The 72,089-nt window shown below is 42.8% G+C and overlaps 1 protein-coding gene across 1 annotated transcript; it reads right to left on the bottom strand.

The window, feature by feature from the left end:
* Positions 1–15,281: 15,281 nt before the first annotated feature.
* Positions 15,282–16,355, bottom strand: LOC103632301 (uncharacterized). Its single transcript, XM_020541795.2, has 3 exons — positions 16,237–16,355; positions 16,043–16,135; positions 15,282–15,937 (listed from the first exon to the last, which is right to left on the bottom strand). The coding sequence occupies exons 1-3, from the start codon at positions 16,291–16,293 to the stop codon at positions 15,785–15,787; spliced, it is 303 nt and encodes a 100-aa protein (XP_020397384.1). The 5' UTR covers positions 16,294–16,355; the 3' UTR covers positions 15,282–15,784.
* Positions 16,356–72,089: the final 55,734 nt, after the last annotated feature.

A 72,089-nucleotide genomic window follows, 5' to 3' on the forward strand; every position in this document is an offset into this window, starting at 1 on the left:
ATGGGAGACGCCCGGGCATCAAGGATGGCATTGGCTTCCAAAGGGGAGACAATGTCAAAATTAATGCCCCTCCTAAAAGATTGTCCAACTTTGTTAAGGGCAAGGCTCCCATGCCTCAGGATAACGAGGGTTACATTTTATACCCTGCCGGTTATCCTGAGAGCAAAATTAGGAGAATTCATTCTAGGAAGTCTCACTCTGGCCCTAATCATGCTTTTATGTATAAGGGTGAGACATCTAGTTCTAGGCAACCAACCCGTGCCAAGTTGCCTAAGAAAACTCCTGCTGCATCAAATGAACATAACCTTTCATTTAAAACTTTTGATGCATCTTATGTATTAACTAACAAATCCGGCAAAGTAGTTGCCAAATATGTTGGGGGCAAGCACAAGGGCTCCAAGACTTGTGTTTGGGTACCCAAAGTTCTTGTGTCTAATGCCAAAGGACCCAAAACCATTTGGGTACCTAAAGTCAAGAACTAAAATTGTTTTGTAGGTTTATGCGTCCGGGGGCTCAAGTTGGATACTCGACAGCGGGTGCACAAACCATATGACAGGGGAGAAAGGGATGTTCTCCTCCTACGAGAAAAACCAAGATCCCCAACGAGCTATCACATTCGGGGATGGAAATCAAGGTTTGGTCAAAGGTCTTGGTAAAATTGCTATATCACCCGACCATTCTATTTCCAATGTTTTTCTTGTAGATTCATTAGATTACAATTTGCTTTCCGTATCTCAATTATGTCAAATGGGCTACAACTGTCTTTTTACTGATATTGGTGTCACTGTCTTTAGAAGGAGTGATGATTCAATAGCATTTAAGGGAGTATTAGAGGGTCAGCTATACTTAGTAGATTTTGATAGAGCTGAACTCGACACTTGCTTAATTGCTAAGACTAACATGGGCTGGCTCTGGCATCGCCGACTAGCACATGTTGGGATGAAGAATCTTCATAAGCTTCTAAAGGGAGAACACATTTTAGGACTAACCAATGTTCATTTTGAGAAAGACAGGATTTGTAGCGCATGCCAAGCAGGAAAGCAAGTTGGCACTCATCATCCGCATAAGAACATAATGACAACCGACAGGCCACTGGAGCTCCTACACATGGATCTATTCGGCCCGATTGCTTACATAAGCATCGGCGGGAGTAAGTACTGTCTAGTTATTGTGGATGATTATTCTCGCTTCACTTGGATATTCTTCTTACAGGAAAAATCTCAAACCCAAGAGACCCTAAAAGGATTCTTGAGACGGGCTCAAAATGAGTTCGGCTTAAGGATCAAGAAAATTAGAAGCGACAACGGAACAGAGTTCAAGAACTCTCAAATTGAAGGCTTTCTTGAGGAGGAGGGCATCAAGCATGAGTTCTCTTCTCCCTACACCCCTCAGCAAAATGGTGTAGTGGAGAGGAAGAATCGAACTCTATTGGACATGGCAAGGACCATGCTTGATGAGTACAAGACTTCGGATCGGTTTTGGGCGGAGGCGGTCAACACCGCCTGCTACGCCATCAACCGGTTATATCTGCACCGAATCCTCAAGAAGACATCCTATGAACTCCTAACCGGTAAAAAGCCCAACATTTCATATTTTAGAGTCTTTGGTAGCAAATGCTTTATTCTTGTTAAAAGAGGTAGAAAATCTAAATTTGCTCCTAAAACTGTAGAAGGCTTTTTACTTGGTTATGACTCAAACACAAGGGCATATAGGGTCTTTAACAAGTCCACTGGACTAGTTGAAGTCTCATGTGACGTTGTGTTTGATGAAACTAACGGCTCTCAAGTAGAGCAAGTTGATCTCGATGAGATAGGTGATGAAGAGGCTCCATGCATAGCGCTAAGGAACATGTCCATTGGGGATGTGTGTCCTAAGGAATCCGAAGAGCCTCCAAAAGCACAAGATCAACCATCCTCCTCCACGCAAGCATCTCCACCAACTCAAAATGAGGATGAGGCTCAAGTTGATGAAGTAGAAGATCAAGCAAATGAGCCACCTCAAGACGATGGCAATGATCAAGGGGGAGATGCAAATGAGGAAGATAAGAAGGATGAGGAACAAAGACCGCCACACCCAAGAGTCCACCAAGCAATCCAACGAGATCACCCCGTCGACACCATCCTCGGCGACATTCATAAGGGGGTAACTACTAGATCTCGTGTTGCACATTTTTGTGAACATTACTCGTTTGTTTCCTCTATTGAGCCACACAGGGTAGAGGAAGCACTCCAAGATTCGGATTGGGTGGTGGCAATGCAAGAGGAGCTCAACAACTTTACTAGAAATGAGGTATGGCATTTAGTTCCACGTCCTAATCAAAATGTTGTAGGAACCAAATGGGTCTTCCGCAACAAGCAAGATGAGCATGGTGTGGTGACAAGGAACAAAGCTCGACTTGTGGCGAAAGGATACTCCCAAGTCGAAGGTTTGGATTTCGGTGAAACCTATGCACCCGTAGCTAGGCTTGAGTCAATTCGAATATTATTGGCCTATGCTACTTACCATGGCTTTAAGCTTTATCAAATGGATGTGAAAAGTGCCTTCCTCAATGGACCAATCAAGGAAGAGGTCTATGTTGAGCAACCTCCCGGCTTTGAAGACAGTGAGTATCCTAACCATGTCTATAAGCTCTCTAAGGCGCTTTATGGGCTCAAGCAAGCCCCAAGAGCATGGTATGAATGCCTTAGGGATTTCCTTATTGCTAATGGCTTCAAAGTCGGAAAAGCTGATCCCACTCTCTTTACTAAAACACTTGAAAATGACTTGTTTGTATGCCAAATTTATGTTGATGATATTATATTTGGGTCTACTAACGAGTCTACATGTGAAGAGTTTAGTAGGATTATGACACAGAAATTCGAGATGTCTATGATGGGGGAGTTGAAGTATTTCCTAGGATTTCAAGTAAAGCAACTCCAAGAGGGCACCTTCATTAGCCAAACCAAGTATACTCAAGACATTCTAAGCAAGTTTGGAATGAAGGATGCCAAGCCCATCAAGACACCCATGGGAACTAATGGGCATCTCGACCTCGACACGGGAGGTAAGTCCGTAGATCAAAAGGTATACCGGTCGATGATAGGTTCTTTACTCTATTTATGTGCATCTCGACCGGATATTATGCTTTCCGTTTGCATGTGTGCAAGATTCCAAGCCGACCCTAAGGAAGCTCACCTTACGGCCGTAAAACGAATCTTGAGATATTTGGCTTATACTCCTAAGTTTGGGCTTTGGTATCCTAGGGGATCCACCTTTGATTTAATTGGTTATTCCGATGCCGATTGGGCAGGGTGTAAAATCAATAGGAAGAGCACATCGGGGACTTGCCAGTTCTTGGGAAGATCCTTGGTGTCTTGGGCTTCAAAGAAGCAAAATTCGGTCGCTCTTTCCACCGCCGAAGCCGAGTACATTGCCGCAGGCCATTGTTGCGCGCAATTGCTTTGGATGAGGCAAACCTTGCGGGACTACGGTTACAAATTAACCAAAGTCCCTTTGCTATGTGATAATGAGAGTGCAATCAAAATGGCCGACAATCCCGTCGAGCATAGCCGCACTAAACACATAGCCATTCGGTATCATTTTCTTAGGGATCACCAACAAAAGGGAGATATCGAGATTTCTTACATTAACACTAAAGATCAATTAGCCGATATCTTTACCAAGCCTCTTGATGAACAATCTTTTAACAAACTTAGGCATGAGCTCAATATTCTTGATTCTAGGAACTTCTTTTGCTAGATTGCACACATAGCTCATTTATATACCTTTGATCATATCTCTTTCATATGCTATGACTAATGTGTTTTCAAGTATATGTCAAACCAAGTCATAGGTATATTGAAAGGGAATTGGAGTCTTCAGCGAAGACAAAGGCTTCCACTACGTAACTCATCCTTCGCCGTCACTCCAAGCAACCCTCCATTCCAGGGGGAGAAAAGCATGAGCACCAAAGAAAAGGTTTTTGTCTTTGGGGAGAGAGTAATAGCCCAAAGCTAAAGGATCGAACTTCGTCTTTGGTATAATCTCAACTCGTTTATTTATGACCAAAGGGGAAGAAAGCACTTCGAGGGCTCTAATGATTCCGTTTTTGGCGATTCATGCCAAAGGGGGAGAAAGTATGAGCCCAAAGCAAAAGGACCGCACACCACCACCAAATTCAAAAACTTAGTGTTGAAAATTTTCAATTGGTTTTCCTATTGTGTTCAAAAAGGGGAGAAAATAGTATTTTAAAATGATACATCAAAAACCCTCTTGAACGCTAAGAGGAGGATTTCATTTAGGGGGAGTTTTGTTTAGTCAAAGGAAAAGCATTTGAAACAGGGGGAGAGAATTTCAAATCTTGAAAATGCTTCTCAAAATCTTATTCATTTACCTTTGATTATTTGCAAAAGAACTTTGAAAAGGATTTACAAAAGAGTTTGCAAAACCAAAACATGTGGTGCAAGCGTGGTCCAAAACGTTATATAAGAAAGAAACAATTCATGCATATTTTGTAAGTATTTACATTGGCTCAATTCCAAGCAACCTTTGCACTTACATTATGCAAACTAGTTCAATTATGCACTTCTATATTTGCTTTGGTTTGTGTTGGCATCAATCACCAAAAAGGGGGAGATTGAAAGGGAATTAGGCTCACACCTAGTCCCTAATTAATTTTGGTGGTTGAATCGCCCAACACAAATAATTGGACTAACTAGTTTGCTCTAGATTATATGCTCTACAGGTGCCAAAGGTTCATCTATAACTATACTAAATCGACTGTCCGGAATACCGTAGATTATTCCGGACAGGAGAAGCTTTTTGGAAAAACAGGCCAAGCGCGGACCGTCCGGGCCCTTGCGGCGGACCGTCCGCGACATCGGAATATCCCTCGGACAGAACCAATGCAAAAACACAAGTTTCCACTACAGACCGTCCGGAGGAAAAGCAAAGACCGTCTGAGCCCTCGCGCGGACCGTCCGGCCTCAGGCGCGGACCGTCCGATCGGTAAGAAACCGAAATACCCGAAGGTAACGGGTTCGGAGAAATGAATTATAGAGGGCCTCGCGGACCGTCCGGGGTGCACGACCGGACCGTCCGCGACTGGCTCTGTCTGACATCTGACGACGCATTAAATGCAATATAGCCGTTGATATAGCCGTTACTGCTGACCGTTGCATTTTCAGCCGTTGATCTACAGGGGCGGACCGTCCGCACCAGGAGGGCGGACCGTCCGCGCTCGGCAGAAAGGCCCAACGGCTAGGAAGTGGTTGGTGGCTATAAATACAACCCCAACCACCTTCGTTCACTTCATCCAAGCATTCCAACCTTCAACATTCAATACAAGAGCTAGCAATCCATTCCAAGACACATTCAAAGCCTCCATCTCTCCAAGTTTCACAATTGAGAAAAGAGATCATTAGTGATTAGTGGCTTGAGAGAGAAAGTGATCCGTGTGTTATTTGTCGCTCTTGTCGCTTGGCTTTTTCAATCGTGCTTTCTTGATTCTTTCATTGCGATCAAACTCACTTGTAATTGAGACAAGAGACACCAATCTTGTGGTGATCCTTGTAGGAACTTTGTGTTCCAAGTGATTGTGAAAAGAAAGCTCACTCGGTCCGAGGGACCGTTTGAGAGAGGGAAGGGTTGAAAGAGACCCGGCCTTTGTGGCCTCCTCAACGGGGAGTAGGTTTGCGAGAACCGAACCTCGGTAAAACAAATCCGCGTGTCTCACTTACTTATTCGCTTGCGATTTGTTTTGCGCCCTCTCTCGCGGACTCGTTTATATTTCTAACGCTAACCCGGCTTGTAGTTGTGTTTATATTTGTAAATTTCAGTTTCGCCCTATTCACCCCCCCTCTAGGCGACTTTCAGGGGTGAATAGGCAAATCTGAAATTTATAAAGTTTAAGCACAACTACAAGCCGGGGTTAGCGTTAGAAATATAAATGAGTATGAAAGAGAGGGCGAAAACAAATCACAAGCAAATAAGAGCGGATGGCATGGTGATTTGTTTTACCGAGGTTCGATTCTTGCAAACCTACTCCCCGTTGAGGTGGTCACAAAGACCAGGTCTCTTTCAACCCTTTCCCTCTCTCAAACGGTCACTTAGACCGAGTGAACTTCTCTTCTTAATCAAACGGGACACTAAGTCCCCACAAGGACCACCACACAATTGGTGTCTCTTGTTTTGATTACAAGTGAGTTGGAAACAAGAATGGAGGAAGAAGAAAAGCGATCCAAGCGCAAGAGCTCAAAAGAACACAAAAGTCTCTCTCTCTCTAGTCACTAATTTGTTTGGAGTGATTCCGGACTTGGGAGAGGATTTGGTCTCTTTGTTTGTGTCTTGGAATGAAGTCTAGAGCTTTTGTATAAGGTTTGATGACTGAAAACTTGGATGCATTGAAGTGTGGTGGTTGGGGGTATTTATAGCCCCAACCACCAAAATGACCGTTGGTGAAGGCTTCTGTCGTATGGCGCACCGGACAGTCTGGTGCGCCACCGGACACTGTCCGGTGCGCCAGCCACGTCACCAGGCCGTTGGGTTCCGACCGTTGGAGCTTCTAACACCGAGGCCACCGGAAAGTCCGGTGGTGCACCGGACACTCACTGTTCACTGTCCGGTGCACCTTCTGGCGCCTGCTCTGACTTCTGCACGCGTTGGCACGCATTGTAGCGTTTCACTGTTCCTTTGCAGACGACCGTTGGCGCGGACGACCGTTGCTCCGCTTGGCACACCGGACAGTCTGGTGAATTATAGCAGAGCGGCCTCCCCGAATTCTCGAAGGTGGCAAGTTTGGAGTGGAGTTCCCTGGTGCACCGGACACTATCCGGTGGCACACTGGACAGTCCGATGCGCCAGACCAGGGCTGCCTTTGGGTTGTATTTTGCTCTTTTTATTTGAACCCTTTCTTGGACTTTTTATTGGTTTGTGTTGAACCTTTGGCACCTGTAGAACTCATAATCTAGAGCAAACTAGTTAGTCTAATTATTTGTGTTGGGCAATTCAACCACCAAAATCATTTAGGAAAAGGTGTAAGCCTATTTCCCTTTCAAATTCCCATATAATGCCATCATTAGAAGAGGAACTCTCAATGTGTTCGAATCAATTATGCATTCAGCTTACCTTTGTATGAAGATACCAAGCAACCAAGGAGTAACATCAGTTTATTATAGCCTAGAAGCAGCAAGAAGGGCAGAAGGGACCTTGCAAGAACCAAAGATTGTCTATAACATAGACGAAGTTGAAGTGCAAATCCAGGAATCTGAAAACCCAGTAAAAGAAAAGGCATCTTCGACGGATCAGCTAAAGTCGGTACTTCTCTGTGATGATGTTATAGAGTAGAGGGTTTTCTTTGGCAATCAGCTAACTTCGGAGCAAGAATCTAATCTCCGAAGGTTTTTGTTTCACAACAAGGATGTCTTTGCATGGTCGGCAAATGACATGTGCGGAGTGGACAGAAGCATAATAGAGCATGCCCTAAACGTGGATCCAAGTGTTGGACCACGTAAGCAAAAGCTTCGTAAGATGTCCGAGGACAAGGCCGAAGGTGCAAAGGCCGAAGTTAAGAGATTGCTTACCGCCAAAGTCATAAGAGAAGTTGCATACCCAGAATGGTTGTCCAACACAGTTATGGTCAAGAAATCCAGTGGCAAGTGGAGGATGCATATTGACTTCACGGACCTCAATAAAGCATGTCCGAAGGACGAATTCCCATTACCATGAATTGATTCTCTGGTAGATGCAGCTGCCACTTCAGAGCTCATGAGTTTGTTGGATTGTTACTTAAGGTACTATCAAATCTGGATGAAGAAGGAAGATGAGCTGAATACTAGTTTCATAAACCCAGTGGAATTTAATGCTATCTTCAGATACATGAGGGGCTCAAGAATGTCGATGGAAGTTTTAGTACAATGACAGCCAAAGTGCTGAGTTTGCAACTGGGTAGGAATGTTTTGACTTATGTCAATGACGTCGTTGTAAGAAGTACGAAGCAACAAGATCACATTTCAGATCTTCAAGAAACCTTCACCAATTTCCAAAGGGCAGGCCTGAAGTTGAACCCTGACAAATACGTCTTCGGAGTAAAGAAAGGCAAGTTCCTAGGCTGCCTTGTGTCAACAATGGGAATAGAAGCAAACCCGAACAAAATTGAAGCAATATTTCGGATGGAGCCACCAAAGTCAAGAAAAGGGGCTCAGAGGCTAGCAGGGAGACTAGCTTCTCTAAACAAATTCATATCAAGATCTGCAGAACGAAGTTTGTCATTCTTTAAGGTCCTGAAATTAGCAGAGGTCTTTTAGTGGGGACCCTTTCAGCAGAAAGCCTTAGAAGAGTTGAAAGACTACCAGATAAAGCTAACAAACTTTCTCCACCTTCGCCAGGGGCTCGTCTATTACTTTATGTATCAGCTTCGCAATCAACTGTGAGTGCTGCCTTAGTTCAAGAAGTAGTGAATGAAGGTGTAATAAGGCAAATGCATGTATACTTCCTATCTGAAGTATTAAGCCCATCTAAAAGGAATTATATAGAGATGGAGAAGGTCCTATATGCAGTCCTAATGGCTTCAAAAAAGCTTCGGCACTACTTCCAATCCCACAACATTATTGTGCCATCATCTTAACCACTCAAGGATATCATAAGAAACATAGAGGCTTTGGGTCAAATTGGAAAGTGAGCAGCAAAACTTAATGAGTTTATCATAGAATTCATTCACAGATCTTCCATTCAATCTCAAGCATTAGCAGATTTTATTGCTGATTGGACAAAGCAGACCAATCAGACGAAGTTGTCTGGACAGTCTCATGTGATGGTTCATGGGGGTCCTTCGGGGCTGGTCCTACAGTTGTCATTGTTTCACCATCTAAAGTAAGAACTTCTTATGCATCCAAGTTGCAGTTCCAATGCACAAATAATATAGCAAAGTACGAAGCTTTACTTCTAGGATTAAGAAAGCTAAAGGCAATAGGTGTCAGAAGGGCAGTCTTGAAATCAGACTCCCAAGTCATCACATGACAAGTTGACAAATCAAACAAAGTGAAGAGCCTGGCTTCGAGAAGTATTTTGATATGGTCTGAAGTATGGAGTCTTCCTTCGAAGGATTTATAGTAAAAGTCATTCTGAGGCTAGACAACGAAAATCCTTACATGTTGGCCAAGTCTACCGCTCAGGGCCTCCCCCTGCTGTAACACCCTGAATTTAGGGGTATAAAATTTCTTTTCTAATATCCACCAAATTCAGGTGTTACTCCCTCATTTCTTTGATTTCCTTCTCTTTTTCCAAAAGTGGAGAATTATTTTATTTTGTATCTAGGTGTAAGCCTAGTAAAGTAAAAACTTAGAGGAGTTTGATTGTTGCATTCATGCCGATGTATAGTGTTTATGAGTGCAAAATGTTATCGAAACATGTTAAAAATATCTTGAGGATGTTCCCAAGAGTGGTTGGAATCTTCGGAACGTTTCTTCAGGTATTAAATATGAATTTTAGTTTTTCTTATATTATTTAAATACCTAAAATTTAGCATTTGCGAAAAACTATAAAAAATCTGGAATCTCGATAATATATAAATATATATTTCTTCCTCTCGTCGAGCCTGTTCCAGGTCTCATGTCCTTTTTCGCGAAACCACTGAACTGCTTCTCGCGAACAGCATGCTGCTCTCGTCAGCTATCCTCGTCTATCCCTGTCTACCCCTACGATGTCTATCTCGTCGACTTAAACCCGCGGGCTAGATCTAACCGTCTTCGTCTAAACCTTGTCTACTACTCAGCTCGTCTAACTCAGTCTCAGTCTTGCACAATTCGTCGCGCAACCGTTTCTTTGGCTCGGCCAGATCAGGACCGCGGCAAAATCGAGAACCGTCTCCCATGTCGCTCGGACCCGCCTGTCAAGCTCGAGCCGCCTCCACGTAAAATGTCAGCCATCGCGCATTTCGTCGTCTCTAAATCTCGCTCCCTTTTCCTCGTTCCTCCCACGACTGAAAAGGAAACCGTCTCTCCCTTCCTTGCCTGGTCGTGCGCGTTGTCGCAGCCACGCTCGCCTCCGCCGACAAGCTTCTTCGCGTGTGGTCTTCCTCCGATCTCACCCCCGTTGCGGAGCTCGAGGGCCATGGAGAGAGTGTCTCAGACCTCTCTTTCTCCCCCGACGGTCGCCTCCTTGCCGACTTGCCCCCACCTCTGATGACCGCACCATCCGCATCTGGGATCTCGCCGTCGGCGGAGGAGCCCACCTCCCCAAGACGCTCACGGGCCACACCAACTACGTCTTCTGCGTCTTCTTCAGCCCCCATGGCAACGTCCTCGCCTCCGGGTCCTTCGGCGAGACGGTGCGCGTATGTGTGCCCCTCTGAATCCGTCACCACCGTGCTGCCTGCAAGGCCAGCCGGCATCCAGCATGCCCCCTGCAGCACGGCTGCGGCCAGGCCAGCCAACTGGCTCCGGCGAGCACCCAACGCCATGGATGGTCTCCTGCCTGCATGTGCGTGAGAAAGAGAGGTAACTACTCGTGTCCACTACTCCACTCGTGTGTGAGATGTGCGGAGAAAGAAAGGAGAGAAGAAACTGTCGTCTCTGCGTGAAGGAGAAAAGAAAATGCTCCTAGGCCCCACCCACATGCCCTCCGCATGCGACCAGGCAACATGCATGCCATCCAATCCATCACAAATCGTGCATCATGTGGCCCCCACTTGCATGCCATTCAATCTCATGTTCCCCTTAATGCCATAGATCCTAAAGATTGTCTACGGTTGTGACTCATGTGGTCCATTGTACGGTTAGCCTTTGACCAATAGAATAGCGCCACATAGTATAAATCCGAGAAACGCTAGTTATTTAATATACATGTTGCGTGGCGTGTCCGTCTCGACTCATTTCGGTCGTAGCGACTTCGTAATAACCTCGACTACGTTTAGTAATATTATTTAGTCGCAACACATGTTTTCGTTAATTAGGTAATTAATCCAAGATTTATATGAATGACATTCTAATTAAAATTAAGGTATATTTTTAAAATGGTGATTTTATAGATGCGAATTAATGTGGTTAGTTCCGACTCAGATGTTTTCAAATAATATTTGTTTAATGTAAACATGATGTCTGTTTAGCTTTTCTCGCGAATCGCGCGCGTCATTCACGTGTGTTATGTGTGCTGTTTCGTACGCGTTGCCCGCATGTATCACGTGTGAGGATCGCATGCGTAGCCGCGCGTGGTCCGCGCGCTAAGTCGCGTGTGTCTGCGTGTCGTCGCGCATTGTTCGCGCACTATCGCATTGCTCGCACGTTATCGCGCGCGTGTTCGCGTGTCATTCGCGCGCTGTTTGCGCGTCGTCGCGCATTGTTCGCGCACTATCGCATTGCTCGCACATTATCGCGCGTGTGTTCGCGTGTCATTTGCGCGTTGTTTGCGCGTCGTCGTCACTTCCTTCGCGCGTTCGTGCCGCGCGTCCGGTTCGTGTGTCGCGCGGCGTCTGCGTGTGATAATAAATTGTTGTTGCTTATAAATGCTCATGTTAATAACGTTAATTCGTGAGGTCACATATTTTAGATAATTAACTTAGCTAGTTTTGCTCGACTAATATTTATTAGATTAATATCCCAATTAGATTAAATGTGTAGTGTTCAACTTGCGCGTTTATAGTAAACATTGACATGACAAATATTAAGTTAACTACTTTTTATTTATTTAATATTTGTTTAGTACAAACACATCACCTATTTAGTTTTCTTACCTGTCGCGCGTGTTGTTCCGCACATGGTGGTGTTCTCGTTCGCGCTGGTCGCGCGCGCTGTTTCGTGTGTCGTCAGCGTGCTATGTCAATGTCTGCGCGTCGTTTGCACCCTGTCGTGTTGGGTTCATCGTCGTCATGTTGTCTGCGCGTGCCGTTCGTGGTCCGTGCGTTGAGTCGCTGATGTTATTTAAATTACTTATTTAACTAAGAATTGTTAGGGTGGTCAGCTAATTAAAACTGTGTGATAGCTCTAGTTTCTTTTTAAATAAATCGATTAATATAACCAGGTCAAACTAAATGTTATGATTAATACTCGTTTAGTGTAGACGCGATAACTTCTCGACCGTAGCTCCGCATGTCGCGTTTCTTTTTCCTCGCGTGACCGTAGTAATGTGCTCTATTTCGTTTTGCATATTTTATTATGTTTTTATTTGAATAGTGTAATGTTCTTATGCATATATATGTTTGTTTGTTTGTTTGTTTGTGCCTGTTTGTATTCACTGTGCGTTGTGAATAGATTGCGATCCGTTTTCGAGCTTGGAGGGATCAAAGATCAAGCGTTGGCGACCAAGTGATCCAGTTCTTCGAGTTCCACGAGATTGAAGACCCTGAGCATCTGTTTGGTGAAGGCAAGTGTCCTCTGACCCATTATGTCCTATCTACTTATAATTCATTGTCCTGTATTACTTAATTGAAACCTAAGGAGTGACTAGTTTCTATTTACCTTGTCCTTGATTACCTTTTGGGTTATTATGGTTAGCTTCATGCTATTGCTCTACTTTAATCAATGAACATGATGTGAATATTTATGATACGATACTGTTATTATGATTATGATGATGTTCTTGTGACACTTTAGGGGACTCAGGCCATTTTTCCTGAGTACCTCTCCGTAAGGACCTATTCGGGGAGTGACAACCCGAGATAACAGTGCAACCATGAAGGTGGAATGAGACGCCCTTAGCTGATTAATTATATGAAACTGGGGGTATAGTTGGCTTTGACAGAGGGCCGTCAATGGGGGCCGAGGCGTAGTGCTCGCTCTACCAAGGGGGGTGCAGAGGTTTATTCGATTTGGTTTTGTTAGTCACCCACCTTGGGGAGGTGTACTGCGTTTGTACGACTAGCGAAACCTAACGAGCAGCTATGCACCAGAGGAGTCTTTGTAAAGGCTACATAGTGATACCCTGCTAGGCCACCTAGGTAGTGGTCAATGGAGATTAGAGATGCAGATGATCTGAGATACAATTGTTCTATTTATGGTTTTGGCTCGATGATGATAATGTTTTTCCTCGATGAGGAAATGGTTCACGGGTTGGCTATTACTAAAACTTGGCTTCCACTAATAATAAATACCTGACCAACTAAAAGCAACTGCTTGACCTTAACCCCACATAAAGCTAGTCCACCTTAGCCAAACGGGACATTTGCTGAGTACGTTGATGTGTACCCACCCTTGCTTTCACAAAACACTAGGTTGCCTTTGGTGCAATATATGCTCAGGTAAAGAAGAAAGCGTCGAGGCGGATCTCCAGGAGTTCCAGGACTTCGATGAGTTCGTGGTTTAGGCTAGCGACCTCCCCCAGTCAGCTGCCTGTGGTGGGTTTGTTTACGTTGGCTACATTTCTATTCTGTGTACATTGATTTAAATTATGTAAATGACTCTAGTCTTTAATATTGTTACTTACTCTTTACACTAGTAGAGATCTTATCATCGATGACGTTCGTATTGCGTCACGGAATCTGTATATATCGTCACAGATAAAGATTTGTGATGAGTTCGATTTGTTCATAGGGGTCGCGTCACATTTGTTGTGTTGTGACGGACTACCCATTTTTGTCATCGGTGTGTATACATTCTGTGACGAAATACGCGTTGTCATGGAAGTGAATTCATTCTATGACGATCAGGTTTGGTCATAGAGGAAGGCACTTTTCCGTCAAAATTCGTCGTCTGCCCGAGCAACCTGACGGCGTTGTTAACGTCGTTTGGTTTCTGTGACGGTACGGTATCGTCATAGATAGAGCCGTGGTTTGGTCATTAACAGCCGTTTGGAAGGTCCCGATGACGTATGACGTCAGCGCTGACGTGGCAGCTGACGTCAACGCTGACGTGGCTAGTACCGTGGCAGCTGATGTCAGCGCTGACGTGGCATATGTTTTATTATATGCCACCAGTTTGGTCACAGATGTGCAGAGAATAATTTTATTGGAAATTGCAAAAGATACTAGAATAGAGGAATGAGCACACAATTCCATATTCCGTAGATGAATACAACTAGCATTCCAGTGAGCATACAAACTAAGTGGACAACACTAAACTCAGTTCACAGCATCACCACTTGACTTCACATTTCAGTTGAGTTTGCACAAACATAACAGCATATAATAAAAAGTTGACACCCACGAGCAACTAGAGTTTTTGGGTACCCTCATGTCAAAGAACAGGCCAAAAACAGCAGCTCTGACTAGCAGCCCTCATGTCGAAGAAGAGTTACCATGCAAGGACAAGAGCTTCTTGATGAGCACATTGGTCTCCTCCATCTCCTTGTTGTTCTTCTCTGTTATCTTCTTGTAGTCCTCCAACTCCCTTTGTGTCCTCGCCTGCTGTGCCTCAGCTTCTTCACATTTCTTCCTGAGCTGGTCGAGTTCACCTTGAACAGCAGCCGTCGCTTCAGCTGCAAGTTGTTCTCGAAGCTCACTTTGATTTGATGATGATGCCTTGGAGGATGCTGATGTTTTCATGCCGACGCTCTTCAGGAATTGGTGTGAGCTGCTCTGGGACAGCACCTTGGACACAAGGTGCACACTAGATGCTGGCATCTCACCTTCAGCAATAGGTTCAGCCCTCAAAGCCTCCATATGAGACTAAAATATCATGGATAGAAACAGTTACATGTTAATGCTAATGAGCAACATCAAGATGCCAATTGTTAGTTATTGCAATAATTTGAGGCATGTAGAGATGACAAATTATAGCAGATTTGTCGCTGACAATAATGTGAAAACAGTTACTGAAATATATAGTTTCTGAAAACTAAAAACTGATAAGATGTGACATCTAGTGATGACAAATTATAGCAGACTAGAAAAAGATAGCGCCCTATCGGGCGCTGTCCCAATCTCCTCAGCGCTTTCTTTAGACTCTGAGAATGGCAATGTAACCACACCATAAGCACCTGGTTTGCCGTATAAACAATAAGAAGGTTCGAGGACAAAAAAGTAAGAAACCAAGACTATTTATTATATTTCAGGAATCAATAGTGAAAAATAGAACCAAATGATTTCTATTGAAAAGTGCAGATACATTAATGCTGGGCGATCTACAAACATGCCTCCATTAGATTAGAAACAGTACTCCCTTGAACAACAACACAGATTCTTTTGAGTAAAATGAAAGCATAAGGGAAAATGGGAGAAGAAGGGCTTTAATTAGTTATCTGTTTTAGTGATTAGCAAACCAACATTTTTACTCCAAGCTACGAAGAATATTTCTGTGCTTATACTAGAAGGGAATGGCTAAGCAGTGGGTTGCTTTTTGATGACTGACTTTTATTCTCTTGAGTCTTCACAAAAGTTGGCATACTCTGCATTTACAAAGAAGCAATAACACGGTCACTGATAGCTTTGTCTATCAAACAACCTTCATAAAAACTCTGTATGCTAAAGACTGTTCCAGAGAACCATAGGTTTTGTAAGAAGATTTGCTTAACAAAGACTCTAAAAGCTATACATTTCTAGTGCACGGGTCCTACAAAAAATAGACTATGATATTTACTTTCATTTAAGAAATTTGATGGCAGACAAATGGAGGTAATAATTTGATGGCCAAAGCCAAGGACAACTTTATCTAGCAGACAAATGGAGGTAATAATTTGATGGCAGATCGATTCACTACTAGATGAAATTGCATTTTCACAAATTGTAGCCTCCCTAAGCTCTTGGCACGAACGAATCATACGAAGTCAAAAAATCTGAACTCCCCTGGGATGGGACAGGCGATCTCACTCATCGATCTCACTCCCCTTCGTTCCATCGACCCACAGCTAGCCTCCCTCATATGATCTCATAAAAAATACACTAAATAAAGCAAACAAATGAACTTACAAGTGCTTCTCTTGCCGGTTCACTCAGGCCACGTTTGGAGCTGGTATGGCAGGTCTTGAAGGCGTCCACCGCATCTAGTTCTTCAGTCTGATCTAAGTTGGGTTCTTCTCGGTTTCTCTTCTGCTTCTGTTTCATGGATAAACAATCACAGCGAAGTTTGCTCAGATCGAATGCAATAGAAGTTGTTGAGTGCAAAAGTGCAGGTAGTAGTACTAGGTATTATTTACTTACATATGCATGTAAGTGTGCCACATAGCAGCGAGAACCCGTAGCCTGATGAAACTTGACTTGACTGCGGTTCTGCTTGTTCTTTTCACTTATTTCCTACAAGAGAATGAACATGTCAGATTAGATCATAGGTTCAATATGCGAAGATCCTTTGCAAACTTATAGTGAAAGAACAATATATGACATGATACCCATACCATGTTCTTTGGATCAGACCACTTTGCAACTAATGCCCTCCACTGTTCATCAGTCATGTAAGATACAGGAGAAGTTGTCCTAATCTCATTTGCAGGTACACCATTGAAGTATTTCTGCTTGAGCCTGAAAGTCGCCTAGAGGGGGGTGAATAGGGCGAATCTGAAATTTATAAACTAAAGCACAACTACAAGCCAGGTTAGCGTTAGAAATATAAACGAGTCCGAGAGAGAGGGCGCAAAACAAATCGTGAGCAAATAAAGAGCGAGACACGATGATTTGTTTTACCGAGGTTCGGTTTGTGCAAACCTATTCCCCGTTGAGGTGGTCACGAAGACCGGGTCTCTTTCAACCCTTTCCCTCTCTCAAACGGTCACTTAGACCAAGTGAGCTTCTCTTCTCAATCAAACGGAACACGAAGTTCCCGCAAGGACCACCACACAATTGGTGTCTCTTGCCTTGGTTACAATTGAGTTTGATCACAACAAGAATGAGAAAGAAAAGAAGCGATCCAAGCGCAAGAGCTCAAAAGAACACAAATATCACTCTCTCACTAGTCACTATTGATTGGAGTTGTCTTTGGACTTGGGAGAGGATTTGATCTCTTTGGAGTGTCTAGAATTGAATGCTATAACTCTTGTAATGTGTTGAAGGTTGGAAACTTGGATGCCATTGAATGTGGGGTGGTTGGGGTATTTATAGCCCCAACCACCAAAAATGGCCGTTGGAAGGCTGCAGTCGCATGGCACACCAGACAGTCCGGTGCGCCACCGGACACTGTCCGGTGCGCCAGCCACGTCAGCAGACCGTTGGGGTTCGACCGTTGAAGCTCTGACTTGTGGGGCCTTTGGGCTGTCCGGTGGTGCACCAGACAGGCCCTGTAGACTGTCCGGTGCGCCTCCCACGCGTGCTCTGACCTCTGCGCGCACTGTAGCGCATTGAATGCGGTTGTAGTCGACCGTTGCGCGCGAAGTAGCCGTTGCTCCGCTGGCACACCGGACAGTCCGGTGTGACACCATACACTGTCTGGTGCTTCACCGGACAGTCCGGTGAATTATAGCGGAGCGCCCTCTGAATTTCCCGAAGGTAGTGAGTTCAGCGCCGAGTGCCCTGGTGCACCGGACACTGTCTGGTGCGCCAGACCAGGGTGCCTTTGGGTTGTCTTTTGCTCTCTTTGTTTGAACCCTTTCTTGGTCTTTTTATTGGCTTAATGTGAACCTTTGGCACCTGTAAAACTTATAGACTAGAGCAAACTAGTTAGTCCAATTATTTGTGTTGGGCAATTCAACCACCAAAATCAATTAGGAAAAAGGTGTAAGCCTAATTCCCTTTCAATCTCCCCCTTTTTGGTGATTGATGCCAACACAAACCAAAGCAAGTATAGAAGTGCATAATTGAACTAGTTTGCATAATTGTAAGCGCAAAGGTTACTTAGAATTGGGCCAATATTGATTCACATAAGATATGCATGGATTGTTTCTTTATATTCTTAACATTTTTGGACCACGCTTGCACCACATGTTTTGTTTTTGCAAATTCTTTTCAAAGTCCTTTTGCAAAGGGTCAAAGGATACATGAATAAGATTTTAAGAAGCATTTTTAAGATTTGAAATTTTCTCCCCCTGTTTCAAATGCTTTTCCTTTGACTAAACAAAACTCCCCCTCAATAAAATCCTCCTCTTAGTGTTCAAGAGGGTTTTAAGATACCAATTTTGAAAATACTACTTTCTCCCCCTTTTGAAAACAATAAGATATTAATTGAAAGATTCATCATTTCAAGACCTTTAAAATTTTGAAAATTAGTGGTGGTGCGGTCCTTTTGCTTTGGGCTAATACTTTCTCCCCCTTTGGCATGAATCGCCAAAAACGGATACTTGAGTGAAATATATGCCCTTTTAAACTACTTTCTCCCCCTTTGGTAAATAACATATGAGTGAAGATTATACCAAAGACGAAGAGTTGCTCGGAGCGACGGCGAAGGATGAGTAATTTCAATGGAGTGGAGTGGAAGCCTTTGTCTTCACCGAAGACTCCAAATCCCTTTCAATCTATGACTTGGTTTGAAATTCACTTGAAAACACATTAGTCATAGCATATAAAAGAGACATGATCAAAGGTACATTAATGTGTTATGTATGCAAGATATCAAAAGAAATTCCTAGAATCAAGAATATTTAGCTCATGCCTAAGTTTGTTAAAAGTTTGTTCATCTAGTGGCTTGGTAAAGATATCGGCTAATTTTTCCTTAGTGTTAATGTATGCAATCTCAATATCTCCCTTTTGTTGGTGATCCCTTAAGAAATGATACCGAATGGCTATGTGTTTAGTGCGGCTATGCTCAACGGGATTATCCGCCATGCGGATTGCACTCTCATTATCACATAGAAGAGGAACTTTGGTTAATTTGTAACCATAGTCCCTAAGGGTTTGCCTCATCCAAAGCAATTGCGCGCAACAATGTCCTACGGCAATATACTCGGCTTCAGCGGTAGAAAGAGCTACGGAATTTTGCTTCTTTGAAGCCCAAGACACCAGAGACCTTCCCAAGAACTGGCAAGTCCCCGATGTGCTCTTTCTATTAATTTTACACCCTGCCCAATCGGCATCGGAATAACCAATTAAATCAAATGTGGATCCCCGAGGGTACCAAAGCCCAAACTTAGGAGTATAAACTAAATATCTCAAGATTCGTTTTACTGTCGTAAGGTGAGCGTCCTTAGGGTCGGCTTGGAATCTTGCACACATGCATACGGAAAGCATAATGTCCGGTCGAGATGCACAAAAGTAGAGTAAAGAGCATATCATCGACCGGTATACCTTCTGATCGATGGATTTACCTCCCGTGTCGAGGTCGAGATGCCCATTGGTTCCCATGGGTGTCTTGATGGGCTTGGCATCCTTCATCCCAAACTTGTTTAGAATGTCTTGAATATACTTCGTTTGGCTAATGAAGGTGCCCTGTTGGAGTTGCTTCACTTGAAATCCCAAGAAGTACTTCAACTCCCCCATCATCGACATCTCGAATTTCTGTGTCATGATCCTACTAAATTCCTCACATGTAGATTCGTTAGTAGACCCAAATATAATATCATCAACATAAATTTGGCATACAAACAAATCATTGTCAAGAGTTTTAGTAAATAAAGTAGGATCGGCCTTTCCGACTTTGAAGCCATTAGTGATAAGAAAATCTCTTAGGCATTCATACCATGCTCTTGGGGCTTGCTTGAGCCCATAAAGCGCCTTAGAGAGTTTATAAACGTGATTAGGATACTCACTATCTTCAAAGCCGGGAGGTTGCTCAACATAGACCTCTTCCTTGATTGGTCCATTGAGGAAGGCAATTTTCACGTCCATTTGATAAAGCTTGAAGCCATGGTAGGTAGCATAGGCAAGTAAAATGCGAATTGATTCAAGCCTAGCTACGGGTGCATAGGTTTCACCAAAATCCAAACCTTCGACTTGTGAGTACCCCTTGGCCACAAGTCGGGCTTTATTCCTTGTCACCACACCATGCTCATCTTGCTTGTTGCGGAAGACCCACTTGGTTCCTACAACATTTTGGTTAGGACGTGGAACTAAATGTCATACCTCATTCCTAGTGAAGTTGTTGAGCTCCTCTTGCATCGCCACCACCCAATCCGAATCTTGTAGTGCTTCCTCTACCCTGTGTGGCTCAATAGAGGAGACAAAAGAATAATGTTCACAAAAATGAGCAACGCGAGATCTAGTGGTTACTCCCTTATGAATGTCGCCGAGGATGGTGTCAACGGGATAATCTTGTTGGATTGCTTGGTGGACTCTTGGGTGTGGCGGTCTTGGTTCTTCATCCTCCTTGTCTTGATCATTTGCATCTCCCCCTTGATCATTGTTGTCATCTTGAGGTGGCTCATCTTCTTGATCTTCTCCTTCATCATCTTGAGCCTCATTCTCATTTAGAGTTGGTGGAGATGCTTGTGTGGAGGAGGATGGTTGATCTTGTGTTTGTGGAGGCTCTTCGGATTCCTTAGGACACACATCCCCAATGGACATGTTCCTTAGCTCGACGCATGGAGCCTCTTCATCACCTAATTCATCAAGATCAACTTGCTCCACTTGAGAGCCGTTAGTTTCATCAAACACAATGTCACAAGAGACTTCAACTAATCCAGAGGACTTGTTAAAGACTCTATATGCCCTTGTGTTTGAATCATAACCTAGTAAAAAGCCTTCTACTGCCTTAGGAGCAAATTTAGATTTTCTACCTCTTTTAACAAGAATAAAACATTTGCTACCAAAGACTCTAAAATATGAAACATTGGGCTTTTTACCGGTGAGGAGTTCGTAGGATGTCTTCTTGAGGATTCGGTGTAGATATAACCGGTTGATGGCGTAGCAGGCGGTGTTGACCGCCTCGGCCCAAAACCGATCCGAAGTCTTGTACTCATCAAGCATGGTTCTTGCCATGTCCAATAGAGTTTGATTCTTCCTCTCCACTACACCATTTTGTTGTGGGGTGTAGGGAGAAGAGAACTCATGCTTGATGCCCTCCTCCTCAAGGAAGTCTTCAATTTGAGAGTTCTTGAACTCCGTTCCGTTGTTGCTTCTTATTTTCTTGATCCTTAAGCCGAACTCATTTTGAGCCCATCTTAAGAATCCCTTTAAGGTCTCTTAGGTATGAGATTTTTCCTGCAAAAAGAACACCCAAGTGAAGCGAGAATAATCATCCACAATAACTAGACAGTACTTACTCCCGCCGATGCTTATGTAAGCAATCGGGCCGAATAGGTCCATGTGTAGAAGCTCGAGTGGCCTGTCAGTCGTCATGATGTTCTTGTGTGGATGATGAACACCAACCTGCTTCCCTGCCTGACATGCGCTACAAATCTTGTCTTTCTCAAAATGAACATTTGTTAGTCCCAAAATGTGTTCTCCCTTTAGAAGTTTGTGAAGATTCTTCATTCCAACATGTGCTAGTCGGCGATGCCAGAGCCAGCCCATGTTAGTCTTAGCAATTAAGCAAGTATCAAGTTCAGGTCTATCAAAATCTACTAAGTATAGCTGACCCTCTAACACTCCCTTAAATGCTATTGAATCATCACTTCTTCTAAAGACAGTAACACCTGTATCCGTAAAAAGACAGTTGTAACCCATTTTGCATAATTGTGAAACTGAAAGCAAGTTGTAATCTAAAGAGTCTACAAGAAAACATTGGAAATGGAATGGTCAGGTGATATAGCAATTTTACCCAATCCTTTGACCAAACCTTGATTTCCATCCCCGAATGTGATAGCTCGTTGTGGATCTTGGTTTTTCTCATAGGAGGAGAACATCTTCTTCTCCCCGGTCATGTGGTTTGTGCACCCGCTATCAATGATCCAACTTAAGCCCCCGGATGCATAAACCTACAAAACAAGTTTAGTTCTTGATTTTAGGTACCCAAATGGTTTTGGGTCCTTTGACATTAGATACAAGAACTTTGGGTACCCAAACACAAGTCTTTGACCCCTTGTGCTTGCCCCCAACATATTTGGCAACTACCTTGCCGGATTTGTTAGTTAAAACATAGGATGCATCAAAAGTTTAAAATGAAATTTTAGAATCATTTGATGCAATTGGAGTTTTCTTCTTAGGCAATTTAGCACGGGTTGATTGCCTAGAACTAGATGTCTCACCCTTATACATAAAAGCATGATTAGGGCCAGAGTGAGACTTTCTAGAATGAATTCTCCTAATCTTGCTCTCGGGATAATCGTCAGGGTACAAAATGTATCCCTCGTTATCCTGAGGCATGGGAGCCTTGCCCTTAACAAAGTTAGACAATATTTTAGGAGGGGCATTAAGTTTGACATTGTCCCCCTTTTAGAAGCCAATGCCATCCTTGATGTTAGGGCGTCTCCCACTATAGAGCATGCTTCTAGCAAATTTAAATTTTTCATTTTCTAAGTCATGCTCGTTGATCTTAGCATTAAGTTGAGCTATGTGATCATTTTGTTTCTTAATTAGAGCTAAGTGGCCATGGATAGCATCAACATTAATGTCTCTACATCTAGTGCAGATGGAAACATGCTCAACGGTAGATGTAGAGGGTTTGCAAGATTTTAGTTCAACAATCTTAGCATGTAAAATATCATTCTCACTTCTAAGATTGGAAATTGTAATATTGCAAATATCTAAATCTTTGGCCTTAGCAATTAATTTTTCATTATCAATCTTAAGGCTAGCAAGAGAGACATTCAATTCTTCAATCTTAGCAAGCAAGTTAACATTATTATCTATAAGATTGGGAATTCAAACATCACAAATATTAGAATCAACCTTAGCAATTAATTTAGCATTTTCATTTCTAAGGTTGGCAATAGTGTCATGGCAAGTGCTTAGCTCACTAGATAGTTTTTCACATTTTTCTACTTCTAGAGCGTAAGCATTTTTAACCTTAACATGCTTCTTTTTTTCCTTAATTAGGAAGTCCTCTTGGGAGTCCAAGAGTTCATCCTTCTCATCAATAGCACTAATTAGTTCATTTAATTTTTCTTTTTGTTGCATGTTTAGGTTGGCAAAAAGGATGCGCAAATTATCCTCCTCATCACTAACATTATCCTCATCACTAGAGGTTTCATATTTAGTGGAGGATTTTGATTTTACCTTCTTCCTTTTGTCGTCTTTTGCCATGAGGCACTTGTGGCCGACGTTGGGGAAGAGGAGGCCCTTGGTGACGGCGATGTTGGCGGCGTCCTCATCGGAGGAGGAGTCAGAGGAGCTCTCCTCGGAGTCCCACTCGCGGCACACATGGGCATCGCCACCCCTCTTCTTGTGGTACCTCTTCTTTTCTCTCCTCTTGCCCTTCTTGTCGTCGTCCCTTTCACTATCACTAGATAACGGACATTTAGCAATGAAATGACCGGGCTTACCACATTTGTAGCACACCTTCTTGGAACGAGGCTTGTAATCTTTCCCCTTCCTTTGCTTGAGGATTTGGCGGAAGCTCTTGATGATGAGCGCCATCTCCTCATTGTCGAGCTTAGAGGCGTCGATGGGTTGTCTACTTGATGTAGACTCCTCCTTCTTCTCCTCCGTTGCCTTGAATGCGACCGGTTGTGCTTCGGGCGTGGAGGGGCCATCTAGCTCGATGATTTTCTTTGAGCCTTTGATCATCAACTCAAAGCTCACAAAGTTTCCTATTACTTCCTCGGGAGACATTAGTGTATATCTAGGATTACCTCGAATTAATTGAACTTGTGTAGGATTAAGAAAAACGAGGGATCTTAGAATAACCTTGACCATCTCATGGTCATCCGATTTGGTGCTCCCGAGGTTGTGCACTTGGTTCACCAAGGTCTTCAAGCGGTTGTCCATGGCTTGAGGGTCCTCGCCTTGGTTGAGTCGGAACCGACCGAGCTCCCCCTCGATCGTCTCTCGCTTGGTGATTTTGGTCACCTCATCTCCTTCGTGCGCGGTCTTGAGTACGTCCCAAATCTCCTTTGCGCTCTTTAATCCTTGCACCTTGTTATACTCCTCTCGACTTAGAGAGGCGAGGAGTATAGTGGTGGCTTGGGAGTTGAAGTGTCGGATTTGGGCGACCTCGTCCGAATCATAGTCTTCATCCCCCGGTGATTGGTACCTGTACTCCAATTTCAACAACATCCCAAATGCTTGTGTGGAGTGAGGTTAGGTGATGCCTCATTTTATCACTCCACATATTATAATCTTCACCATCAAACATAGGTGGTTTGCCTAATGGGATGGAAAGTAAAGGAGTACGTTTGGAAATGCGAGGGTAGCGTAGAGGAATCTTACTAAACTTCTTGCGCTCATGGCGCTTAGAAGTTACTGACGGTGCGTCGGAGCCGGAGATGGATGGCGATGAAGAGTCGGTCTCATAGTAGACCACCTTCCTCATCTTCTTCTTCTTGTCACCGCTCCGACCCGACTTGTTGTGTGAAGGGGATCCCTTCACTTTGTTGGCGGACTCCCCGGATGGAGCCTTCCCGTGGCTTGTAGCGGACTTCTCGCCGCCGATCCCCATCTTCTTGGCGTGATCTCCCGACATCACTTCGAGTGGTTAAGCTCTAATGAAGCACCGGGCTCTGATACCAATTGAAAGTCGCCTAGAGGGGGGTGAATAGGGCGAATCTGAAATTTATAAACTTAAGCACAACTACAAGCCAGGTTAGCGTTAGAAATATAAATGAGTCCGAGAGAGAGGGCGCAAAACAAATCGTGAGCGAATAAAGAGCGAGACACGATGATTTGTTTTACCGAGGTTCGGTTTGTGCAAACCTATTCCCCGTTGAGGTGGTCACGAAGACCGGGTCTCTTTCAACCCTTTCCCTCTCTCAAACGGTCACTTAGACTGAGTGAGCTTCTCTTCTCAATCAAACGGAACACGAAGTTCCCGCAAGGACCACCACACAATTGGTGTCTTTTGCCTTGGTTACAATTGAGTTTGATCACAACAAGAATGAGAAAGAAAAGAAGCGATCTAAGCGCAAGAGCTCAAAAGAACACAAATATCACTCTCTCACTAGTCACTATTGATTGGAGTTGTCTTTGGACTTGGGAGAGGATTTGATCTCTTTGGAGTGCCTAGAATTGAATGCTATAGCTCTTGTAATGTCTTGAAGGTTGGAAACTTGGATGCCATTGAATGTGGGGTGGTTGGGGTATTTATAGCCCCAACCACCAAAAATGGTCGTTGGAAGGCTGCAGTCGCATGGCGCACCGGACAGTCCGGTGCGCCACCGGACACTGTCTGGTGCGCCAGCCACATCAGCAGACCGTTGGGGTTCGACCGTTGAAGCTCTGACTTGTGGGGCCTCTGGGCTGTCCGGTGGTGCACCGGACAGGTCCTGTAGACTGTCTGGTGCGCCTCCCGCGCGTGCTCTGACCTCTGCTCGCACTGTAGCGCATTGAATGCGGTTGTAGTCGACCGTTGCGCGCGAAGTAGCCGTTGCTCCACTGGCACACCGGACAGTTCGGTGTGACATCGGACACTGTCCGGTGCTTCACCGGACAGTCCGGTGAATTATAGCGGAGCGCCCTCTGAATTTCCCGAAGGTGGTGAGTTCAGCGCCGAGTGCCCTGGTGCACCGGACACTGTCCGGTGGCACACCGGACAGTCCGGTGCGCCAGACCAGGGTGCCTTTGGGTTGTCTTTTGCTCTCTTTGTTTGAACCCTTTCTTGGTCTTTTTATTGGCTTAATGTGAACCTTTGGCACCTGTAAAACTTATAGACTAGAGCAAACTAGTTAGTCCAATTATTTGTGTTGGGCAATTCAACCACCAAAATCAATTAGGAAAAAGGTGTAAGCCTAATTCCCTTTCAGAGCCGATAACGCTGGTTTTTTACCGCAGAGCATAGCATATCGGTGGAAGCTTCCTTTGTTGCCTTGTCCTCAGTGTTAACGGACAAGCGCCCCTATGCATATGACAATTCCATAGTTAGTCAATTCAGGTTAAGCAGTATACAAGTGAACCATAGAATCAGTAATGCACTTACATTTAGCTGTGACACAAAGCTGTTGTAGTATTTCTGGTCATCCTTGTAATCTTTCCAACGAGTTAGGATAGGCATGGTTTCTCGAATAATGATGCCAGCCTCTGATGCAAACTTGGCAGCTTGAACAGGTTCATGTGGCCTTTTTTGCCTTCCTCAACAGCTATGGGCGGTCTCCTTTGCATAACTTTAGTCATCCTGTCCCGTTGTTTTTCTTTAGTTGTTGCCCTGGGTCTTCTTGGTGCTCGCTGTGTAAGAGCTACAAAATATAATTTGCATTTATTGAATAATGAAATTGCTTTGTTTCATGCAAATCAGCAAAAGAGATGCCATATTTGACTGAAAAACTAGAACTTGCCTTCCGTTTCTTCATCTCTAGCTACATTGCCTTGAGCATCACCTGTACTGTCATGAGCAGCAGATGCCATGTCTTCCTCTTCAGCTCTTCTGAAATGATCAGCAAGTCTAGGTGTAGTACGGTTGTTGCCTTCAGCATCACCTGTATTGTCATGAGCAGCAGATGCCATGGCTTCCTCTGCAGCTCTGCTGAAATGATCAGCAAGTCCAGGTGTAGTAGGGCTGTTTGGTATGTCATCATTACCATCTGTTGGTTCCTGTACATTGTGGCCATCTGTCTCTGTAGAGTGAAGCCTTTTTGAAGATTGCTCCTCTGGTTGTGGACCTGCCCTCACTCTCTTGCTGAACCTAATTCCTGGAGCCATGTTGGGGTCTATCTTCTTCTTTGAAGCAAGGGTTGTGTTTCTACCTCTTCTAGGATATTGTCCACAAAAAAAATAGTCATGTGCATTTAAAAGCAAGACCATATATTAATTAAGAGGTATGAAATAAAGAAGATGAATCTAAAAGCATGAGCATATATTAAACACCAGATTAAAAACATTGAAATGCAATGCAACTATTTGGCATCCACTACTTTGAAGATAGAAGGAGCACCTTCGTTGCCAGGGGTTTTGGCTGCTCATAAGATTCAGTATCTCCTTGATCATCATCGCCAAGGAGATAGAAAGAGACATATGAATCCGAATCTGAACTATTATTTATCTTGTTTGCTGCATTTTTCCCCTTTGTTGATGCAGATGGTGATACAGAATTATTTAGAATAGAAGTATATTTGTTCAGACCCAAATCTTGCATCTTCTTTATATTCTCCTCCACTTGTTTATCCCATCTTCTCTCATAAGCAGTTCACTCATGTTGAACTACTTGCAAGATAGATAACAACAAGCATACTGTGCGTATTAGATGATGTAAAGGATTTTACTAAAAGCTAAGAGGTACTACTATTTGCAGGGAAGGATTTTACTAAAAGCAAATAGGTAAGATGTGTAGATTCAGTCATAATGAAGCTTGCTTATGATTGTGCAATTTCATAATTGTGGTTGCACTATAACTGTTGTTTTCCCCTGATCTACATAATTGTTGGCTTCTAAGTAAAGGAAAAAGGCATTATGGGACTCTTTGGTGGCTTGCATTAGCCTGTATCTAGGCTTCTGCAGTGTACTTCGCCTGTTTGGTTGTGGAAATCTTTATGCAAGCTTAAACAATGTTCAAAGTACTAGCTAGTACATTGATTAGGCGATGTAGATTTACACAAGCTGATGAACAAAAAAAGTGGAGAAATTCTCATCTCTTTCTACCAGTACTAGAAACATAAGTTCTCTACTAAAACATGGATGTGACTGCATATAACACAATGTAAGGAACCAAACACAACTGTATCAGTGCACAATGATTACATAAATCAATTTACAATATCTCTGAGAACAACGAATGAATAATTAAACTAAATCTAGTGATGGTTAGGGTTTAGGGGTTGGACCTTTCTGACTTCTGTGCCTCCTTTTGTTCACCATCAAGGTCGTCTGCGATGACCCAAATCCAGCGATGGTTAGGGTTTAGGGGTTGGCGAGAGCAATGTGGATGGGGCGTGTTAGGTGGAAGGGGCGAGAGAAATGCGGATGGCAATGAGATATAGCGAGATGCGGTGAGTGAAGTCGGCGACGACGCAGCTCATCGACGCGATGAGAGGTAAGGGGGCGGGCGTGAGGTACCTGGTCGAGGGGGCAGGTCGTCGACGGCGGATGTGTCCCAGCGGCGGTGGTGAGGTACCTGGTCGAGGGGGCAGGTCGTCGACAGCGGTTGTGTCCCGGTGGCGGCGATTAGGTTTGGAGAAAATAGTGGGGGAGAAAGAAGAGGAGTGGGGAGATAGAGGATGAGAGCGGCGTCTGTTTTAGTGACGACGGCGAAACATGTTTTTTGGCGCCCAATGTGTTTGGCAATGCGGAGGCTAATGCGTTTAAGTATATATTGAAAACATGTGCATAGCTCAATGGTTTGACCTGCTAACTATGAGATCGAGCTCCCAGGTTCAAGTGCCTGCAAGGAGACATTTTTTGTGTTTTGCCTACCATTTTATATTAATTCTTTGTTTTTTATTTCTCTCTATGTTTTTTTGCAATTATCTCTTCATGGACACATTAGTTTGGTTTATGATCATGTTATAATATTTTGAAATATTTTTGACATAGTGGTACTATACATCTCTCACTTGCAATAGCATCTCTCACTTAGTAATTAGCCTTATATGAGATATGTATGCCTTTCTTAGGATGTGTGTCACCACTTTGTCCGAATGAATTGAAACTATTTTGTCAACATTGTACACCAAAATGAATGGTCCATGCAAGTTTTTAGATTTTTCTAGCTAGGTTATGGTATTGTAACAAATATCTTTACAAAATGCATCAAATAATAACAGTAATTGGTAAACTAGGTCTGAAAAATGCATAACTGCACACAACATCATAGGTTGGTTCAATAAACATCCCATTAAAGTTTAAAATGATTTGGAGAAAGTGGTAGTATAGATCCATCACAAGCATGAACATCTCTCACTTAGTAATTAGCCTTATATGAGAGATGTATGCATTTTTGTAGGATGTATGTCACCACTTTGTCAGAATAAATTGAATTTTTTTGTCAACATTGTACACCAAAATGAAGTGTACATGCAAGTTTTTAGATTTTTCTAGCTAGGTTATGGTATTGTAACAAATATCTTTACGAAATGCATCAAATAATTACAGTAATTGGTAAACTAGGTCTGAAAAATGCATAAATGCACACAACATCATAGGTTGGTTCAATAAACATCCCATTAAAGTTTAAAATGATTTGGAGAAAGTGGTAGTATAGATCCATCACAAGCATGAACATATTTCACTCAGTAATTAGGCTCTATGTGAGAGATGCATGTATGCATTTTTGTAGGATGTATGTCACCACTTTGTCAGAATAAATTAAAATTTTTTTGTCAACATTGTACACCAAAATGAAGTGTACATGGAAGTTTTTAGTTTTTTCTAGCTACCTAAGGTTTTTTACCACTTATTCTTTAGTAAAATAACAAATAATTACATTAATAGTTAAACTAGTTCTAAAAATTGCACCGGCACAAAACATCATGGTACACCTCCATCAACACCCCAAAAAAAAGTTGAAATGATTTGGAGAAACTGGTGCTATACATCTAAATAAATAAAAGAAAAATACAAAAATGATTGAAAAATGTCAACAAAACACAAAAAAATCTACCTATCCCAAGCTCGAACAGAGCGCATTTGTATTTAATCATTGCACTAGTCAAGTTTGTTCATTCGTAACAGAGCGCATTTGTATTTAATCATCAACTGTCCTTTGTCCAGGAGGCTAAAGTTCAGAGTTCTGAATGCTCTCAGTTCAGATGTAACCGAGCGCATTTGGTCATGACATCTGCACAGACAAGCAGTAGACTAATAGCAGATCGATTTGACAATTTCGACTATGGTTTAGCTTACTCCATTCTACTTTAGCTGAAATCTGAATTCTGAATGTTCTGCACAGTTCATGTTCTACTTTAGCTGCCCAGTTCATGTTCTGCACAAAATGTAATCTGAAATCTGAATTCTAAACATTTGAACATGTAAAGATGGTCATTTCTATTCTAAACATCTGAACATGTTCTACTTTAGCTGCCCAGTTCATTTCTGAACATGTAATCTGAAATCTGAACATCTAAACATCTGAACATGTAAACATGACCATCTGAACATGAACTATCATTTCTATTAGAAACAGTTCATTTCTATCAGATGGTCAGTTTCAGTTGCCCAGTTCATTTCTATCAGATGGTCAGTTTTCTATCAGATGGTCAGTTTTCTATCAGATGTTCATTACTATCAGATGTTCATTTCTATCAGATGTTCATTACTTTAGCTGCCCAGGTCCTTTCTATCAGATGGTCAGTTTTCAGTTCATTTTTCAGATTTTCAGATGGTCAGTTCTGTGAAAATGACTGTATTCTGTGCATTTGAACATGAACTGAAAATTGTTTCCCATAAACCCAGCTTAGATCACATAAACCCATCTTCTATCCATCTATTTTGACAATAAATTAAAACTTGCTTAGATCACATGAACTGAAAATTGTTTCCCATAAACCCAGCTTAGATCACATGAACTGAAAATTTTCAGATGGTCAGTTTTGTGCATTTTCAGATGGTCAGTTCAATTTTCAGATGCTCAGATCAAATGCAAGTTTTAATTTATTGTCAAAACATGAACATGAACTGACTGTGAAGAAACAGTTAGTTCTGAAAATACAGAAAATACAGAACACACATTCAGTTCACCACAAATTCAGTATTTCAGACACACATTCAGTTCTGAAAATACAGAAAATACATTGTATCATCTAAACTGAACTGAATTTCAGACACACATTTAGTATGCTGTATTAATCTGAACTGAACAGTTCATAAATCAACTATCAATACTAGAAATCCTCATCTTCATCTTCTATGGACATGTCATCATTGTTGTCGTCCCCACCATCATTAAAATATTGAAGCATTGTATCATCTTCCTCCTCATCCTCACTATCTTCAAGAATAATAGCAGCTTCCTTCTTTTTTCTTATTAGGTCCTCTAAATTGCCTTCAATTAGACTGGCTTCTCCACCTTCAACATTGTGCAGAACCTGATTATCATCACCTTCTTGCACTATATGCTCAGTATCAGAACAATAATCATCCTGATGCACATCATTACTGCCCTCATATTTTTCAGCCACATCATAAATATTCCTATGTTCAAATTTCTGCACAACTCGGAAATCTTTACATTGTGGAGTTATGTCTTGCAGGTAAAATATCTTTTTTCGCTTGGTCTGCCAAGATAAAAGGATCGGACTTGTACCAAAATGACTGCACATTGATGGATTTGAAATGTCTGTCATCTCGAATGCCCACAGTCTTTCCTACTTGGTTGTACCAATCGCATCGAAATACAACCACCGACCGATGAAATTGATAATTCGAGTTATATTGTAACTCAATTACCTCTTTAAGGACACCATAAAAATCTATGTTCTCCCCATTATGTTCACCTTCAGTCATTACACCATTATTTTGTGTCTGCATGAACTTCTCACGATCCACTGTGCTAAACCGCACTCCATTAATCTTGCAAGGTGTACTAGTCTTAACTCACCGAGCTGGGCCACATGACAGTGCCCACAGTCCTTCGCTAACCAATTCTGGATTCTCATTACGCTTCTTCTCAATCTGTTGCAACAAAATTACTCAGCTGAGCAATTACATATGCATACCAAAAACTTTAGTAAACCTATAACATAAAAGTTTAGTGACTTACATGGGACATAAACCACTTTGCAAATCCTTGTTGAACCTTTCGATCAACATCATTTGGACGTGCACCTTGCTGCGATAGCTCCTCCCTGTATAGACTGCATGGCCTACTTTATTCATAAGAATATTTTCAAATTTAATAAATATAACATAAATTATGTAGCACATACCAAACTAACTTACTTCAAATATTCCTGTACTTCATCAGCATTATGTAGCACATACCAAACTAACTTATTCATGATAGCATCATCAATGTACTCAGTCTTAGTAGCTCCAACAAGAGTAGCACCATGCTTAAAAACAGACATGTCATTAGGCAATGGCATCTCTGTACCACTATCATCATCCTGGTTAAATCTAGTGTCAACATCCTTCATGTACCTAGAACAAAATGTTAAGGTATCACTTGCCATATATGCCTCAGCAATTGATCCTTCCGGCCTAGCCCTGTTCCTTACAAAATTTTTCAAAGTGCCTAGTCACCTTTCTATTGGGTACATCCATCCATACTAAACAGGACCTCTAAGCATTGCCTCATCGGGAAGATGGACACTCAAGTGCACCATGACATCAAAGAAGGCAGGTGGAAAGATTTTCTCAAGCTTGCATAGGATCAATGGAATATCTCCTTTTAGCCGTTGCACAACATCTATCCGTAGATTTCTACTGCATAGTTCCCTGAAGAAGGTCCCCAGCTCTGCAATTGCTTCATATACATCCTTCCTCACCAGTCCTCTAAGGCCAGCGGCTATGATTCTCTGTAGGAGTATGTGGCAAGAATGTGTTTCCAGTTTTCCAACCACCTCTGAACCATCTTCACTTATGTATCTTGCTAGGTTATCCGCAAATCCATCAGGAAACTTGATACCTTTGAGGAACTTGCAAAACTCGACTTTCTGATCCTTCCCCAACACATATGGAGCAGGTGGAGCCCTGCAGGCCGAGTTGCCATCTTGTTGCAAGTGCAGTTCAGGTCTTATGCCCATATCATACAAATCTAGCCTTGCATTATGTGTGTCCTTGGACTTGCCTGGTATACTAAGTAGTGTGCAAAGAATATTTTCACATACATTTTTCTCTATGTGCATCACATCGAGATTATGTGGAAGCATCAAATCTTTCCAATATGGCAATTGCCACAACCCAGATTTCCGGCTATAAATCTTTGGACCGTCACTACGCTTCCTTTTATTTCCAGTAATGTCAGCCTGCTTCCCTAGCCTGACATCTTTCACTTTCTCTAGCTCTTGTAGGACCTCATCCACAGTGAACCTGCCAGGCTCAACTTTGTTTTCACGCTTACCATTGAAATCCAAGCTATTCCGCCATGAATGTGTCCTTTTGAGGTAACGACGATGTCCAATGTAGCATAACATGTTCCTTATTGCCAGAGACAACGAATTCTTGTCGCAATAAATACATGCATAATACCCTTTTGTTGTTCGCCCAGATAACGTGGCCAGCGCTCGATAATCATGTATACACCATAGTATAGCAGCACGAAGGTCAAACTTCCTACCAGTACATGCATCATAGGTCTTGACACCCTTCCATATCTTCAGCAGTTCTTCAATTAGGGGCTCAAGGAACAAATCAAAATCCTTTCCTGGACATCTTGGACCTAGGATGAGTAAAGACATAAAGCTGTTTGTTGGATTCATGCATTCCCATGGTGGGAGATTAAGCGGTGTCACAAGCACTGGCCACATACTGTACTGGGTACTCATGTTGCCAAATGGATTGAATCCATCGGTAGCTAAGGCTAGCCTCAGGTTCCTTGGATCATTTGCAAAACCTGGGTACTTTCGGTCAAAGTCCTTCCACGCTTCCCCATCAGCTGGATGGCTCATCACATTGGCGACTGGCTTCCTCACTTTCTTGTGCCATTGTGTTTCCTCTGAAGTTTGTTTTGAAGCAAAAATTCTTTTCAACCTTGGCAAAAGTGGAAAATGCCTCAAAACCTTATGTGGAACCCGCTTCGAACTAGTTTCATCTTTCCATCTAGACTCCTTGCATACTGGGCACTCATTCAATTTAGCATTAACATTCCGAAACAACACACAATTGTTCTTGCACACATGGATGTTTTCGTATCCAAGGCCCAATTCTTTAAGATATTTCATGGCCTCATTATATGATTTTGGCAACTCACTGTTAGGGTATTCATCGGATATCAGCTTCATCATTGCTGAAAATGATGTATTGCTGATTCGATAACGAGACTTCATATACAACATCCTCACCATAAATGAAAATTTTGAATGGCTAGAACCCGGACTAAGTGCCTTCTTTGAATCTCCAAGAACTCCTGCAAATCTTGGCTCTTCTCCATCAGCCTCTGCCGCTACAAACAGTTCACCGATCATCTCAGGTACTCCATGATCATCATCGTAAACATCATCGTCCACATCCATATGTATCCCAAAGTCATGATCATATCCTTCGACATCCTCCTCTATACCCTCAACTTCTGTATCTGCCGACTCCCCATGATGAATCCACCTCGTGTATGTAGCTGACATTCCATAAATGTGTATATGAGTTTCTACTTCACTCTGAGGTCGCAGCCTTTGATTAAGACAATTCACGCACAGACAATGAATGTGTGTATCTTCTGGGTATCTTTCACTAATAAAATTCATGAACTCTTCAACTCCTTTCACATATGCAGGTGTGAATTGTTTCCCATAAACCCATCTTCTATCCATCTATTTTGACAATAAATTAAAACTTGCATTAACTCCATAACTATGATTAAATTGAACAAAATTGAAAACCACATCAAACACATGCATATATGAAATAAAATTCAAACGCACATGGAACCTTATTGTCAAAAACACAACACGTCAAACCTTGTCTTTTCTCCCCGCCTTGTCGTTGTTCTGTCCACGCCCGCCGTAGCTCTGCGCACGACGCCGCTGCTTTGCCGCGCCCGAAGCTTCTCTGCCTCGTTGTTTTCACGACGACACCGTTCTTCCAACTGACCAATGGATCAATGGATCAGGCGACAAGATCGCTCGTTTGCTGCGACGCTACCCAGTTGCAGATCAAGCGGACGACAGACGCTGGCGTCGTTGTGTGCCGTAACCTGAGGGCCGATCGCAGAAGCGCAGATCGCAGAAGGCAGAATCAGAACAGGCGAACAGCCATGCAGATCGCAGAATGGCAGCTGGGAAAACCTGTTAACAGAACGACAGATGGGAACACCTGTTAACAGAATGATACTTTCTTTATTTACAAGAACAAGCGAGTAGTCTGGTGGTAATACCGATTTGAAGAAAGGCGCAGGTCTTTAGTTCGAAGCTCCGCGGGCGCAAGTTTTTTTTGCCAAATAAACAAGTACCGCTTCCAGTTGGTGGGCCGGGGCCACGTCGCCAGGCGGGGGCTGTGTCCCAAAAAACTGCGGCCCATGTAGGCCAAGGATCCCACACCGTCAAGTGGTGTGTACACGTGGGGCGTTTTTTACTAAAACTCATCTGTGACCAATTTATTTCATCATTACGTCAGCCGATTAAGGCAAATTAGCGATGACGATATCAAATCTAATCTGTGACGAACTTGTTGCGTCCAAACTTTGTGTCTATGACGTTCCTTTCATTTTCGTCATTAATATTCAAGTCTAATCTTTGTAACTTGTAATTGTTGACGAAGATGTAAATTTGGTCATAGAAATGTATCAATCTGTGACTGAAGTCACCAGCGTCACTAGAAAATCATCACTAATGATCACATTCTTACTAGTGTTATTGTTATTCGAAGCATTGTGCTATGATGAGTCATTTATGTAATCGTCGTGTACGTGAATTTCTGATCCTGGCACGTACATGGTTCGCATTCGGTTTACCTTCCAAAACCGGGTGTGACACCTGCCCCCCCCCCAAAGTGTTCTTCAAAGTTTTAAAGGCAACCTCGGTTGATTTGATGGAAAGGGTTATCCTAACTGTCTCCCCTACACACAGTCAAGACTAGAGAACATAAATTATAACCTTACTTCAGGGAAACCATCCAGTTGATGACGAAGCATACACCAAGAGAATGCATGCAAGGGCAAGGCTATATAAAATCATAGAAGAACTATACAAGGAGGGTGTCTGCTCACCTTTGCTAAAGTGCATCTCTAGAGACGAAGGTCAAGATTTAATAAGAGAAATTCATTCTGGGCTATGTGGATCTCATATTGGCCCCAGGGTTTTACTGGGAAAATATTTCGTCAAGGTTTTTACTGGCCAAAGGCAGCTTCGGACATAGCGGAGTTTATGCAGAAATGAGACAATTGCTAGAGATGCGCAAGGGACTAGAAGCAGCCTTCATCTTTAACTAAGCTCATACAACCTACAATGACCTTTACAAAGATGGGAATGGACATAATAGGCTCGATGCCAGCAGCGCAAGGAAACTTGAGGTATGTAGTACTGGGAGTGGAGTACTTTTATAAATGGATCGAAGAAAAACCTCTAGTAATAATAACTTCAGCAACCATCCAGAAGTTCTTCTGGCAAAACATTATTTGTCGCTTCGGATTCCCAAAGTCTATTACCGTTGACAATGGTACTCTGTTCGACTCCGAAACATTCAAAGAATTCTGCAACCAAGTGGAAACAAATATACACTTTACATCAGTCAGGCACCCAGAGTCTAATGGGTTGGTTGAAAGAGAAAACAGAAAAATTTTGCTGGGAATCACAAAGTCTTTAGTTGGATTACCCAAGGGGAAGTGGACAGAGGAGCTTATCAAAGTTGTGTGGAATCACAACACATATGTATCAAGATCCATTGGTTTTACACCATTCAAGCTTCTTTTTGGGATGAAGCAGTTACTCCCAAAGAAGTCAAGTTGGGTTCAGCAAGAGTCACAACTTTGACTCAAGATCAGGATGATGAAAAAAATTTGAAGAATGCAATAGAAGAGTCGAGGCTCGAAGCAATTGAACACATAAGAAGGTATCAAGCCAAAACACTAAGGTGGAGAGATAGGAAAGTAAAACTCAAGAACATATCACCTAGCCACCTTATGCTCCAAAGTATAGCAAATCCCGATACAGTAGGAAAGTTACAAGTGAAGTGGGAAGGCCCTTTCCTGGTCTCGACTACAAACAGACTAGATTCATACAGATTAAAGGATATGGAAGAAACGACATTCCAAGATCATGGAATGTTGATGAGCTTCGAAGATATTACGTATGAACTCAAACTTTGGTACCTTTTTTCCTTATATGGGGGGTAAGGTTTTTAATGGGGTCAAAGATGTAATACTTGATCAAGGATTACTTGAAATCAATAAAGGTACAATTTCCCTGAAGCAGTATTCTTGAATGCAGGAAATCAAACTCACTGAAGAGACCAATGTCCAAGTATCCAATACGAAGGTAAGGTCTTATCACCAAGTAAAGGTGAAAAAGCTCCAAAGTCGTTCCTAAGGGAATGCAGAGCTAAGGTTTTATCACCAACTAAAGGTGAAAAAGCTCCAAAGTAATTCCTAAGGGAATGCAGAGCTAAGGTCTTACCACTAAGTAAAGGTGAAAAAGCTCCAAAGTCGTTCCTAAGGGAATGCAGAGCTAAGGTCTTATCACCAAGTAAAGGTGAAAAGGCTCTGAAGTCCTTCCTAAGGGAATGCAGAGCAAAGGTTTTATCACCACGGGTAAAAAAGCTTCACAAGCAACAAGCATTGGTAAAAAACCTCTCTGGTATATTCTTTTGCTTCCGAAGAAACAAGCTGTCAGCCACCTTTGTCCCATAATTCAAAGAAAAACCTCTTCATAGCATTGAGAACGCTTTTCGAAGGGGTCTTGATATCTTCGACAGCCATGCCGAAGCTAGCTTCTTTGACGTTTTTAATGTGATTTCAGTCGGCCTTCTCAAGAACCAAAGCCATTCCACGCAAGCCAATCATCGCACAATAATCGCTGCGGGCGTTGATTATTGATTCAACTTCTCCTAACTCCTTTTCTATCCACCCAATCACCCCTTCGTTGTCCCCGTTGATGTGTAGAGTTGCCCTCGAAGTTGCACCAACCGAAGAAAAGATTTTCTTTAAAGAATCGTAGCACCGGGAAGCAATCGCAAATAAGTTACCTCGAAGCTGCTCTAGAGTTTCCATTATCTTTTGATTCTATTTGTCCTTGCTAGTAATATTTTCCTTTGCAGCTTCGAGGCTGGTACGAAGTTCCTTGATCAACTTGTCATGTTCCTTTATCCTTGTCATATCAGCATTACTCATCTTTATTGCTTCCTCATTCTCCTTCTCGGCCTTTGCCATTTTCTCTTTTAAAGATGTTACTTTGGCATCCTTCTCCTCTAAAGATTTCCAAAGTTTTTCAACTTCGTCTTGTATTCTTAAAACTTGACTCAGTCGGTCTTCGACTTCTAGAAAGCCAATGCTTTGGGTGATGTTCCTTACAATCTTCGACTCATCAGGGTCAGGTATACACATGGTAATGATCTCCCCCTACGAAGAGCAAAGCCCTAGGCCCATACCCCATGGCTTTGCCTTTACTCTCTATCTCTGAAGCTTCTTTGTCATCAAGTTCACCGCCATCAATGCCTCACAAAAAAGCCAAGCTCATCTACCTCTTCACATGTAGTCTGAGTAGGCTCGGGTGCATCTTTTCCTAGCAAAAGGTTCGAATCTTTCAGCTCTTTCATGCCCCGAAGACCTGCCACCTTTGGCAGTCATTTTCTAATTGTCTTCATCGGAAGGTGATGAACCTCCAAAGGTAGTATCATCAAGACCCAAAATACGTGGGCTCTCCACTTCTTCCTCAAATGGAATTTCTTAACCCTTCGAAGGGTGGCCTCCTTCGTCAGCCCCCTCCGTGGTTGACATAAATTGAGTCAGTGTTGGTCCTAAGAGACTTAAAGGGGAGAATGGTAATGGTTGTGTCATTACCTCAAGAATTCGTGTGCATCCCAAAGAAGAGGTGGTTGTAGTACTCCCTTTCCCTTGCAATTGCGCAGCGGTAGAATTTTTTGAAGAAGTCTTGGCTTACTTCTTTTCGGGGCCCAGAGATGGCTCTTCGTCGCCCTTGGACTCATCATCCTCTGTAGCAGCATCTGTAGTATTCTTCGAAGTTTTCACAATACCTTTAGCAACTTTTTTCTTTTTTCCCTAGTTTTAGTGTTAATAGAGGGATCCTCATAGTCTTGGTACTCAAAACCAATGGCATTCATGACTCTAAGCCGAAGCTTCCCCCGGCTTCCGAAGACAGAGGATATATCTTCGTGCTCTTTGGTAAGATAATTTCCACATATCTCATTGCACTTTTACTCTATCAACTTAAGCCATCCAACCGAAGGAGCTTTGTACGAGGATTGTTCCTTAAAACCAAAAGCTAGAGTAACAAGTTCTTCATCTTTTGACTTCACCTCCTTCAATAATTTCCACCTAGTCTAAGTCAGATAAATGTTATAGGCAAGTGCCTCTTGAGTCAAATCCTGAGACCCAATCTTCTTAACAACTGTATCAAAGGCTTTGTAACATTGTTTAACAGCCTCGCTTAGTTCGCACTTCGGCCGTTTCAGATCGAAGCTAATCCTTAAATGACTCATAGGCATGCCTTTGAAGTCCTCGTGGTGTTTAGAGTCAACTTTGGCATAAAACCACTTTTTTGTCTAGTCCCCATGCCACTTGGTTCGATATGCGAGGACCGTCTGAGTTGTATCCTTACGATACACGAAGTTGTAGCATCTGAAGTTATTGTGAAGCCATGTCTGACCCTTGGCCTTTGTTTGATAGTGTAAATATGCACCCTACAGAAAGCATCAACATTTTTATGCACATCCCTAGCTTCGTACAGGCCAAATGAAAACGCTAAGGCTAACTATGACATTGGGAGTCAATTGATGCATGTATACCTCATAACGTTGTAGTATCTTCCCAATCATCTTGTACATTGGAAGACGAAGTCCTGCCTTGAAAAAGCTCTTGTATACAACAACTTAATTCGTTCCGAGCATCGGGGTTGCCTCATTCCTAGGGAGGCGCACATTGACTTTACTGCTAAAATAACCAAGCTTCTTCATAGATTAAAGGTCATTGTTGGGGACTTGTTCTCAAATGCTATGAGTTAAGAACAAGGCAACACAAAATGTTAATGGTTAAAGTCCTTCGTCCTTCGAAGCATTATCTCCCTTAGGATATAATGATCTTCAGACAAAGGTCATGAAGGACGTACCTTCATCATCACGGTTTATATTAATGAAAGGAGAAGCATATGAAACATGAAAGATAACATGAATAATCATATGACATCATTAATATATCTTTTATTATATCATTATAAATGAACATGAAGAATATTGAATTACATTTGTACCTTCGGCTTGACAAAAGGCAAGAGTCCAAGCATGACGCACGAGTGAATACAAGTCAGCGTGAACAGTACGGGGGTACTGTTCACCTATTTATAGGCATGGGACGCAGCCCGGTCAAAATTACATTTATGTCCTTGATGACTAGTTACAATCATGACACAAACTATCATGGACTGATTGGTCTTTTCCTCTTTAAGTCGGTGCAGCCCTTCGTTTCAAGGCATGTCACTATGCCGAAGCTCCCTGGATCGCAGCTTCGGCGTGTACCTTCGCGCTGTGTTTGCTTATATGCCGATCTTTCGAAGGTGTTTCTGCTTAGAGGACCTTCGACGAAGAAGCATGCCCCCAACAGTAGCCCCTTCGCGGTGCTAGATTGTTTTTCGTAACGAGCTTGATCCGTGAAAAATCTCCAAGGCTTCGGAATGCCGAAGGTCCAAAAAACACCTTCCCTGAGCTCGTTGTCGAGAAACGATTAAAATATTTCAAGCGTGAGGTGGCCCACCACGCAGCGGGTATGAATGATCTGGTGATTCACTTCCCAAGCACCGAGTGGTCCACCGCTCAGTGGGTGCGGGCGACTTGGCGATTCACCTTCCCACCTGCAGCACTATATAAACAGACTGGTAGGTGTGAAGTTACCACAGCATTCATTGCCATTGCACTGTTGTGCTGTTGAAAAATTTAACCATAGCCGAAGCTTTTTCACTGCATTCTCGAGCGAATCATCATTTTGAATTAGCTTCGTCAAAAGAAAGAGCTTCGTCAAAAACTATAAAAAACATCAGCTTCGTAAAAACAGCAAAAGATCCATCAGATGGCCAGAGTACGCTCGACTGTGAGGGTGACTCGTGAAGGAGAGAAGACTGAGGCCACTAAAACAGCCCTGATTTCCGAAGTCATGAGACAATCGGGCTTAATCGTAACAGAGAGAACCGTTGACGAAGGTACTTCTGGTGCCGAAACTGAGCAGGCTGATATTGAAGAAGAAAATGCTGATGAAGAAGAAGAAGAAGAATTTACCATTTTGATCCCATCAAAACCTAGCCACCTGGATTTTGAGAAATCAACTGTGTCTGAAGACGATGTGCCCATGATGATGAAACTGGGCTACATCGGAGAAGCTGAAAAGAAGCTTATTCATTTTGCCAGAGAAGAAACTACGCTAACGCCGAAGGATGATGAAGTAGTAGTTTTCAAAAGCTTTTTCAGAGCAGGATTACGGTTTCCCCTGAACGAGATGATTGGAGAAGTTTTGGATAATTATGAAATTTATCTTCATCAGCTGACCCCTAATGCTATCGTTAGGCTCAGCATCTTCATCTGGGCCCTTCGAAGCCAGGGGATGGACCCAAATGCCGAAGCATTCTGCCGAGTGCATGAATTGCACTATCAAACGAAGGCTAGAGCAGATGGGCTGCATGGAAATTTTGGCTGCTATAACTTCATGTATCGCAAGGATACGAAGGCTCCAGTCCTCAGCTTTCGCACCAAGTGGCAAACCGGCTAGAAGAGTGAGTGGTTTTATATCAAGGCCGATGAGAAGAAGAGGGAGAAACTAAAGACGATGGTCATGAGACCACTGTCTTTAAGCTTCGGGATGACCAGACCCTTGTGCAACATGAAGCCAGGGTCACCATGCCAGCTGGCCATAGCAGAATTCAGAGTGGTGGCTGAACAAATCAGCACCAGGGATCTAGTGCAAGAATACCTGGCCAACAGGGTATCTCCAACGTTGAGTGAATGGAGTATGCCGAAGCTAAAAGGAACAAAGAAGAAGAATGACCTTGTTCGATTGGCTTATCGCTTTAAGTTTGAGAAACAGTTCAAAGAGCCTTTCCAAGAGTGGCTAGAGATGATTGAGACAATGTGTAATGAAATTTTGGGAAACTACACTAAAAAAGAAGATCAATTAATGACTGCAGCCTTCGGTACCGAACCGAAACGAAGGTTGAATCGAGTAATGGACGCTCTGAATTTTGAATACCCTGATTATGAGCGACTCAGCAAGGGTGTCGAAGGGACAAAGAGAAAAAGGGTTGTCAGTATTCTGAACAGGTAGGCAGCTAGGATGGTGAAAGAGGACGAAAAAACTCTGAAGAAGAGAAAATCCAGTCCCGAGCCGAAGGCTGTGACTTCGAAGAAGAGAAAAGCTGCAACTCTGGAGCCGAAGGTGGCTGAGATGGAAGAGGAGACTCCTTCAACGCCTTCTGCTACCGAAGTAGAAGAAATTTTAAAGGTAATGACTGAATCCTTACCTATCAAGCTGCTAAGTCCTCTGGGACCGCAACTGACGAAGCTTTTATAGAAGAAGGACAAGCCTTAGGCAGCAAAAAAGGCAGATGGGCCTAAAAAGCGAAGAATTATCACTGTTATGCAAGCCATTAAGGAAACGCCACCGCCGGCCTCAGCATCAAAGATGACACCAACTGCCGAAGCAGTTACTTCTGCCGAAGCTGAGGCCGCCGAAGCTACCAATCTGGAGAGTACGTTATCTGCTATTGATAAAGTGCTCTTGGATATAGCCACAGAGGAGACTGTTGTGGCTACAGAAGAAGTCATGGCTGCAGTGCCTGAGAAAGGGAAAGAAATTTCTGAAGACACTTTGGAAGAAAAAGGCTTCAGCTTTCAGAATCTAGTTGGTCAAGAATTATCCAAGGCCGAGAAAGAGGAGCTGCAGGAGTATGCTATATCCTGTGGCTACCAACCAGGAGCCATGCTCTTTGGTGGAATCAATGAAGAAGCCTTAGGATGCATTCGAGACCGCACTGGGGTGAAGATTATTAGCACTCTGTCGAAGAGTGTTGGTTTTCCGAAGCTTGAAGCTGACATTAGCAGTTACCGGCGACAGCATATCGTTGGCAGCTTATTCTATTCCAACTTTAAGGTAAAACTTTTTTCCTTATCTTTTTAATTTTTGTGATGAAGCAAAAAATTTCTGATGAAGACTACTTTGTACAGATTATGCTACTAAGCAAAGCGCTGAGGATGCAGCAAGATCTTGAGGATAAAAAGAATGAGATTATAATCGAGGGCCTAGAAAAGAAAATCAAAGATCACAAAGCTTCTCTAGAGAAAAAGGACTTCCTTCTTCAAACAATGGAGGGTTCATTGGCAGAAGCCCAAATCGAAATTGCTAGATTAAACGATGAACTCCTCCGCAAATCAGAAAGCTTAGAACAAGAAAGGAAGAGTTTTGATGCGAAGCTTTAAGCCGAAGTTGAGAAAAGTTCAAATCTGCAAAAATCCTTAAAAGAGCTTCAGAATATATGCTTGAACTTCGGCAACCACTGCATGCAACAGCTAAAACAGATCTTTAACTCAGTGGGAGCCAGCTCTGAAAATTTTGAACCTTCGGTTGAAGACTTGCCAAGCACCTTCGAGCATATCGAAAGCGAAGTTGAGGCACTTGACGAAGTAATAGCTGGGCATGGGGACTTATGTGCCCTGCTGGCTTCTCGCGGCACAGCTGTAGCTTTTATGAAGGCTGGTTGCACGCACGGAAAGATAGTAAACAGACCGAACTTCAGTCTATCTCCAGCGGACCTAGCTGATATCCTCAGCCTAGCTCGAAGTATTGGGAATAGATTTATAACACAAATTTGGATGAAGGGTGGGCGGAACTTAGCTGGTGACAAGGCACGAAGTCATCTTAAGTCGGTATGATACTTATACCTATTGCTTGCTCTCTCATAATTACTTTTTACCTTATACTGCTTTGTTGTGTACAGGATGACGATGCCGAAGGTCAATAATCCGAAGCTCAACGAAGATTGATGAAGCTGCTGCACAAAGCTTTAGAGACATTTGAATTATCTTTGTAAAAGATATTGTAATTTAGGAATCAAACATTACTCTGTAAATTTGTCCATACCTTGTAATATATTTTTACCTTTCCATCCATGTGTGAATTCCTTTGATGTGGATAAAACTTGTATCTTTTGAGCTGAAGGCGAAAAACACCTTCCCTTCTTTTCATACACAACGAAGCGTATCTTTGCTTCTTTATGCTCATCGAAGCATTGCCATCAAAGCCGAAGCATCTGTTTGAACTCTATGTTATGATGATGATGATCCTACGAATGTCTACATGAATGTGTATGAGTGCAATGAATGATGTAATGTAATGTGCAAATGAATGTCCAAACACACGCACATGAAGCCACACCCAGACTCTACATCCCCTTAGGAACGTCTTTTGAGTCTTAAGCTCTGCATCCCCTTAGGAACGTTTTTTGAGCTTCTTCACCTTCTATTTCAGTGGTATAAGTTCTGCATCCCCTTAGGAACAACTTTTGAACTTCTTCGCCTTCTATTTCAGTGGTATAAGTTCTACATCCTCTTAGGAACGACTTTTGAACTTCTTCGCCTTATATTTCGGAAGTATTTAGCTCTGCATTCCCTTAGGAACGACTTTTGAGCAGAAAATTTACGCTGTGCTCCCTTAGGAACGACTTTTTGTAGCTGCGTCATGCTCTGCATCCCCTTGGGGACGACTTTTGAGCTTGTCCCTGTTTTTCCTCTTTTTTCTCTCTCCATGCACTCGATGGTGCATGCTCAGATTTTACATTTTACATCCTTTTGGGGGATTTGGCTTTCGTGGAGCTAAATAAGAAAGGAAAAATTACAAGCTATGGCCCATTAAAAACCTTTCTCCCCCTTTGGAAAGGAAAAGGGTGCCATAGAAAAAATGAAAAAGAATACATCAAATTACACATAATATCGCCGAAGCTCATCCGCATTCCAAGATCTGGGTATGTCGTTGTCGTCCATATCCTTCAATCTGTAAGAACCGGGTCTTGACGAAGATACAACCAGAAAAGGACCTTCCCACTTCAGCTGTAATTTTCCCACTGTGTCTGGGTTGGCCACTCTCCGAAGATGTCCTGGCTTAATATTTTTCAATCGAACTTTTCTGTCACGCCATTTTATTGTTTCTGCCTGATATTTATTGATGTTCTCTACAGCCTGAAGTCTGGTCCCCTCTATAGTATCTTTGGCTATGTGATAATCAGCTTCATCTTCTATCGAAGCTACTATTCTTATTGATCCTGCTTTAGCTTCTTCTGGAGTTATAGCTTCGTCACCAAATAATAGTTTGAAAGGTGTAAATCTTGTTGATCTTGATGTGGTTGTATTGTGGCTCCACACCACTTTAATCAACTCATCTGGCCACTTTCCTCTGGGCTGATTGAAGATTAGCTTCATTATTCCTGTCATTATAATGTCATTTGCTCTTTCTACCAGTCCGTTTGATTTTGGGTGCCTTACTGATGCAAAATGAATCTTCGTGCCAATTTGGTCACAAATATCTTTGAACGTTTCGGCATCAAACTGCATTCCATTGTCCACAGTTATGGCCTTCGGCACGCCGAAGCGGCAAACAATATTTTGCTAGAAGAATTTTTGGACTGTGGCCGAAGTTATTGTAGCCAAAGGATTTGCTTCAATCCACTTAGAAAAATATTCTACAGCCACCACAACATACTTCAAATTACCTTGTGCAGGTGGAAGTCGACCTAACAAATCCAGGCCCCATCTTTGTAATGGCCAAGTAGGTTGTATCAGCTGCGTGAGAGATGAAGGTTGCTTCTGATCTCTTGCACATTTTTTACAATTCTCGCACTTTTGAACTAGCTCTGCTGCATCCGAAGCTGCCTTCGGCCAATAAAATCCTTGTCTAAACACTTTTCCCAGCAAGAGCCTAGACCCAATATGAGATCCACACAGTCCTGCATGTATCTCCTTCATTAATTCTATACCTTCGGTTCTAGATAAACACTTGAGGAGTGGAGAACAGACTCCATGTTTGTATAATTCGCCCTCTATTATCACATATGGTCTTGTCCTTGCTTCCATTCTCTTATTATAAGCTTCGTCATCCAAAAGACAATTACCTTGGAGGAAAGATATAATTTCAGTCCTCCAATCTTCGCTATGTACAGGGGAAATTGCAAGCACTGCTCTCTCCATAAGTTCAACCGAAGGTGCTTTTATTGTCTCAAAAAATACTTCCGAAGGTAGAGGGAGCCCTTGTGCTGCTGATTTGGCTAACAGATCTGCATGCTCATTTTCTCCTCTTGGAATATTCTTGACAGAAAAACCTTCAAAAGAAGCCTCCAGCCTTCGAACTGTATCCAGATATTTTTCAAGCTTCGGATCTCTTGCCTTGCTACTTTTGTATACATGACCAGAAATGACTTGAGAGTTAGTTTTAAGGATGGTCCTTCTTATTCCCATTGCCTTTAACTTTCGAAGTCCCAACAGAAGTGCTTCGTGCTCAGCAATGTTATTCGTACAACTGAAATCGAGCCTTGCTGCATAGCATGTTCTGACTTTGGAAGGAGCTACGAGGACAGCAGCTGCTCCTGCACCGAAGGTTCCCTAAGAACCATCACAGAAGATCGTCCAGGCTTCGGCGTCCAATCAGCAATGAAGTCTGCTAAAGCCTGAGACTGAATTGAGGATCTATGAACATAATCAATAGAAAATTCATTGAGCTCGGCAGCCCATTTTCCAATCCTCCCAGTAGCTTCTCTATTTCTCATTATGTCCTTTAGAGGTTGTGACGAAGGAACAATTATATGATATGCTTGAAAGTAATGCTGAAGCTTACTAGAGGCCGTCAACACAGCATATAGCACCTTTTCCAATTCTGTATAGTTTTTCTTTGATAAACTTAGGAATTAGGAGACAAAGTATACTGGGGCCTGCTTCTTGATTTGGCCATCTTGCTTCTCCTGTACAAGCGCCGCACTAACTGCAGAGTGAGAAACTGCTACATACAGGAGTAATGGAGCCCCTGGCGAAGGTGGAGTTAGAGTTGTCAAATCTATCATGTATTGCTTTAACTCTTCAAAAGCCTTATGTTGAGCTGGACCCCACTGAAAAACTTCGGCTGATTTAAGAATTTCAAAGAATGGTAAATTTCTCTCTGATCTGGATATGAATCTGTTTAATGATGCCAGTCTTCCTGCCAGCCGTTGGGCCCCCTTCTTTGTATTTGGCGGCTCCATCCGAAGGATAGCTTCGATCTTATTTGAATTGGCTTCGATTCCCCTCGTTGAAACCAGGCAGCCAAGGAACTTTCCCTTCTTTACTCCGAAAACACACTATTCTGGATTTAATTTCAAACCAGCTTGTCTAAAGTTGGCAAATGTTTCTTGTAGGTCAGCAATGTGATTCTCTTGCTTCGTGCTCTTTACTATGATATCATCAACATATGTCAGCACATTCCTGCCTATTTGAGAATGAAGGACCTTGGTTGTCATTCTGCTGAAGCTCCCTCCTGCATTCTTGAGCTTGAAAGGGAAATGTGCCCTTGGGCCATTTCTATATTGTTTTGGTGATTAAGTGCCCAACACATAGTGAGTGAAATATTATGTGCCAAACAAGCAAAAGATGCAAATCATGTAACAAGGTACGTTTCTAGACTTAGTACATTGTTTTGAGTACTAACATATGTTGTCTAAGTGCTAGAAACAGAGAATAGAAGAAAAGAAATGAGATGCAAAAGACTTGGCTTGGTACAGCCAAGACTCAGCTCGGTCTGGCACACCGGACTGTTCGGTGGTGCACCGGATAGTGTGCGGTGAACTGGCCGCTCTCAGGAGTTTTTGGTGGCGTACGGCTATAATTCACCGGACTGTCCGGTGGTGCACCGGACTGTCCGGTGGTGCACCGGACTGTCCGGTGAGCCAACGGCCGCCAGCGCAACGGTCGGCCGCGCAATCCGCGGGCGACGCGTGGCCCGCGCCAACGGTCGGAAGGGGGCACCGGACAGTGTCCGGTGTGCCAACCAGCCCGGAGTTGCAACGGTCAACATGCTACAGTGACTGTCCGGTGGTGCACCGGACTGTCCGGTGTGCCACCCGACAGAAGGCAAGAATTGCCTTCCTTGTTGGTCTCCAACGGCTCCTAGCTGCCTTAGAGCTATAAAAGGGACCCCTAGGCGCATGGAGGAGTCACCCAAGCATTCACTAAGCAATTCTAAGTCTCCACGCTCCGTCTCCACGCACTTGATCGATCGTGTTAGTGATTTGAGCTCTGTTCTAGCTGTGAACTCTCTGTGCTTCATTTGAGCTCAAGTCTTGGCTTGTGTGCGTGTGTGTGCTCGGATTTGTGTGTGTTGATCCCAACCTTACTCTTGTGTTTTCATTGTGATCTTTGTTGTAAGGGCGAGAGGCTCCAACTTGTGGAGATTCCTCGCATACGGGAAAAGATATAAGGAAGAATACTGTGGTATTCAAGTTGATCATTGGATCACTTGAAAGGGGTTGAGTGCAACCCTCGTCCATTGGGACGCCACAACGTGGAGGTAGGAAAGTGTTATACTTGGCCGAACCACGGGATAAATCACAGTGTCTCTTTTGTTGTCTTTCTTTGCGATTATTGTGATTCGCAAGAGCTTGCTCTATAGCTACTTGGTTCTATTGCACTAACATCTTTATAACCAAGTTTTGTGGCTATTAGTTGTTGAATTTTACAGGATCACCTATTCACCCCCCCTCTAGGTGCTCTCAATTGGTATCGGAGTCGTTCTCTTCACGTAAGGGACTAATCGCCCGAAGAGATGGATCCTAAGGGAAAGGGGATGGTGGTCAACGACAAGGAGAAGGAGTCCTTCCTCAACGAGCCTAGAGATGACAAGCCCACTGACTCTGGCTCGAGTCACAAGAAGAAGGACAGGAAGAAGAAGAGGTGCATCAAGAAGATCGTGTACTACGACAGCGACGAATCTTCTTCTTCACCAAGAGACGATGACGACGAGAAAAAGAAACCGGTTAATTCAAATTATTCATTTGATTACTCTCGTATTCCTTTTGCTTTCAATTCCTCTTGGTAAACCTCCACACTTTGATGAAGAGGACTGTTGGGGGCCTTCGGCTTCCGAAAGTCCTCAAAAACATGATTTGACAATGTTTTCCAAGTGAAATATGTGAACAGGTATCTTTGGAATCGGGTTATGAGTATACAAGAGTATGGTCAGGACGAAGCCTGAGCGAGACGAAGGGCGATTATGACGAAGGACAAGATGATGACGAAGCTATGCGCAGAAAAGCTTCGGCATGATAACAGTGAAGGGGAACCGACTTAAAGATGAAAAGGCAAATTAGACCTCGAAGAATTACTATAGAGTTGTTGATAAATGTAAAGGGCATTAATGTAATTCCACACGGGCTGCGTCCCTTGCCTATAAATAGATGAACAGTACTCCCGTACTGTTCACGCTGACTTGGCATTCGCTTTTTGCATCACGCCTTGTACCTTTATTTTCCGTCAAGCCGAAGGTACATTTATAATTTGTTATTCTGGATATGATAATGCAAATAAAAATAAATTGAGAATGGTATTTATATTGTTCTTCATATTTGGTATATAAATTCTTCTTTATCACCTATCGTGCTTACGAAGGTTCTTTCCTTCATAACCTTCGTCCGGAATTCATTTTATCCAAAGGGGTATAATGACTTGAAGGACGAAGGACTTTAATATTTAACACATTTTATGTTGCCTTGTTCTTAATTCTTAGCATTTGAGAACAAGTCCCCAACATTGGCACCCACCTCCGGTGAACTCACGTCCATTTTTTGAGTTTTGAACATCTTCGGCAAGCATCACCTTCGTCATGCCGCCGAAGAAAGCTTCAGCCACAGGGGCTGCCACTCTGCAGCCGCTGGATCCCAATCAGGATGTCCTTTCTCTTAGGGAGGCCCGAAGCTAGAAGAGGAAGGCCACTAGGCCAACGCCTCCGGAGGACGACTTGGATCAAGAAATCCAAAACTTGGAGATGCTCCATCAACAGGTTCAACGGAAGAAGGAAAAGATGGCTCGTCTAGCTGACCTACAAAGGCAGATAGACGAAGCCTCTGAAGAGGTTCGTCATCTTGCTCAAGATGACCAGAACCAAAGGCCTCCGCGCAGAGAGCTTCATCAGGAGGGCTTCTACAACGAGGACGACTGGTATGAAGATTTCCATCATGGAAATTTTGCTTTTGATGATACTTCTCCTCTGTCAACAGAACTGCAGGCTACACCTTGGCCCCAGTCTTACAAGCCACCCCAGCTCCCCATGTACGACGGTCATTCAGACCCGAAGCAATTCTTGATCAGCTATGAAGCAACCATATCTTCGTATGGTGGTAATACTGCAGTCATGGCAAAGTCTTTCGTCATGGCTGTCAAGAGTGTTGCACAAACCCGGTACTCCTCTCTTCGGCCAGGAACAATCACCTCATGGCAAAAGCTGAAGGACATGTTGATAACCAGCTTCCAAGGGTTTCAAACGAAGCCGGTCACTGCTCAAGCTTTATTCCAGTGCACCTAGGACCACGAAGAATACCTTCAGGCGTATGTCCGAAGGTTCCTGCGTCTGAGGGCACAGGCACCAACAGTGCCTAATGAAATTGTCATTGAGGCCATGATTAAGGGGCTTCGGCCAGGACCTTCAGCTCAGTACTTTGTCAGGAAGCCTCCTCAAACTTTGGAGAAGCTGCTCCAGAAGATGGACGAGTATATTCGAGCTGACAATGACTTCCGCCAAAGAAGGGAAGAAGCATACAGGTTCTCTGAAATGACCAGGGGCTTCGGAGGAAGATTCCATCCGAGGCACGTCAGGTCAATTCACAACTCTGCTCAGAGTGACGATAGAGGGAGTCAACAGCAAAGGCCACAGTACTCCTCGCAAGCTTCGGGGCAGCAGCAAAGCTCTTTCCGGCCGCTAGCTCCAAGGGGTAGAGGCGCCAGGGGCTTCGGAGGAAGATTTGGGGATCAGCCAAGGAAAATTTATTGTCTATTCTGTGGTGAGGACAAGGGCCATACCACCAGGATGTGCCATGTTACCATCCAGAAGCAAAAGGAGATAGCAGAAGCTGCAGCGCAGCAGAGTCAGCCGAAGCAAGTCATGCATACTGCTTCGTACCATTCACCTTATATTCCAGAATATGTAGGCAACCACCCTGCAGCTTCTATTGCTTCGGGAAGCCAACCCCAAGCATCTTGGCAACAACCTCCACCTCCACCACCAATGCAACGAGGCCAGCAGCCAGAAGGGAGTCAGCACACTCACCCTCAACGGGACTTCAGAGAAGAGTCCGAAGCTCGCACAGTCAATAGCACTGTGCCAGAGTCGAAGCACATTTACTGACAAATATCCTACCCCGACATTAGTTTTTCGCATTCAGTATTATTTTCTTTTTAATAAGGAACAATTATGGGAGGTTTAAGTGTTTTTTGTCATTTTTAATCTCTTGTAACAGTTTCCCTTTCTACCATAATGAAAATATATCTTCTCCATAAGCTTAAGTAGCCGAAGCATAAGAATTTATGGTGGCAAGGAGGATCTTCGAAGTATCAAAAATTTTGTTCTAAGGAACGCAACGTAATTTCTTCGAAGCAGCAAAAGTCGTTCCTAATGGAGCGCAGTGTAAGTTTTTTGCTCAAAAGTCGTTCCTAAGGGAGCGCAGTGTAAGTTTTTTGCTCAAAAGTCGTTCCTAAGGGAGCGCAGTGTAAGTTTTTTGCTCAAAAGTCGTTTCGAAGGGAATGCGGAGCTTACAGCGAAAAATAAACGCTGATTCCGCTGAAAGTAAAAGGCGAAGAAGCTCCTAAGGGAGGCTTACAGCGAAAAATAAATGTTGATTCCGCTGAAAGTAAAAGGCGAAGAAGCTCCTAAGGGAGGCTTACAGCGAAAAATAAACGCTGATTCCGCTGAAGTAAAAGGCGAAGAAGCTCCTAAGGGAGGCTTACAGTGAAAAAATGTCAACCTTCGGCAAAATATCATTTTGCATAACATCACATCATTACATCATTTGCATAGCATAACATCATACATCATATTGCATCAACAACGCAAGAAGGGGGTCTCGGTATTGATATTCGAAGATTGTTTTGAAGATATAGTGACAAGGCACAAAAAAAGCTATTGAAGAAGTTTTACCTTCGTCAAACTCTGAAATGGAAAGATTTATTGATTATTGATTTTACGAGGATTGGTTACTGATTTCATGAGAACACGGATATTATTTATGAAGCATGAAAAGAAGGGAAGGTGTTTTTTCACCGAAGGCTCAAAAACGGTATGTATATGAAGTTTCATGCATCGTAAAGAATAGAACTACAAACAGCTAATATATTACATTCAAAGTTACATAATATTACACACAACAAATGTCACATTCTAAATGTTTTTTACAATAACAGCTAATCTTCCCTTAGAACTATATCTGCAGCTTCGTTTAGTAGTCGATCAACAACTTTATCCATGATGGCTTCGGCCATTTTCCTAATTTCGCCATCCCCCTTCGCGTGGGGGTCCGCAGATGGCTCGGCAGGTTCTGAGGGAGGAGAAGATACGGCTATATTACTATTACAAGCCGTGTATATTACAAACCGTGAACAAGTTCGAAATCAAAAAATTACAACAAAGAATCAAAAACCACTAGTCAATACCTATTTGCCCTTCGGGCTCTGCACTTTTTTCAGCGGCCTCGGATACTTTTCTAGCATCTTGAATGCCTTTTTCGCTTTTTCGAATAATTTTTTGGGCCATTTCCCGACCACCATTGTCCCAGATGTCGGTGAAAAATTTTCCACCGACCAGGCTTGCTTCGGTCGAGGGGTCTTTTATATCTTCGGAGGATAAGGCGGCTTCGGATTGTGCCAAAAATTTCACATGCTCACAGCCTTTCCTCTCCAAAGTGGTAGCAATCCCTCTGGCACCTGAAAAGGCACATATGTCTCCGCGACTATTCAAAATTTCTTCAAAGGCCTCAGCTTCGTGGCTGATCCATTCGATTGGGCCTTTGGGGTCACCCCTTATGAATTTCTCTTCACTTGAAAAAGCGCCAACGCTGGCGAAGCTGGTTTTTACTGTTTTAACACATTCCATAGATTTTTCATAGCACCTTTTCTTAGATGCACGAAGCTCTTCAACATTTTTCTCCAAATGATTTGCCCATTGTTCACTAATTTCTCGTTTTGCTTCTTCAAGTGTGCGCTCCTCTTTAGCTCTGGCTAGTTGTTTTCGAAGATCTTCAATTTCTCGCTTCTGGGCCTCAGCTTGAGCATTAAAAGTAGCTTCGTCTTCTTTTATTCTATTTATCAATGAATATAATATTTTATCTTTTTCAAGACCTTCATTCCTTAATTCAATAACTTCGGAACGAAGGTTGCTCAGGGCCATAACGCACCCTTCGTCTTCAGCATCTTTCTGAGCCCTGAGGGCATTGCTAAGTATAAGACCCTGCAAAAAGTTTGGTTTCAATAAGTTAAATAAATGAAAAATTTTGATTTCAAGAAATAATACAAAGACTTCATTTTCACACCTTTAAGCTATTGTACGCCAAGCTATCGGCTAGCTCATCTTTTGATAATACCGAGAGCCCGTTTTCTAGTGTTGGGAATCCGAAGCTCTTGCTCATCTCCCGACAGACAGAAATCTCCTTGCTGTCAGGGAGACAATACAGGAAGTCTTCTTCTCTGCTGCCGTTGAATATCAACGCCCCCTTTGGATATTTCAATTTTTGGGCGTAAAACTGGGCCTCTTGCTTTTCTTTTTCAGACAATTTTTTCCCCGAAGCATGACGTAAAATATAATCGAAGGCTTCGGAAGAAGCTTCGGGGGCGGCAGTACCAGTTTCTTCAGCCGAAACTTGTTCTATTATTTCTGTTTCTTCGGCTTCCAAGGATTTCACCTTGGTGGGCTCTGAAGGCCCAGCTTCAGTCTCAGATTGATGTTGCCTTGAAGCTTCGGCAACAAAGGCTTCAGTGTGCACTTCAGAAGATTCAACAATTTTCTTCGGAGTTGTGCTTGAAGACTTTATTGTCTCCAAAACATCCAACACATTTACCATCCTTTTTCTTTTGGGGGTCACTGCTGGATCCTTTTGGCTTGTTGCTGCCCCAATTTTTGCTGAAGGACTTAGAACTTCCGATGTTTTTGGATCTTCAGCCCTCGGTTCTTCTATTTTCTCTGTCGCCGACACTTTGGCCGGCCCTTCAATAGTCGGCAGGGGAGTTGGTTCTTTAGCTTCGATGGCTGAAGAGGTCTCACCGACAAAATCAGGCACTATGGCCGGTTCAATATAATGTGGCCGGTGTGTGAGAACCTTTACCCTTTTCCTCTTCGGCGCTGGCTCGCTAGGAGCGGCTGAAGCAGCTTCCTTCGCAGAAGATGTATTCTTTCTTTTTTGACCCCGTGTTGGATAACGGTAGTCGGGGTAGACGAACCCAATTGCATCAAATACTCGGTTGAGTCTCTTCTTCCTTCGGCCTCCGAAGGCTGCTGATAATGCAGTGTCTTCGGCCTTCGAGTATAATCCAAGCAATTCATCACTTATGGCCTCAATACTTTTTAGCCAGTCATCATCTGGCTCGACGAATTTATCTCCATATTGGAATGTGTATTTCAGCCTAACTAATCCACCTTCGTTAGTTTCTCTAACGGTCTCCTTCGGCATTTCCCACTTCTCTACAAGTGGCCATATTCTGAAGGCAATGTGTTCTTGAACCAAATCCCTTGTCCCAACAAAAGAGCAAACCACGTCGAAGGCTCTCTGGCATTCTTCAGCTGCTTCATTCATTTCCACCTTCGGCCTCCGAAGGCCGAAGCGTTGCCAGATAGGGCGCATAATGATATCTTTAATATCTTCCTGTATTTTCAAGTCATTCTTCACATAAAACCATTCCGTCATCCAGTCGCCGGGCCACCTCTTTCGAAAGCTTGGCACGGGACATCTTGACCCAGACCGAGCGCCGAAGCTGTAGCAGCCAAAGTTGTTGTGATACTGCTCTTTACCCCAGGGTTTTGTCTCATACAATAGCTCATGTATGTTGCAGAAACTTTTTGCATTTGGTTCTAAACCTTGGCTACTCACAGCCCAGACAAAGATACCCATTCTTATGATTGCTTCGGGAGTAAGTTGGTGAAGGTAGATTTCAAATATCTTCAGTACTTCCACAACAAAACTGCTCAAGGGAAACCGCAGTCCAGCCTTTAAGAAGCTTCGGAAGATTATGACTTCATTCTCTTCGGGAGTAGGCACGGTCCTCTCTCCGTCATCAGCCCATACAATAGACATGTCCCGAAAATATCTTCCCCTCATATTATCAAGATGACTTTGTTTAATAGTTGATTTTCCAAAAACTGAATGGCTTGGTCGCCAGGGTCGATCTTCGTAGTCTTCTCCCCCACTTTCTACATCATAGCTGTCACTGTCACCAGTGTCTTCAGACAAACCCTCCAAAATCTCCCTAGTGATCTTCTCTGTATTGGTCTTTGATATTGACTGAAGAAACCCAAGATGCATCTCCTTAGAAAGGCTCAACTTCGATTCAACAACAGCTTTTTTATCCTTAGACATCTTCACAAACGCTGAGAAAGTGCTCTCAAATCCGAAGCTTAAAAATTTAAAAAGCCAAGCAAGTGTTGTTGCGCACAGGCTAAAAGTCGAGTGAGCAAGAGCAGATGGCAAGAAAGCGTACCAAATAAACTCGTGGTGAGCTCTTATTTATACACCTAGTGCGTTGAAAACTGGAGGGTCCCGCTTGTCAATGACTGTTGCTATTCTAGCAAAGGGAAGGTGTTTTTTCGGACCTTCGGCTTAAAGCCTTCGTCCATGTCGCAATATGAATTTATTATTCCAGCAAATTAATATTGTGAGGGGCTACTGTTGGGGGCCTTCGGCTTCCGAAAGTCCTCAAAAACATGATTTGACAATGTTTTCCAAGTGAAATATGTGAACAGGTATCTTTGGAATCGGGTTATGAGTATACAAGAGTATGGTCAGGACGAAGCCTGAGCGAGACGAAGGGCGATTATGACGAAGGACAAGATGATGACGAAGCTATGCGCAGAAAAGCTTCGGCATGATAACAGTGAAGGGGAACCGACTTAAAGATGAAAAGGCAAATTAGACCTCGAAGAATTACTATAGAGTTGTTGATAAATGTAAAGGGCATTAATGTAATTCCACACGGGCTGCGTCCCTTGCCTATAAATAGATGAACAGTACTCCCGTACTGTTCACGCTGACTTGGCATTCGCTTTTTGCATCACGCCTTGTACCTTTATTTTCCGTCAAGCCGAAGGTACATTTATAATTTGTTATTCTGGATATGATAATGCAAATAAAAATAAATTGAGAATGGTATTTATATTGTTCTTCATATTTGGTATATAAATTCTTCTTTATCACCTATCGTGCTTACGAAGGTTCTTTCCTTCATAACCTTCGTCCGGAATTCATTATATCCGAAGGGATATAATGACTTGAAGGACGAAGGACTTTAATATTTAACACATTTTATGTTGCCTTGTTCTTAATTCTTAGCATTTGAGAACAAGTCCCCAACAAGGACTACTCTTTTTGGAGTCACAAAATGCATAGTCATCTATTCTCTCTCCATCCTAGTATTTGGGAGATAGTCGAAAATGGAATGCAATTTGATAGTACAGATAACCCTGTGTTTATTAACGAGCAAATCCATAAAAATGCACAAGCTACCACTGTTTTGCTAGCATCTTTGTGCAGGGATGAGTACAACAAGGTGAGCGACTTGGACAACGCCAAGCAAATCTAGGACACCCTCAAAATATCTCATGAGGGAAATGATACCACCATGATCACCAAAATGGAGTTGGTGGAAGGCGAGCTGGGAAGGTTCGCTATGATCAGGGGAGAGGAGCCAACACAGACATACAACAGGCTCAAGACCCTGGTCAACAAGATTAGGAGCTATGGGAGCATGAGATGGACGGACCATGACGTCGTCCGACTTATGCTCAGGTCTTTTACTGTTATTGACCCTCATCTTGTGAACCTCATCCGTGAAAATCCCAGGTACACAAAGATGATGCCTGAGGAGATACTCGGAAAGTTTGTGAGTGGGCGCATGATGGTAAAAGAAGCTCGATATGTAGACGACGCGCTTAATGGCCCATTACCCGTCTACGAGCCTCAACCCGTTGCTCTCAAAGCAACAAGTAGCAGGGATGCGCTACCAAGCAAGGTGGCACAAGTTGAGGCGGCTGGGCTAAACGAAGATGAGATGGCTCTCATCATCAAGCGCTTCAAGACTGCATTGAAAGGACGCAAGGAGTACCCCAACAAGAGTAAAGCAAGGGGAAAGCACTCCTGCTTCAAATGTGGTAAGACAGGTCATTTTATTGCTCAATGTCCTGATAATGAAAATGACCAGGGGGAAGAAAGACATGGGAAGAAGGAGAAGAAGAAAAGCTATAGGAAGGCTAAAGGCGAGGCGCATCTTGGCAAGGAATGGGACTCAGACTGCTCATCATCCGACTCCGATGATGAAGGACTGGCAGCCTCATCCTTCAACAAATCTTCTCTCTTCCCCAACGAATGCCACACTTGCCTCATGGCAAAGGAGAAAAAGGTAAGCGTTCGAGAAACCCCTAAGTATACTACTTCAAGCGATGATGATTCTAGTGATGATGAAGTAGATTATTCTAGCTTATTCAAAGGTTTAGATAGAGCAAAGGTAGAAAAGATCAATGAATTGTTGATGCTTTAAATGAAAAGGATAGACTACTAGAGAGGCAAGAGGACATTTTGTATGAGGAACATGACAAATTTGTTAGTGTTCAAAAGTCTCTTGCCTTAGAGATTAAAAGAAATGAATTACTATCTTCGAAGTTATCTACTTGCAATGAATCTATCTCTAGTTTAAAAACCTTGAATGATGATTTAAGTGTTAAGCTAGAGGTAGCTAATAAATCAAGTTCATGTGTAGAACATGTTGTAATTTGCAATAGATGCAAGGATTTTGATATCAATGCTTGTGATGAACATCTTGCTTCTATTGCTAAATTAAATGATGAGGTGGCAAGTCTTAATGCTCAACTTAAGACTTGCAAGGTTGATTTTGATAAGCTAAAATTTGCTAGGGATGCCTACACTATTAGTACACACCCCTCAATTAAGGATGGACTTGGCTTTCGGAAGGAAGCCAAGAACTTAACAAGCCAAAGGGCTCCCATTTCCAACAAGGAGAAAGGGAAGGCCCCTATAGCTAGTAGCGTTCAAAAGAATCATGCTTTCATGTATAATAGGAAAATTGTGAGTCATAATAGGAGATATGATTATGATGCTTATGATTCACATGCTATGCTTGCTTCAAGTTCTAATTTTAATGGTAGGCCTAGGAGAAATTTTGTGTCTCATGCTCCTAGGAAAATGTGTAATAAACCTACTACTATCTTTCATGCTTGCAACACTACGTTTGTACTTTCATGTAAAAATGAAAAAGTGGTTGCTCAAAAAACTGGGACCCAAATGCAAAGGAGACAAGGCTTGCATTTGGGTACCAAAAGCTATTGTAACTAACCTTGTAGGACCCAACAAGAGTTGGGTACCTAAAACCCAAGCGTAAATTGTCTTGCAGGTTTATGCATCCGGGGGCTCAAGCCGGATTATCCACAGCGGATGCACAAACCACATGACGGGGGAGAAGAAGATGTTCACCTCCTACGTCAAGAACAAGGATTCCCAGGATACGATTATCTTTGGAGATGGGAACCAAGGCAAGGTCAAAGGCTTGGGCAAGATTGCCATCACAAATGAGCACTCTATTTCTAATGTATTTTTAGTAGAGTCGCTAGGCTATAATCTCCTATCTGTTAGTCAGCTGTGCCACATGGGCTACAATTGTTTGTTTACAAATGTTGATGTGTCTGTCTTTAGAAGGAGTGATGGTTCATTAGCGTTTAAGGGTGTACTAGATGGCAAACTCTACTTAGTTGATTTTTCGAAAGAGGAGGCCGATCTAGATGCATGCTTAATCGTTAAGACTAGTATGGGCTGGCTGTGGCATCACCGTCTAGCACATGTTGGGATGAAGAACCTTCACAAACTTCTAAAGGGAGAGCATGTGTTAGGACTAACCAATGTATGCTTCGAAAAAGATAGACCTTGTGCAGCTTGTCAGGCAGGAAAACAGGTAGAAAGCACTCATCACAACAAGAATGTGATGACAACATCAAGACCACTAGAGCTACTACATATGGACCTCTTCAGACCCATCACCTACCTAAGCATCGGGGGAAGCAAGTATGGTCTTGTTATTGTTGATGATTTTTCCCGCTTCACTTGGGTATTCTTTTTGCAGGATAAATCAGAAACCCAAGGGACCCTTAAGCGCTTTCTAAGGCGAGCTCAAAACAAATTTGAGCTCAAGGTGAAAAAGATAAGAAGCGACAACGGGTCCGAGTTCAAGAATATGCAAGTGGAGGAGTACCTTGAGGAGGAAGGCATCAAGCACAAGTTCTCCGCTCCCTACACACCACAGCAAAATGGTGTGGTAGAGAGGAAGAACAGGACGCTTATCGACATGGCGAGGACGATGCTTGGAGAGTTCAAGACGCCTGAGCAGTTTTGGTCTGAAGCTGTGAACACAGCTTGCCACGCCATAAACCGGCTCTACCTTCATCACCTCCTCAAGAAGACCTCATATGACCTTCTTACTGGTAACAAACCCAACGTCTCATACTTTCGTGTATTTGGGAGCAAATGTTACATTCTAGTGAAGAAAGGTAGAAATTCTAAATTTGCTCCCAAAGCTGTAGAAGGGTTTTTACTAGGTTATGACTCAAATACAAAGGCGTATAGAGTCTTCAACAAATCATCGGGTTTGGTTGAAGTTTCTAGCGACGTTGTATTTGATGAGACTAATTGCTCTCCAAGAGAGCAAGTTGATCTTGATGATATAGATGAAGATGATGTTCCGACGGCCGCAATACGCACCATGGCGATTGGAGATGTGCGACCACAGGAACAACAAGAGCAAGATCAACCTTCTTCCTCAACGATGGTCAACCCCCCAACTCAAGATGATGAACAGGTTCATCAAGAAGAGGCGTGTGATCAAGGGGGGGCACAAGAAGAACAAGTTATGGAGGAAGAAGCACCACCAGCCCCTCCAACTCAAGTCCGAGCGACGATCCAACGGAATCACCCCATTGACCAGATTCTGGGTGACATAAGCAAGGGAGTAACTACTCGCTCAAGATTAGCTAACTTTTGTGAGCATTACTTGTTTGTCTCTTCTATTGAGCCTTTCAGGGTAGAAGAGGCCTTGCAAGATCCGAACTGGGTGTTGGCCATGCAGGAAGAGCTCAACAACTTCAAGCGAAATGAAGTTTGGAGCCTGGTGCCACGTCCAAAGCAAAACGTTGTGGGAACCAAGTGGGTGTTCCGCAACAAGCAAGACGAGCACGGGGTGGTGACAAGAAACAAGGCTCGACTTGTGGCAAAAGGTTATGCCCAAGTCACATGTTTGGATTTTGAGGAGACTTTTGCTCCTATGGCTAGGCTAGAGTCTATTCGCATTTTGTTAGCCTATGTCGCTCACCATTCTTTCAGGTTGTTTCAAATGGACGTGAAGAGTGCTTTCCTCAATGGGCCAATCAAGGAGGAGGTGTACGTGGAACAACCCCCTGGCTTTGAGGATGACAGGTATCCTGACCACGTTTTTAAGCTCTCTAAGGCGCTCTATGGACTTAAGCAAGCCCCAAGAGCATGGTTGAATGCCTTAGAGATTTCTTAATTGCTAATGCTTTCAAGTTTGGGAAAGCCGATCCCACTCTTTTCACTAAGACTTATGACGGTGACCTTTTTGTGTGCCAAATTTATGTCGATGACATAATATTTGGTTCTACTAATCAAAAGTCTTGTGAAGAGTTCAGCAGGGTGATGACACAGAAATTTGAGATGTCGATGATGGGCGAGTTGACATACTTTCTTGGGTTCCAAGTGAGACAACTCAAGGACGGCACCTTCCTCTCCCAAACGAAGTACACTCAAGATCTTCTCAAGAGGTTTGGGATGAAGGACGCCAAGCCCGCGAAGACGCTGATGGGAACCGACGGGCATGTCGACCTCAACAAAGGAGGTAAGTCCGTTGATCAAAAGGCATACCGGTCTAAGATAGGATCCTTGCTTTATTTATGTGCTAGTAGACCGGATATTATGCTAAGCATATGCATGTGTGCTAGATTTCAATCCGATCCAAGGGAGTGTCACCTTGTGGCCGTTAAGCGAATTCTTAGGTATTTAGTTGCTACGCCTTGCTTCGGGATCTGGTATCCAAAGGGGTCTACCTTTGACTTGATTGGATACTCAGACTCCGACTATGTTGGATGCAAGGTTGATAGGAAGAGTACATCGGGGACATGCCAATTTCTAGGAAGGTCCCTGGTGTCTTGGAGCTCTAAGAAACAAACCTTCGTTGCCCTATCCACCGATGAGGCCGAGTATGTTGCCGCAGGACAGTGTTGCGCGCAGCTACTTTGGATGAGGCAAACCCTCCAGGACTTTGGCTACAATCTGAGCAAAGTCCCACTCCTATGTGACAATGAGAGTGCAATCTGCATGGCGGATAATCCTGTTGAACACAGCCGCACTAAGCACATAGACATCCGGCATCACTTTTTGAGAGACCACCAGCAAAAGGGAGATATCGAAGTGTTCTATATTGCACCGAGAACCAGCTAGCCGATATCTTTACCAAGCCTTTAGATGAGAAAACCTTTTGCAGGTTGCGTAGTGAGCTAAATGTCTTAGATTCACGTAACTTGGATTGATTATAGCATACATGTGTTTTATGCCCTTGATCAAGTTATTTTATGCATTTATGAGATTTATTGTTTATTTATGGTGCTCAAGTTGTGCAAGGGATTCCCGGACCTCACAAGTCCATGTGTGAATGATGCACATATTTAGGGGGAGAAGTGATACAACTTGACCCTTTGAGACTAACATTTGTGCTTGAGTTTACTTGATGTAGTCTCAAAGGTGAATTGAAAGGGAAAGGTGAACTTGGACCATGCAAAGACTTCCACTGCACTCTGGTATTAGTGTACTAACCTCCAAGTCCATTCTTAAGCTCTTATTGCCTTTTTGCTTTTAATTGACATTTTTGGTGAGGCAATGGGGTTAAAGGGCCAATAATGATCCCGTTTTGGTGCTTAATGCCAAAGGGGGAGAAATTAAGGCCAAAGCAAATGGATCAGCTACCACTTGAGAATTTTGAAAATAGTAGAGTTAGAACTTTTGATTTGTCAAAATACTCTTATTGTCAAAATTTGGCCTCTTGTGTGGAAATTTATGATTATGGGAAAAAGGGGGAGTTTTTGGATCTTGATCATTTTCACTCTTGGATTATCTCTCTTAATGCCCAAACAAGTGAGTTTGACTTAAAGATAGGAAAATGAATTTGATTTGCAAAAACAAACCAAGTGGTGGCAAAGAATGATCCAAATATGCCAAATTTGAGTCAAAAACAGTTTGGTCTTCAATTTGAATCAATGTTGCATGTTTTACATTTGCTTTTTGATGTGTTGGCATAAATCACCAAAAAGGGTGAGATTGAAAGGGAAATGTGCCCTTGGGCCATTTCTATATTGTTTTGGTGATTAAGTGTCCAACACATAGTGAGTGAAATATTATGTGCCAAACAAGCAAAAGATGCAAATCATGTAACAAGGTACGTTTCTAGACTTAGTACATTATTTTGAGTACTAACATATGTTGTCTAAGTGCTAGAAACAGAGAATAGAAGAAAAGAAATGAGATGCAAAAGACTTGGCTTGGTACAACCAAGACTCAGCTCGGTCTGGCACACCGGACTGTCCGGTGGTGCACGGGACAGTGTCCGGTGTGCTAGGCTGGACTCCTGTGAACTGGCCGCTCTCGGGAGTTTTTGGCGGCGTAAGGCTATAATTCATCGGACTGTCCGGTGGTGCACCGGACTGTCCGGTGAGCCAACGGCCGCCAGCGCAACGGTCGGTCGCGCAATCCGCGGGCGACGCATGGCCCGCGCCAACGGTCGGCAGGGGGCACCGGACTGTCCGGTGTGTACCGGACAGTGTCCAGTGCGCCAACCAGCCCGGAGTTGCAACGGTCGGCTGCGCCAAATTAGGAAGGAGATCCGCACCGGACATGCTACAGTGATTGTCCGGTGGTGCACCGCACTGTCCGGTGTGCCACCCGACAGAAGGCAAGAATTGCCTTCCTTGTTGGTCTCCAACGGCTCCTAGCTGCCTTGGGGCTATAAAAGGGACCCCCTAGGTGCATGGAGGAGTCACCCAAGCATTCACTAAGCAATTCTAAGTCTCCACACTCCGTCTCCACGCACTTGATCGATCGTGTTAGTGATTTGAGCTATGTTCTAGTTGTGAACTCTCTATGCTTCATTTGAGGTCAAGTCCTGGCTTGTGTGCGTGTGTGTGCTCCGGATTTGTGTGTGTTGCTCCCAACCTTACTCTTGTGTTTTCATTGTGATCTTTGTTGTAAGGGCGAGAGGCTCCAACTTGTGGAGATTCCTCGCAAACGGGAAAAGATATAAGGAAGAATACCGTGGTATTAAAGTTGATCATTGGATCACTTGAAAGGGGTTGAGTGCAACCCTTGTCCATTGGGACGCCACAACGTGGAGGTAGGCAAGTGTTATACTTGGCCGAACCACGGGATAAATCACTGTGTCTCTTGTGTTGTCTTTCTTTGTGATTATTGTGATTCGCAAGAGCTCGCTCTATAGCTACTTGGTTCTATTGCACTAACATCTTTATAACCAAGTTTTGTGGCTATTAGTTGTTGAATTTTACAGGATCGCCTATTCACCCCCCTCTAGGTGCTCTCAGAGCCCCTCAGGCATCCGAAGGTAGCAATAGGTGCCACTAGGAGTTATGAAGCTGGTCTTTGGCTCATCTTCCTTCTTCATCTAGATTTGATGATAGCCTGAATAACAGTCCAACAGACTCATGAGTTCCGAAGAAGCTGCTGCATCCACAAGGGAGTCTATCCTTGGCAATGGGAACTCGTCCTTTGGGCATGCCTTGTTGAGATATGTGAAATCAATACACATTCTCTATTTGCCATTAGCCTTCTTCACCATAACAATGTTGGCTAACCATTCTGGATATGTTACTTCTCTGATAACATTAGCACTGAGAAGTCTCTTTACTTCGTTCCGAGCACCTTCGGCTTTATCATCAGACATCTTCTGAAGTCTTTGCTTCCTTGGCCTGAAGGATGGATCCACATTAAGTGAATGCTCGATGACATCTCTATTGACACCACAAAGATCATTGGTTGTCCAAGCGAAGACATCTTTGTTGTTGAACAAAAATCTTATCAAATTTTTTTCTTGCTCATCAGATAGCTGGGACCCCAGCAATACCCTTTGATCTGCTATGTCTTCACATAAGAGCATAGGCTTCGGCTGATCTGCCGAAGCAGCCTTCTCTCTTTTGTGCTTATATTGTTGACAAGCTTCGGCTCCATCTATGTTGTGTATTGCCTTTGAATCTGTCCAACTCCCTTCGGCTCTTCTAGCAGCTTCTTGACTTCCGTGGACAGCAATGGGCCCTTGTTCTGAAGGTATCTTCATGCATAGGTATCCTGGATGAAGTATTGCTTCGAATGCATTAAGTGTCCCTCGGCCAATGATTGCATTATATGGGTATTCCATGTCGATAATGTCAAAAACAACTTGCTCAGTTCTTGTGTTGTGGACATAGCCGAAGGTCACTAGCATTGTGATTTTGCCAAGTGCTACAATTTGCCGTCCTCCGAAGCCACAAAGAGGGTGTGTAGAATCATGAATCTTGTCCTCTGGCTCTTGCATCTACTTGAAAGCTTTTGCAAATATAATGTCCGCTGCACTACCTGTATCAACCAGAACATTGTGGACCAGAAATCCCTTGATGACACAGGATATGACCATAGCATCATTGTGAGGATAGTCCTTTAGCTGAAGGTCCTCCTAGGAGAAGGTAATTGGGATGTGATACCACTTGGACCTGATGAAGGGTCCTTGCACCCCGACATGCTGCACTCTTCTCTGCACTTCCTTCTTCTGTTTCTTGTTGGCTGGTTCTGCACTTGAACCACCCGTGATTGGGAGCACCAGCTTCGTAGCCGAAGGTGCTACAACTTGGTTACTGAACGAAGCCATCAGCTCAATTGTGGAAGTGAGTTCACCGGAGGTGGGCGCCAATGTTGGGGACTTGTTCTCAAATGCTATGAGTTAAGAACAAGGCAACACAAAATATTAAAGGTTAAAGTCATTTGTCCTTCGAAGCATTATCTCCGTTAGGATATAATGATCTTCAGACGAAGGTCATGAAGGACGTACCTTCATCATCGCGGTTTATATTAATGAAAGGAGAAGCATATGAAACATGAATAATCATATGACATCATTAATATATCTTTTATTATATCATTATAAATGAACATGAAGAATATTGAATTAAATTTGTACCTCCGGCTTGACAGAAGGCAAGAGTCCAAGCGCGACGCACGAGTGAATACAAGTCAGCATGAATAGTATGGGGGTACTGTTCACCTATTTATAGGCACGGGACGCAGCCCGGTCAAAATTACATTTATGTCCTTGATGACTAGTTACAATCATGACACAAACTATCATGGACTGATCGGTCTTTTCCTCTTTAAGTCGGTGCAGCCCTTCGGCTCAAGGTATGTCACTATGCCGAAACTCCCTGGATCGCATCTTCGATGTGTACCTTCACGCTGTGTTTTCTTATATGTCGATCTTTCGAAGGTGTTTCTACTTAGAGGACCTTCGGAGAAGAAGCAAGGCCCCAACAGTCATCCTCCCTCAAAGTGGAACAACCTGTTTCAATATAGCTTAGCTTCGAAGGTCTGTCCTTGGGCAGCACCGGAGTAGGTCTTGACGACGACGAAGCCCTCATCGCTTCAGAGATGGGCAGGGTATCTTGTCGTGCCTATGAAGAGGTAGGTGTGATTGGTTTTGTGATGGTCCGAATCCTAGCCATTTGAGTGGACTGGAAATTGTCTAAGATGACTTCGCTGAAGCCGGCTTCTAAAGCGGCGATGGATGGGAAGCTTTGGTGGCACAGAAAATTTTGGCGGCAGGTAGTTGAGGGCAGTAAATGTGATACATGCCCACCCGCTTGATTGTTTTTATACTGAGAAATGCGCGTGAAGCGGCGTGAGTCGCAAAAAATGTTCCCTCGCATCACCCTCAGCTTCACCCTGTTTGTTTAACTTCCAGATCAATTGTTTTTTATTGAATCGATCTATCTTCTCCATAATGAGCTTTGAAAAGGTGTTTTCGGACCTTCGGCATAAGGCCTCCCAATTTTATTTTTTGCGATATAAGCTCGTTACGAAGAAACGAACTCATTCTGCAAGGGGCTACTGTTGGGGGTCTACCTTTGCTGAAGGTCCTCAAGTAACCTTTGTTTCGAAGTGAACAAATGAATTTCAGGTATACAGCTAATATCAGACGAAGCTAAGCGTCGTCCGAAGAGCTATCGACAATAGCCGAAGCAGAGTAACAGAAAGTCTTCGCTCAGCACACACAGTTACAAAAGGATAATACTCGAAGCCACAAGTTTCGGCCTAGAGAAGCTTTCACGTGACAAAGGCTAAGGCCTGCGTAGCAAAGGAAGGAGAAAATACAATGTTGCCCTGATGTCATTTATAAATAATGTGTGTAAAACCTTGAGATGCATGATTGTAATTTTGTATGAAGGTGGTTTGTCTTCACTATAAATAGATGAATGGTGCCATGTATAAGGTACCTTTTTCGAGGGCCATAGCTTCGAGTTACTTAGCCTTCAAAGAACCTTCGTGCCACCTTATGTTAAGGAGCCAAAGGTATATTTGTAAACTCATTTGATTTAATGGAAGATAGAATAAAAAATGCTAAGGAACACAAGATGAGTCTCATACTACACTCTACATTGTTGTTTCATTTTATGTTATTTTATTTACTTCTCCTCTTGAAGACCTTCGCCCTTTATGCCAATACTTCAAAGAAGTGTTAAGCTAAAGGACTTATGTTGTCTTGACTTTTGATGCCTTCAGGGGATTGAAATCAAGTACCAACATTGGCACCGACCGTGGGGTGATCTCATGACCACAATAAGCTACACCTCGATGAAGAGCATGGCAAGCCATCAAATTTCGTCACCATTGTTAGTATCAAAAGTTCAATTTTTAGAATATCCTCCCACTAAATATACGCATAAAAGTGATAAATACTTGTCTAATCAATGCACTTGGACTTGTGAAGCACAAAGATGATTTTATACAATTTGAACCTTGGTACAAGCAAAATATGAACAAATGAAATTGTACCAATTGAAAGAGCCATACATTATCAAAGGTAAAACAAATAAGCAATGTGTGCAATATCTCAACCCATGTTGAGAGAATCAAGAATATTTAACTCACTCCTAAGCTCACAAAATCTTTTCTCATATAAAGGCTTGGTGAAGATATCAGCTAACTTTTATGGGTGCTCGCATGGTCTATTACGATATCTCCCTTTTGTGAGTGACCTCTCAAGAAGTGATATCGGATGTATATGTGCTTAGTGTGACCATGATCAACAAGATTATCTACCATTCAGATTGCACTCTCATTGTCACATAGGAGGGGGACTTTGCACATATTGTAGCCAAAGTCCTTAAGGGTTTGCCTCATTTAGAGTAATTGTGCACAGTAATGTCCTACATTAACATACTAGGCCTCGACTGTGGATAGGGCAACAGAGTTTTGTTTCTTTGAAGCCCAAGACACTAAGGATCTTCCCAGAAATTGGCAAGTCCCTAATGTATTATTCCTACCAACCTTACATTCGGCATAAACGACATATTAAGATTCTTTTAAAGACCCTAAGGTGATATTCCTTAGGATTGACTTGGAATCTTGCACACATGAATATAGAAAGCATATCCAGTCTAGATGCACATAAATAGAGAAGTGAGCCAATCATAGACTGATATACCTTTTGATCAACTTATTTACCTCTTTTGTCAAGGTCAAGATGTCCATTGGTTCCCTTGGGCACCTTGATGGGTTTGCATCCTTCATCCCAAACTTCTTCAAAATGTATTGAGTGTACTTCGTTCGGCATCCTTGAGTTGCTTGAATTAGAATCCAAGAAAAAACTTCAACTCTCCCATCGGCCATCATCGACATCTCAAACTTCTTGACCATAATCTTACTAAACTCTTCACAAGACGATATGTTAGTAGAACCAAAGATAATGTCATCAACATAAATTTGGCATACAAATAAATCATCATCAATCGTCTTAGTGAACAAAGTAGGATTAGCTTTCCCAGCCTTAAATGAATTTGCAATTAAAGGCATTTATGTCATGCTCTTGGTGCTTGCTTAAGCCCATATAGCGCCTTATTGAGCTCAAATACATGGTTAGGATATTTATCATCCTCGAAGCAGGAGGTTGTTCAATATAGACCTCTTCCTTGTTGGGTCCATTGAGGATTGCACTTTTCACGTACATTTGAAAAAGCTTCAAATCATGGTAAGTAACATAAGCCAATAATATGCGAATTGACTTAAACCTGGCTACGGGTGCAAAGGTTTTATAGAAATCCAAACCTTTGACTTGTGGGTAACCTTTGGCTACAAGTTATACTTTGTTCCTTGTCACCACACCATGTTCATCTTGCTTGTTGCGGAAGACACAGTTGGTTTCTACAACATTTTGGTTAGGACATGTTACTAAATTCAAAACCTCATTCCTTGTAAAGTTGTTGAGCTCTTCTTGCATCACCACCACCCAATCTGGATCCTTCAAAGCATCTTCAACCTTCAAAGGTTCAAGAGAAGACACACAAGATTAATTCTCACAAAAGTTTGCAATTCTAGAATGAGTCGTTACTCCCTTATGTATGTCTTCAAGGATCATGTCCACTGGATAGTCCCTTTGAATGGTTTGGTGGACTCTTGGGTGTGGCACTTGACTGCTTAGTGGTTAAATCTCCTCTTCATCCTCCTTGTCTTGAATTTCTTCATCTCCACCTTGACCATTGACATCTTCATGATTGTCTTGATCCATCTTGAGTTGGGGGTTGAGCTTGCATAAAGGATGGTTGATCTTGTTCTTATTTAGGCTCTTTTGGACACACATCACCAATGGATATGTCCTCCAATGCGGTGCAAGGAACCTCCTCATCATCTAATTCATCAAGATCAACTTGCTCTTCTTGAGAGCCATTAGTCTCATCAAACACAACATCACAAGAAACTTCAACACATCCCTTGGATTTGTTAAAGACTCTATATGCCCTTGTGTTTGATTCATAACCAGGTAAAAACTCTTCTATAGCTTTAGGAGAAAATTTGGAATTTCTACCTCTTTTACCAAAATATAGGATTGATCCCAAAGACTCTAAAATATAAATATATTTAGTTTATTATCGGCTAGGAGTTCATATAATGTCTTCATGAGGAGTCGGTGAAGATACAATCGGTTCATATAATTTTTATAAAGTTCCTTGGGTTTCACCTTTGTCCTACAAAAAGAATACTTAAGTGAAGCATGTATAGTCATCAACAATAACAAGACCATACTTACTCACAATGGTGCTTATATATGCAGCGAAATCGAATAGATACATATGTAAGAGCTCCAACAGTCTTGAGGTTGTCATGATGTTCTTCGAGGGATGACTTGCTCCAACTTGCTTTCCTGCATGACATGCTTTATATGGCTTATATTTCTCAAAGCAAACATTGGTTAGTCCTAAGACATGTTTGCCCTTTAGAATCTTATGAAGGTTCTTTATCCCGACATGGGCTAGTCGGTGATGCCATAACCAACCCATATTGGTTTTAGCTATCGAAAAAACTACTAGATAAAAGTTTTCCCTTTAATACACCCTTAAAAACAACTAAATCGTCACTTTTTCTAAAGACTGTAACACCAATGTCTGTAAATAAGAAATTATAATCAATTTAACATAATTGAGAAAAGGAAAGCAAGTTGTAAACAAGTAATTCCACCAAGAATATATTTGAAATAAAGTGCTCGGTGGTAATAGCAGTTTTACCTAGACTTTTTACCTTTCCTTGACTCTCATCCCTAAATGTGATTGCATCTTGGGAGTCCTTGTTATTTTCATAGGATGAGAACATCTTCTTCTCACCCATCATGTGGTTTGTGAATCCACTATCGATTACCCATCTTGTGCCTCTGAATGCATAAACCTACAAATTAAGTTTAGGCCTTGTTCTTAGGTACCCAGATTGAATTGGGTCCTCTCACATTAGTAACAAGCACCTTTGGCACCCAAACACAAGATTTTATGTTCTTATGCCTTGGTCCAACATACTTGGTAACAACCTTGTTAGATTTGCGAGTAAGCACATAAGAAGCATCAAAAGTGTGATAAGATAAGTATGGGCCATTGATGCATTCTTTGATTTGACATTAGGCATATAAGCAATTTTAGCATGAGGAACACTATGCCTAACATGAGATGCTCTAGCAAATGAAGAATACACAATATGAGCATCTGAAGCATGAATATTCTAAGCATGAGCATAAGAATGTGAAATCATAACAACATGAGCATTAGCACAAATAGAATGAACATTATGAACAATAGGTGTCTTTCATTTTTCTTTCACAAATTTTGAGAACTCATGGCCATTAACTTCGGCCTTGGTGTTCTTTTTGCCTCCCCTTTAGAAGCCAACACCATCCTTAATCCTGGGTCGCCTACCATTCAAAAAACATCCCCTAGCATTTTTAATTTCTCATCCTTAAGTTCATCTTTAACAATTTTAGCTTGATCTTCTAATTTTACAATATGATCAGTCAACCTCTTAATCATAGAAAAATTTGTCATACAAGCATCAACATCAACACCTTTACATCTAGTACAAATATAAACATGCTCAATAGAAGATGAATATGCATGCTAATCAGTCAATTCCACAATCTTAGCATTAAGATCATAATTTACACATTTAAGACTAGAAATTGAATCATTGAAAGTATTTAGCTCACCGGTCAAAATTTTAATCTTTTCTTTCTCATGAGCTAGGGCCTTTTCAAGTTTCTCATTTTTCTTTGTCCCATAAATGATTAGATCCCCTGCTTCTCCATGAGTTCATCCTTTTCATTGACAGCCTTAATCTATTCATTCACTTTAGCAATTTGATCTCTACTAAGGCTCTCAAAAAACATATTCATATCTTCCTCATCACTAGAATCTTCATCATCACTACAGGAAGTATATTTAGGATAGGTTCTTATGTATACCTTCTTCTTACTCTCCTTTGTCATGAGGCACGTGTGGTTGACCTTTAGGAAGAGGTCTTGTTGAAGGCGAAGGTGGTGATGCCTTCATCGTCGGAGTCGAGGGAGCTCTTATCGGAATCCTAGTCCTTGCCGATGTGGGCTTTGCCTCCCTTCTTTTGAAGAAATTCTTCTTAACTTTCTTCTTCCCCTTCTTCTCCCTTCCCTATCATCATCATCTTTTGCATATGGAAAAAATGACCGGTATTATCACATTTGAAGCAAGCCCTCTTGCCATGGGGCTTGTAGTCCTTGTCCTTTCGGTTCCTTAGGATTTTCCAGAAGCTCTTGATGATGAGGGTCATATCCTCATTGTCAAGCCTAGGAACATCGATGGTTTCCTTCTTGATTAGGCTCTCCTCCTTCTCATTTGTTGCCTTGAAGGCAATGGCTTATGACTCAATGGAGGTGATGTTTCCTTGGACCAAGTCGTCGATGTGCTTGGAGTCCTTGAGCATCATCTCGTGGCTTAGGAATTTCCCAAACACCTCTTCCAGCGACATCTTCTTGTACCTAGGATTCTCATGAATTAAGGTAACAAGAGTAGCATTACGAGAAGTGAATCACCATAGCATGAGATTGATGACTTTGTGATTCATCCACTTCTTGCTCCCAAGGTTGCAGACTTGGTTCACTAAGGTCTTGAGTCGGTTGTACATTTCTTGTGGTTCTTCTCCCTTGTTCATGGTGAACCTCCTGAGCTTCCCTTCTAGGAGCTCCATCTTAGTGAGCTTGGAGATCTTGTCACCTTCATGTGTCACCTTGAGTGTATCTCATATTTCCTTAGCGCTCTCCAACCCGTTCACGTTGTTGTACTCTTTACACAAAGAAGCAAGAAGTATCATAGTGGATGGCGAGTTGCAGTGGATGATTTGCTCTGCCACCACCGGGTTGTACTCCTCATTGTTGTTGGCAGGTGTCTCCATTTCTAATTCAACAACATCACAAATACTTGGGTGGAGTGAGTATAAATGTCCCTTCATTTTATGACTCCATCAAGAATAATCTTCACCATTAAAGTGTGGTGGTTTTCCAAGCGAAACAGAAAAGTAAAGGGGTAGTTGTATTGAGAGGAATGCGAGAGTATTTGAAAAACATCCTAGAATAGTTTAGTTTAACTATTTTTCAAGGATAGTGACGCTTGGAGGTGGATTCACCACTACTCGAGCTCGATGGCAATGTCAAAGTGTCGATCTCGTAGTAGACCACCTTCTTGGTCTTTTTCTTCTTG

This window comes from Zea mays, chromosome 7 (genome assembly GCF_902167145.1).
Source record: "Zea mays cultivar B73 chromosome 7, Zm-B73-REFERENCE-NAM-5.0, whole genome shotgun sequence".
In the NCBI taxonomy this organism is placed as follows: Eukaryota; Viridiplantae; Streptophyta; class Magnoliopsida; order Poales; family Poaceae; genus Zea; species Zea mays.

What these genes read in the sequence shown, in the direction of transcription:
- LOC103632301 (XM_020541795.2), bottom strand. Translation starts at nt 16,293, where the DNA reads ATGACTGATGAACAGTGGAGGGCATTAGTTGCAAAGTGGTCTGATCCA. An exon ending in GGTCTGATCCAAAGAACATG is followed by an intron (nt 16,136 to 16,236) that starts GTATGGGTATCA and finishes ATTCTCTTGTAG; the next exon opens with GAAATAAGTGAAAAGAACAA. An exon ending in TGGCACACTTACATGCATAT is followed by an intron (nt 15,938 to 16,042) that starts GTAAGTAAATAA and finishes TCCATGAAACAG; the next exon opens with AAGCAGAAGAGAAACCGAGA.